At 42.3% G+C, this 72089-nt stretch overlaps 1 protein-coding gene across 1 annotated transcript; it reads left to right on the forward strand.

Moving 5' to 3' along the window:
• Window positions 1-19574: 19574 nt before the first annotated feature.
• Window positions 19575-30754, forward strand: LOC125728356 (uncharacterized). Its single transcript, XM_049005335.1, has 8 exons — window positions 19575-19629; window positions 21452-21529; window positions 28091-28255; window positions 28863-28951; window positions 29056-29136; window positions 29272-29323; window positions 29561-29816; window positions 30514-30754. Exons 1-8 carry the CDS (start codon window positions 19607-19609, stop codon window positions 30574-30576), a joined length of 807 nt encoding a protein of 268 aa, XP_048861292.1. The 5' UTR covers window positions 19575-19606; the 3' UTR covers window positions 30577-30754.
• The last annotated feature ends 41335 nt before the right edge of the window (window positions 30755-72089 follow it).

Below are 72089 nucleotides of genomic sequence, written 5' to 3' on the forward strand. Positions count from 1 at the left end.
TGCTGTCCCCTCTTTTTGACATGTTCGCGGATTCATTTGAGAAGGGAATCCTTCCGGCTTCATTAAGAGGAGCTCTGATAACTTTACTACCCAAACCAGGTAAACCGTGCAATAAATGTGGAAACCTAAGACCAATAAGTCTTCTTAATGTGGATTTAAAGATACTTTGTAAAATTTTGGCTCGAAGACTGGAGAGATTCTTACCTGATCTAATTCCCTGTGACCAGAATGGGTTTATTGCAGGTAGACAGGGATTTCATAATGTGAGACGAGTGTTGGATATTCTTCATAATCAGGAAGGAAAAACAGACAATGCTTTACTATCACTGGATGCCAAAAAGGCCTTTGATAGAGTTGAGTGGCCCTACTTATTTGAAATATTAAAAAGATTTGGCTGTGGGGATAATTTCTGTCGGTGGATTAGACTTCTATATAATGAACCATATGCTGAAATACTGACAAATGGAATTATATCTAAACCATTTGAAATTAAACGGGGATGTAGGCAAGGGTGCCCTTTGTCCCCCTTATTGTTTATTTTAGCAATTGAACCGTTTGCCATTGCGGTGCGGTCTCATAAAAACATAACTGGTTTATCAGTAAATCAACAGGAACATAGAATTGCTTTATTTGCAGATGATGTCATCCTTTTTTTGGAAAAACTGAAAGATTCTATCCCAGCCTTGTTGGATTTATTACACACATTTGGACGGATATCAGGATATAAAGTGAACAAAGAAAAATCTTCATTAATGATACTTAACTCAGAAGAGAGAAGAAGTGCCGGAAATTCTTTCCAATTCAAAATGGTAGACTGTTTTACCTATCTCGGGATTAGGATAGTGCCATGTTTGAGAGACATTGTTGGAGCTAACTACACCCCTATGATAAATTCCATCATCTCATCTGTAGATAGATGGAAACCCTTGCCCTTGTCACTTATAGCAAGAATTAATGTTCTTAAACTAAACATAATGCCCAAACTTCTGTACTTGTTCCAGAACATTCCATTGTCACCTCCTGCTAATTTATTCTCACACCTGAAAAAAATGTTTGTACGTTTTTTGTGGAATAATAGACGACCGAGGCTGCGTTTATCACTCTTGTACTTACCGTATGAAAGAGGAGGCCTCAAATGTGCCAATCCACTTTGGTACTATTGGGCAGCTCAATTGAGGACTATGATGTATTATTTTACAGATAAATCCCTCCCGCCTTGGATGAATATTGAAAACTGCTCGGTACCTCTTCCCCTTCCCCAATACCTATATTCAGCAAAAGTCAAAATGTTGAAAAAAAAGACAAAAAATCCTATAGTCAGAAATATGATTATAATCTGGTATCAGGTTAAGAAATATCTGGGTGAATCCACCTCTCTCGCACGCTTCAGCCCAATATGGGGTAATCATTTTTTCCCTCCAGGCAGAGCAGACCCTGGTTTTAGGAAGTGGGCTGACAAAGGTTTAAAGACAATAGGGGACCTCATGGGATCAGAGGATGAGACTTTGATGTCATTTGAGGAGTTGATTGCCAAGTATGATATTCCATGCAAACATCGATTTAAATATCTACAAATGAGAAACTTTATTGGATTATCTCAAAATCAATGCTTGTCAATCCCTCCGTTATCCACATTGGAAACAGAAATGAAAAAAGATTGCTTTGGAAAGGGAATAATCTCCAAACTATATAATATATTAGTAGAGGGTTCCCCTGAATCTTCTTTAGGGAAACTTAATGCCTGGAGGGAAGACTTACAGGAGGACTTATCCTCCGAAGACTGGGAGGAGGCATGTGCTGAAGCACAAACACAAACTACCAGTACCCGTCTTAAAGTACTGCAATATAATTGGCTAATGAGGACATATGTGACTCCAAAAAAGCTTAATAAGTATAATGGTGATAGCCCAGACTTGTGTTTCAGGTGTGGAGAGGAGAAAGGGACATTCTTCCACTGTATCTGGGAATGCAATAAAGTACAATTGTTTTGGAAAGAGATCAAACAAGCTCTGGATACTATATTGGGTATACAATTAGATCTTGACCCTAAACTATTTATTTTAGGTTTATATCCTGATGGACATCTTATGTCTAGAAAGATAATTACCGCCATGGACTTATGTCTACTGTTAGCAAAAAGAGTCATAGCACTCTCATGGAGGAAGACCAGTAAACCAAAACTCATTAACTGGATAAAGGAACTGTCCACAACTTTACCTATGGAGAAAATTACTTACATTGTCAAGGGAAAACTGTCACTTTTTCAAAACATTTGGGGTCCCTTTATGCAATATATGGAAAATGTGGATCTTAGTAGTATTGTGAATGAGGCAGATGAGATGTAATTGATGTCGGCCCTCTGCAGCTTCCTAAACTAAAAAAATTTGAGTTTGTAATTTTGAACAATACAGAACAGTACAATTGAGGTGGAGTTGAGCAACCCTTGGAAAATAGAGAAACTTATTTGTTGTTGGGGTTTTTTATTTATTTATTTATTTATTTATTTATTTATTTATTTTTTATGTTTTTTGGGGGTTTTTTTGGGCTTTGTGTTTTTCTTTTATTTGATTAAGTTATTATTTACAGGTCATATTTTGTACTTCCACCTAAATATTTTTCTATCATCTTTTAAATGTCTGATTTGCAAGGAAGGTTGATTGATTGTTATACAATAATTTAGTTGCCTTGGATGCTCCTTTCGATGTGGAAGCACTCAAACTTCTGTAATTTCTGTATTTTTTTAAATTTTAATAAAGATATTGTTGGAAAAAAAAAGGCCTAGATGAGGTGAATGAATGGGCTTGTCACTGTGTGGGATGGCCACACCCCTTCAGTACTATGGCCTTATTTGTAAACATATCCAGTCCTGTGATACAGGCCCTCTCATATTCCCTCTATACATGCTTCCTTTGGGCTCTATTTGTGAACGTTATTATGTAAAATATCATTGCTATGCTGGTGATACGCAGCTCTATCTGCCATTAAAACCTGGTGACTGCTGCTCTCTGGTGGCCCTTTCTAACTGTCTGGAGGATATTAAGAACAGGACAGCAATGACTTTCGTCCAGATTAATGAAAACAAGACAGAGGTAATGAGTTTTGGTCACTGTTCATGATCTCAGAGAACAATTAGGGCCTCATTCAGAAAACTTCCAGTCACATACTAAAAATCTTGGTGTCATCTTTGATTCATCACTGAGTTTGATAAACAAATAAATGCTGTTGTGAAGGGGTGTTTCTGTCAGCTGAGTTCAATAGCCTGGCTTAAACCACACCTTTCAGCCAAAGACCTGGAGAGTTACTCCTGCTTTTATCCTGATTGGGTTACTGCCGTTCTCTGTACCCAGGTTTACCAGAAGCATCTTTATTCTGACTACACCTTGTTCAAAACGGTGCTACCAGGCTCTCAACAAAAAATAGACACCAAATTTCCCCTGTGTTGGCTGCATTGCATTGGCTACCTGTTAAGTTTTGAGAATTTCTGAGAATACAGTTTAAAGATTTCTTATTTCTTTCTAAGGCGATACATGGCATAGGTCCCCAGTCCGTCTCGGAGCTAATTCAGCCTTACACCGCTTCTTATTAGATGCATCTCTGTACTGACCCTGCACACACAGGAACACATTTTATTTATCTATTTAATCTGACTATTCTGCTTTGCACATCATGTATTTAACATTTATAGTGATTTTATATTTATTACTAGATTATTGTATAACTTTTGCACTGTTTTTTGAACTTGGTTGTTGCTTAGTCTTGTTTTTCCATGGAGCACCATTATACCAAAAAGAATTCCTTGTAGGGTCAACCTACTTGGCAATAAACCACAGTCTGATTCTGATTATTTTTTGTGTAACATTGTGTAACATTGGCCAATGTCTCTACTTTTACTATATATTTATATTATTTTGACCTACAGCACTTTGGCACAACATAGATTGTTTTTAAATGTGCTATAGAAATAAAAATAATTCAACTTGATATAGAAACATATTTCAAGTCATCCATCTTGCCGAGATGGGGGTTGCGCTGTGACCCCTGGTGGACAAATTATGCAGCAACAGCACTCATATCATGGTTGAAAGTTCTGTCTTCAGTCTCTCTGTTTCTTTTTAGTTATCATTAATTGGCCATTATAAACCAAATGCTGATAGCGATTTATCACAGACTCCTGCATTAATGAATTAAAATATTCATGATGAATAAAGAAGATGAATTGGCGCTAATGTGTATTTTTACTGTGTTATTGATGAGATACACGGATCGCTCTGGTATCTCAGAAATTGTCTCCATTTTTTCATACAAATTTATCATTAGTACAGTAGTGCTTGCAGTTCACAAATGCTTTGGCCTACAAACAATTTGGTTCGCAAAAACTAAATTTGGTCAATGAACAAACTCGACCAGATTCCTTTTTTTATACTAGTGTAACACCGGCGGGGCGCATATCCCAGCATGCCCCGCGTACAATTGTAAATTGAAGGACCACGACAGGCACCCAACAAGCACCGAACCCAAATACACAGATGGGAAACACAATGTTGTCAGAAGCTGAACTGCGAAATGCAGATGCAGTGATAGATTTACACAAACTAAATACACGTTAGGAGCGGACAGGGTATACACACAAGACATGGGCAAAGTGTAAAGTGAGGTAGACCTTCAACAGCACGTCAGTCCATTGCAGGGCAATGGAAGCTGGAGAAATGCCATGTGAACAGCAGAAATGTGGTCATACAGGATGTGAGGGTGAGACTGTGTGCTGTATACAGAGGGTCTGACCTCACGGCTTTGTTTCAGTCTTTAGTATTGTGATGACATTGTGATAGCCCAGTGATAACTATACTGGATGGGTGGTACCCCTTCAAAGAGCAAGGGGAGATGGGATACCATTGTGGTATGCAAGCAGGTCCTCAGGGTTGTCACACATGTTTTTCTGAGGTGTACACTGCTGGTTGCTTGAGCCCCTGGATGAGACACTGGTCAGTGCCCTGCAGAATCGCTGTGGGCAGTGTGAGGACTTCTGCCCTCTCAGTTAAACAATAGGTGCAGGGACTGAGTCAAATGAGTCTCTCTGCATCCTGCTTAATGATATCAAGGGGTTGTGTAGGCGTGTCTGTGCTCACATGGCTCTATCAGTACAGAGTGAACTGGCCAGGGATCAGTTTATCTAGACACTTAACCCCAGATAGCTCACATTCAGACACAGCCAACCCCTCTGCGTCCCTAGACGAGGCCCTGGAACTGGCTTTGGAGAGAGAAATTGTGGGCAGCAAGGTGGCGGGGAACGAGGCGGGAGAAATCAACCAAGCTGTAAACGCCAAAGGGCTTGGAGGACCCAGGCCCTCAGGTTTACTTCCTGGAGGCAGACTGCCTGTAGGCTGACAGGCAGCAGCACCCCCCCCCCACCCCTCAATCCTCAGACAGTGTCCCAAGTTCACCGCCACCCAGGGTTCCGCCAAGGGCACGCATAGCCGGGAAGATGTGGGCCAACAAGGTTAATTTCCGGAACTTCCTTGTTGACACCGGGGAGGTGGCCCTGCTGCCACCTGCTGCAGAGGTGGTGACTACGGATTGGACTCACAGAGGCAACTTCTGTCACATACCCACCATAGTGATGTGAGTCGCATGTACTGCCCTAGTCCATACAGGTTCCACTGCAACCCTGGTGAGACCAGACACTGTCTAGAACTGACATTGGTGCAGGTGAGAACAATGACTGGTGACCTGGCCCCTTTAAGAGGGACGGGGTTGTTCCCTTTTGACATGGGGGGTTTAGTTGTGAATAGTAACTATGTGGATGGCTGACATGCTCGATCCCTCCATCCTGGGCCTGAATTTCCCCCGGAGCACGGCATGTGTGCTGGACTTTGGGCACAACATGCTGAGATTCCCTGCGGTCCATGTGTACAGTGGGGCCGCTGGCCCCGCAGCCTCTGCAGCTGACTGCCCACCCCTTACTGCCACTGGGCCTGTACCTCCACATCAGCTAGAGATCCCTTCCTCTGCTACAGTCACATGGGCCCCTGAGCCCACATGTGTCCCCTCCAGTGTAGCGCTGCAGCCTCACTCACTTCACTGGAGTCTAACGGGGTTTATCAGAGCGACTTACCTGAAGCTGCCATTGGAGGAGCCCATGATGACCACACGGTTGCCCTTGTGCCACTGCAATCCCACTGCCCTGGTCCTCTACCTCACACCATTGATCCCCTGCCCCACCCATACGGTTGTGTGCCTCTTCAGGTTTGCAGCCTCCTCCTGCACTGAGCGGCCATTTCAGAAGTTTAATTATTTAATTATACAGTAATACACACGTTTCCAACCATTAAAAACATTATCCAGACTTAAAGTCACTTGAATAAAAATATTTAAAAACTTGTTAGCATTTCAATATAGTATCTGGTTGGACTGTGTACTTCCTCTTTGTTTACATGGTTAACATAACACTCACAGCACAAAGTATGCTGTCCTCAGCATTCGTATCTCCGCAACATTCCAAAGATCCATCATAGGCCTTTAGTCTAAAAACAAGCTAAAATGGTCACTGAGAACCTTTGCGTCCATTGATTTCCATCAGCTGTGTTTGGAAAGTTCGAAAGAATTTCTGAGGCTACTGAACAGAGCCAGGGTTGCCAGCTCTCACCCATCTGGTGTGACACTCACACCTTCAGACTCTCACGCTCACGCAAGAAATCTTATTAAATCTTAGGGCAAATCTATATTATTTCATTATAAACCTAAAATTCGCTATATCAAATGCACTGGGGTACTTTGAAAACCCTGCAAACTATTTACAAGGTAATAAAACTGTTACGTACATGTAAATCTGTGTGCATACTTGTTTCAAACTGAAAATCTTATGCCAGCCAGCTAAACAAATTAGACAACCCTGCTACAGGGCTCTCTGTTCAGTTTTCGCTGAATGCTAAGGCTTCCCAGGCAAGCTACTGACCCTCCAAATTTCACAGACCTCTCGGCCACCCAGTAATCTGTAACTTTAGTGCTGAAAGCCTGACAGTGAGTGTATCATGTGAGGCAGCTGTGGAAATACAGACTCTCGTCTGTGCCACAAAAAACCTTCTACAGCGGCAATGTGGGATCTGTGCTCTCCGGGAGCATAACTGCTCGGTATGGCAGCTCCAGCTCTGAGGGCCGCCGAGTCCCGCTGAGGGTGATACGATGCGCCCAGAGAATCACCAGGACAGAACTGCCGCCCTGCATAAGTCCCCGGGGCCTTATGGCCGGGACTGAGAGGCCGAGGAGAAGCTTCTACCCCCGGCCAGTAGGATCATTAACATCACAGATTAAAAGCTAAAATATGCTATAACTACAATCTGTACTTTAAACATTTCTACATATTTTTTATACATTTTCATCTTTACTTTTTATATACCTTTTATTGTTATATTTTCTTATTATCTTTCTGTAGTTTCAGTTAATTCACGTTGTTTAATTTTGATGTCCTTTTACTAGTGTGTTTATTACACCGACTGGAGTAACGACAATTTCATTTCGCTGCCAGTGTACCACTACATTTGTACGACAAATAAAAATCTTGAATTTATTGTGTTACCCCCATCACATTATTTAATGTGTTCCTCATGAATTTCATTGTTTTCCTCAAAATAAACACGTATTCCAATTTTGGTTCTTGCAACACATTTCCAAAAAAGTTGGGACAGGAGCGATTTAGGGCCAGTAGTGAGGTAAATTGGTTAAATAATGATGTGATTTGAAACAAGTGATGTCAACAGGTGATTGTAATTATGATTTGGTACAAAAGCAGCACAAATACGTGAGAAAATTATTGAAATGTTTAAAAACAATGTTCCTCAAAGAACGACAGGAAGAGATTTGGATATTTCACCTTCATCAGTGCATACCATAATTAAAAGATTGAAGGAATCTGAAGCAATTTCAGTGCGTAAAGGACAAGGAAGCAAGCCTAAGTTGAACTACCGTGATCTCCGATCCCTCAGCATCCCACTGCATCAAGAATCGTCATTCATCTATAAGCGATATGACCACATATGACTACTTTGGCAAACCTTTGTCAAGTACCACAATACGTAGTTACATCCACAAATGCCAGTTAAAACTGTACTGTGCCAAAAGCAAGCCCCATCTTAACAGTGTCCAGAAGCGCCGTCGGCTTCTCTGGGCTCAGAACGCATCTGAGTTGGACCATCACACAGTGAAAACGTGTACTGTGGTCAGATGAATCAGTATTTCAGGTATTTTTTGTGAGAAATGGATGCCGTGTGCTCCAGACCAAAGAAGAAAAGGATCACCCAGACTGTTACCAGCAATAAGTCCAAAAGCCAGGGTCTGTCATGGTATGGGGTTGTGTCAGTGCCCTTGGCAAAGGTAACTTGCAGTTCTGTGATGGCACCATTAATGCTGAAAAGTACATAGAGATTTTGGAGCACAATATGTTACCTTCAAGAAGACATTTTTTCCAGGGACGCCCATGCATTTTTCAACAAACAATGCGAAACCACATTCTGCACACATTACAAAGTCCTGGCTGTGGAGGAAGAGGGTATGGGTACTTGACTGCCTGCAGTCCCGACCTGTCTCCAATAGAGAATGTGTGGTTCATTTTGAAGCGCAATATGTGACAACGAAGACCCCGTACTGTTGTCCGCTTTAAGACTTGTTTGCAGGAAGAATGGGACAAAATTACACCTGAAACACTACATCACTTGGTGTCTTCAGTCCCTAAATGTCTTTTAAGTGTTGTGAAAAGGAATGGCGACATTACAAAGTACTAAATGCTTTACTGTCCCAACTTTTTTTGAAATGTGTTCTAAGAACCAAAATTGGAATACGTGTTTGAAAAAGAACAATGAAATTCACGAGGAACACATTAAATAATGTGCTGTTGTATTGTTTTCAATGTAATACAGGTCAAAGATAATTTAACAAAGTGCTGTTTTCAGTTTGATTTTCATTTTACATACCATCCCAACTTTTTCTGATTTGGGGTTGTAAAATGTGAACACAAAAGCTTTTTTTGTGTGAACATTATAAAACAGATTAATTCGTATTAAACAATTTCAAAGACATAGACATCTAATATGTGTGTGTCTGTGAGAGAGAGCATTTCAATTAATGCCTATAGTTCAATATTTGTTATATGTGCTGAATTTCATGGTCATCATTTTGGAAAAAAAGCTACCTAAACCATACGGGACTTAGAAATGGGTTAAAACTGACAGGACGATACCAGATATCAAATTGTATAGTTAGGATGAATGTACTGTTAAACATCAGCACCATTGGAGGAGTCATGCATGGTGAGGCAGGGGGATATCTGTACATTAATGGGCGATGCATTACTGGGGATCTTTGGCGCCACCTTTTGACCAGTTACAGTCGTCATCAACATTAAAAAAACATTTCCATTTCCACTGCGTGAAAAAACAAATTGCACCCTATTTATAGAGTGGGAGACTACTTTTTGCAAGGATTTATATCTCCTGAAATTGCTTCTTCACAGATAAGCACCAGAATGTTCTTTTCCCAGATGGTAGTAGGGACAAAATCTCCTACCACTGATAATTCTGACCATACACAAATTTTTATTTTTCTGCGTCTTGCGATTTTATCGTATCAAAAATAACCAGTAAATCCTATTATTATCCTGCTACCCCCACTCTACCAAAACTCATGAAATGATATGATACATTTGGAGGAGGAAGATTTCTAATTGATCCTTTATACCCACCAACCAGACCAGTATAAGAAGCTGTATGATGTAAAGCCTCTTTAAATGGGTACAGACTACTTCCGTTTATTGTAATAAGTATCTCATAAATTTGACTTTACACTTTTGCATGGTATTGATAGATTTTGAAAGTTAATTACTTAACACAATTCTTATTAAAATTGTTCATTATACAACCTGAATGTCTCAAGGTAGCACATTAGTACAAAAGACGCTGTATGATGTATTATTGTAGCAGTCAGATGTTATTTTAACCAATGTACAGGTTTACCTTTAATTTAATTCTACAAACATAATCAAAATCACTTGTGAAAAAGACATTTAGTCATTTACTAAGGCAGATACAACCTGTGGAAGCACAGCTAAAAGCATACCATCACCCATTATAGAGTGACCCATTGTCTTTGTAACTGAGTAATCACAACTAAGTGCAATTTACTATAATGAAACTGTACACAGAAACTGTAAAGGCAAAGGTAATTTATTATGATGAAATGCTTCCAAAATGCCCAGTGTGCTTCAGCGTTTCTCCTTTTCTCCAGTCGTCGACAGGTCCTGTGTTTATTAGGTGATCTGTGATGTAGGAGATCCTGAGAATGACTGCTGCTCCAAGGATGATTGGCAGGTGGCTTTTCCCAGGAACAGCGGGCTGGAGATGTAAAGGTGGGATGGAGAAAATAAAGTGTAGGGGAATACAGAGTACAAACAACCATAAGAAACACACGGCCCATGGCCATATGTCCACAAGACAACCACCCGCCCAACCCGAGAGGGAGCCTACGAGGGACTAAGGGGGGCCCAACCCCTGTAAAAGGAGGTCCGCAGAGGGGGGACAGACAGCGAGCCCCCCAGTCCCTCCCGCAAGCCCTCCACCGAGGGAAGCGGGTCCAGGGCCAAAGGGCCCCATCAACCGGGAACACTCCCCTGGCGGACGGTCCCCCCAGTCCGCTCCCCGGCAGGACGGATCACCGCCCACTGTAGCGACCCGGCACGTCCCCCCCCTCCCCGACACTGCAGGATGATCTAAGGGAGACCCATACAAACAAAGTGCACCCCCCCCCCCACCACCCAGGAGCGGACCTGCGTCAACTGGGGAGCGGCAGACCCCCCGCCCAGCCCAGACCGAACCCTACAATTCGCCTAGAAGGGCTCAGAGCATCCCTAGATACCCCGGACCGCCTGCCAGGGCCCCACCACGGCGCAGCAGAGCCAAGGACCACCCAGCCTGCAGCCCACAAGAGGAGACGGCCCACACCGGCCAGGGCCATCTTCTACCTGCTGGGCCACCCCACACGCGCAGGGCCAGAGACAGAGAGTTAGGGGGGACCCCTCAGCCCCCACTGATTCCCCGTCCCATGTTAATGTGAAGTGTGCATGTACAAGTGTGAGAGAGTTGTGTGTTTATGTCTACAATGCATTAAAATTAGTGGGTGCAGATCGAGTATGAGGGCCCCACCACTGGCAGATGGCAGAGTCCCCCATCCCCCTCCCTGCACCCCAAGGCCCTAATGTAGCATGGACTGTGTATATAACTAAAGTGCAAAAAGCAGGTGAACAGTCGAGGCACGGGCACCCCACCGCTGGCAGACGGCAGAACCCCACCTGCCTATACCCACCTCCTCAGCCCTAGTGTCATGTGGTGTCTAATGTGCAAGTAAAACCTCCCCACTGCCCCTCAAAGCTCTAGTGTTGTATGAAATGTGATGTCCGGCCCAGGGGAGCAATAAGGGCGTGCAGGAGTGGGCCCCCCCCGGCACCGGGGCCAGATCCCCGACTGGCCCCGATTAGTCCTCATCCCCGACCCCACACAACCGGCAGGGGCGGCCAACCGAGGGGGTTCAGGGGCGCCACATTAACAATTGTTAATAAACATTCCACTATACATCTCAAAATTTAGCACACTTAATTCATTATCTTTGATACTGTTTCAAACATTTAATGTTCCCCAAACAGCAGCAGAAGAACCACAGCTTCATCTTCCTTGTATTTTGGCTCTTCTCTGTGTCAAGAGCTCTACAAGCTCAACTTTAATATTAATTTTCCACCACTTCTACATCTTCTATCTATACCAGACCCACATCTATCTCTACACCGCCAGTTTCCTCTCTGAAGAGTCTCAGAAACAATGCCAGCATTGCCTATCACTCTCACACCCTCCCCTCCCTTACACCAGTCCGTCACACCTCCCAGTCCCCCCATAACCTCCCCAGCCTGGACAGTGGGGGGTGTCGCTGGTGAGCACTCCTCCAAACCTTTCCTCTCTCCCCAGTCGATCACCTCGTCCCACAGGTCCCAGGCTCCCCAGTGCTGGTCGTTGGTCCAGGAAACAGCTTTCGGAATTTTCATTCTGGTTAACATAATTAACTAGCCGTCTGTGATACTCTCAAAGCCAAACTAGACACTGTGTATTTTCAACGTACTCCAGACATTTGCTAAATGCTATTCACCAAGAATGCCTATGGAAAGGGATGGAGCCTTCATTGGCTGCTCGTGGCATCGAGGCTACTCCGATAGAAGCGGCCAAATTGCTAAAACTGTTTCACAACCTATACAGTAACGCTGGCGAAATCAGGACGCTGCTTCGGTACGTTATAACATCGCCATGGTAATGAACCCAGCAAACGGTTAATCTTACTTCAACAACATGGGACATTTAAAAAGTAAACGTATAGGGGCTCTTTTCAGAATAACATCTTCAGATGAAACGCATTACGACAGACCGGATGAGTAAAACCAATCATATCAACCATAAGGCTTGTTGTTTTTAAGTTTAACACAATTATTTTCTCTTACAATTTAAATATAAACAATCACATTACGAAAAATGGCCACAGCATCTACAGTTTAAGCTACTAATTTTAAATATATTTCAATTATATTTTGCGGCAATATTTGCATGAACTATATCACGACATACAATGAAATATATAATTAACTATGCTAACAAAACATAATCTGAAGAAATAGCAAGAAACATAGGAAGAGATGCTTCTCACCGCTGCGCCATCGCTCTGTCAGAAAGTTTATGTTCAAACTGCACTGATTTTGTTTCTATGGAAACCAGCGAAATTTTTCATTGGTCGAAAGGATGAAGATATGTACTGACGCCATTTTCAACGAATGAAAACGAGAATTAATTGTCAGGGCGGGACGAATTTGAAGGTGAACCAATCAATAGTAGTATGTTTAGCTCCTGCTTGTTTTGGCTGAGCGTGATTGGATTTGTTGATCTAACCGCCTTCAAGCCCGTAAACCATGTATCTACTTGTCAATGGGAAACCACGCAGTTCTGTCTATAAATACTGACTGTAATTTTTTTATGACATTATGTCTTTGCTATGCAGTATTACGGTAATGCGTAATACCGCGATGTTTGGGGTGCCCCGCTGTTTTTTTTCCACAGCTGGTGAACGCAATTAGCATTTTAGCCACGTTGGTAGGTCCGCTTTTGAGAAAGAACACTATAGTTCTTGTTATTCACATTCTGTGTCCTGGTGTTTTTAATTTCTCATAATGTGAACAAAGATATGTCATATACAAGTTTTTTGAGAGACTAAATTTTGGTTTGATTTATAATTTATTTAATGGTAAATAAAGTTCTTATATAGCTATTTTAGAATTAGTGCAGTCTTTCGTTTAGAATTAGCGCAATATTCTTAAAAACTGCATGTTCAAACCAAACGCCATGCCATAATAACTGCTTTACAGATATTTCATTCAGGAATCTATGGAGGGTATACTGTAGGTAGGCCTGTTTGTGTGTGTGTGTGCGCGCGTTTGGGTGGGTGGTTATGTACATAGTGCTATAAAAACATGTTATTTTGACTTTGTAGGGACATGTTTTCGGTCCCGAAAGTAAGATACTGAATTTTATTAAATTCTGTGAATGCAGTCAAATGAATAATTCAAAAAGTCTTGCATTTTGTTTGGTTGCTTACTGTTACTGCTTGGTAACTACTGCAATGTTTAAGGTTGCCATAGTTAGGATTGGGGTTACGCCCATACAAATGAATGGAGAATCTCCACAAAGATTCAAATACCTAATCTGTGTGTGTGTGTGTGTGTGTGTGTGGAGTAGGTGTATATTACATTGTGGGGACCAAATGTCCCCCACAATGTGACAAAAACCTGTTATTTTGATGTTTTGGGGGGCATTTTCAGGTACTCACAAAGATCTGTAAATACAGTCAAAAAACTAAAAATGCCAAAAGTCTTGTATTTGGTTTGGTTACATATGGTTAAGGTTAGGGGTTGGTAGGGGTTAAAGTTGTCATGTTGGGATTACAGTTTTCCCCATAGAAATGAATGGAGAGTCCCCACGAAGATATAATTACACAGCTGTGTGTGTGTGTGTGTTGTGTGTGGTATCAGATCAGTCCCTGAGAGTTCAGTAGTCAGGCGCCATGTTTCTGAGTCTGGTTGTGGAGGCCTGAATGCTTTTCCAGATGCCAGAGTGAAAAGATTATGTGAGGGGTGGGTGCGGTCATCCACAATGTTGGTGGCTTTGCGGATGGAGCGTGTGATGTGAATGTCCATGATGGAGGGGAGAGAGACTCTAATAATCTTCTCAGCTATCCTCACTATCCGCTGGTCTTATGATCTGAGGCGAGGCAGTTCCCAATTCAGACCGTGATGCAGCTGCTCAGGATGCTCTTGTCTAAGGAATCAAAAATGTGGTTCCATGGGGTTCCAGACAGTGACCTTTTTTGGAGACAGTGAGACTAAATTTTATACCTAGGTGCACCAGTTATGACATTGGTCAGGTAGGCTGTGGTCTGTTAGTTGGTGACAAGTGGCTGGTGATCCATGCAACCCAAGCAGAAGTGAGCAGAACTTGTATCAGCCAAATAGACAGGAGAAAGCGGATTTTTCATTGGACTTCAGGACTTCTGAGTAACAGATAAAGACAGAGAAACAGCAAAGTTATGGAGAATCAGGAAGTAAGTGCCAGTCTGCTCAGATCTGAGGTCAGTGAGACACACATAAGGCTCCTCTGATGCTCCTCTTCATCCGCTGATGGGCCTCCAGGTGAGAATCACAAATCAAACATAATAACAACTGACACAAAGGCCTGAGGTCAGACCCTCTGTATGCAGCACACAGTGTGTCTGCAGTCTCACCCTCACATCGTGTATGATGACATTTCTGCTTTTTAGATTAAGTGCCTGTCTGAGAATAACTTCTGCATCATGCTAATTATTTAGCTGTTTCGTGCTCATGGGCAAAAGAAAAATGAGGATTAAGTTAAATATATCAGAAATAAATTTCTAATGTGGCTCAAGGCCACAGTAAAGTGGACCATCACATCAAGTAAGTACAAAACAGCCTTTACTAATACGCTAAGGGTTAAAACAACATATAAGATGTGCATAATCTGACAGTATATCAGCGTGAGAGCAAGGCTGGCCCTGGAAGTGGTGTGCATGCAATGGCAGAGCAAAGTTAGAGACACCCGCTAAAAACTTTCATTTCATCTCACTTGCTCCTTTCTTCTTTTTCCTTCTTTTTTTCCCTCCTAATCTGTCCATCCTCTTCGGCCAGCTCACCCACTGCATCACCATGCCGCCTAAAAATGAAATAAATAATTTTTTTAAATTTAAAAAATGAAATCGATCAACATGAGAGGCCTATACAGAGTTTATAGAACCCCTCATGGTAAAGCAAACATGTTTGTCACAGCAGTGCATTCAGACCATGATTCTGCTAAAGCTGCCGGACAGGACAAAGGGAAAAAAAAGAAGAAGGTGGGGGTCAGTGCAGCAGTGGGTAGTTCAGGTCCAGAATGTAAAAATCCAGACCAAGATTTAGTTTCAACCAAACAGCTGAGTACTCTGTATCAGTGTCATTCTTAAAGTCGTGTTTCAACTTCTGGCAAAGTTCTCCCAGGAGCCTATCTCTGTTGTATGTACAGTCGGCATGTAATTCATTCCTGCCCAGGTCCCTGACAAACAGTTGGAGGCAGAATTACTTGTTATCAGAGTATGTGAATTTTTACACACACCAGCAGCTGTGACAGAATAAGATATTTCCTTTATACTGCTGCCACATAGTGGACACAAAGAAGACTGCAGTCAATTCTAAAATCAGTCAGTCAACATGCTACCACCACAGACTATAATCGGGAAGTGATCAAACTTCATGGAACAATATGAATATAAACAAACAGATGTAGTAAGTATATTGTGCAAAATGTATCTTCATCTTAACTACGCTGAATGGTGGAGTCCCAGAGTAAGTGATCCTCACCTGGAGGCCCATCAGTGAAGAAGAGGATGAAAAGGAGCATCAGAGGAGCCTTATGTGTGTATCGCTGACCTCAGATCTGTGGAGACTGACACTGACTTCCTGACTCTCCTTAACCTCACTGCCTCCCTTTTTGTGGGTTTTAAATGTTTAAAAATCATCCATCTATCTTTGATTTTCATAAACTGTTTGTGCACTGATGCATTTCCTGTCTATTTCTTGTCTGTAAAAAGGAAAACAGTTTGATGCTGCTGTTGTCGTGCTCTTACCAGGAATAAATATTTTGATTTCATCTAGAATCTTATCATTTTAGAAACATGATTTCATAGCAAAATTATTGATAGCTGGTCTTCACAGTGAATCATTCATGCTCACAGAATTTAAACTACAAACAAATTAATCAAATAAGTCTAGTTCTTTTCTAAACTGTTACTTCCTCATATTGCAAATGAGCAAAGAGCAGTGAAATCAGACTTATTCTGAAAAGCAGAAAAGTCGTCATACAGGATGTGAGTGTGAGACTCTGCAGAAACACTGTGTGCTACATACAGAGGGTCTGACCTCAGGCCTTTATTTCAGTCTTTATTATGTTTTATACAGTTTTAAAATGTCACTGCAGTAGGTCCTTTTCATATGTGTGGATCAGCACAAATCAAGAGGTCCGTTAGGAAGGTGTCTGTATGACAGGGGTGGGGGTATCCTGGGGGGGGGGATGGGTGGGGGCAAAGTCAGGTAATTCACTTCATCTGGGTCTTATCAGCAGTCCTGTGTTTCTCTCAGCACCACAATGATGTTCCACACATAATGGGGTCCGTGGGCCTCCTCAGTTATATTCAGGCTTTCAAAGTTCTTCAATCATAAAAAGTCACATGGATCTGATACTCTGACACTGTTATATTAATTTGTTTAAATTCATTGAAAATACTATATATTACAGCTAGTATTTGGATCCGTCTGCTCTTTATCCGTTCCTCACTGGCATACCTGGGTCTTTGTGCAGTGCTTTCCGGAAGCATCAGAACCATTCATAAGGGAATCTATGTGTGGCTGCCCTCTAGTGGATACACAAAATTCGGCTACTTAAGTAGCTTGACTATATTTCCCTCCTAGTTTAGTTTAGTTCCTAATTTAATTTAACAGATGAAACTGAAGGCAGAGCTGGAAATTAGTTTAGTCATGACTTCAGAAGTTACGCTGACATGGGATTCTGTACAATCAGAGATGAAGCTGCTGGATGGGATGGTCATCGCCTGCTTTTTCTGACTGATGTAGGTCTGGATGTAAAGTTACAAACTGCTTAATGTGTATCAATCTGTTTTATAATGTTCACACAAAAAAAGTGCTTTTAATGTGTCTGCACCTTGTATCTCCCACAATGTGCTTCTGCATTTGATATCTTCTTGACTTGGGGATAAAGAGATTTAACTGGATGGATTTTACTTTTGTGAAGCACTACAGTCCAAAGCTGAACTGATTGTTCAAAGCTTTTTGGTTTTTAAGCAAAACTACTTCATTTAATTTATCTGAAACCCACTTTGCGCCTTTCTAGACTCAACAAAGCATCATTGCCAACAAAATAAGTGAGTTACAGTTAAATCAGGTAAAGAAGTTTCATTTGGAATTTACTGATCCAGGTTTTCAGCACCACGGACACCAACTAGACTTACTGTCATTTAATGGGAGTGAAAGCAGAAACCAATAGATCACACAGGGATATTTTCATTTGATGGTGTCTTTCTTTTTACTTTTGATATGCCGTCTTCCTCCTTAGCTGATATGTGAGGCTGCTGTCAGCTCAGACAAGCTGGTGTGATTTTACGCAGAGTGATAAGTGGGCAGTCCTGTTTTCGTGTGTTACATTTTCATTTGATGTTGGCCAATATGTATGTGGTACTGTTTCCTCCTTAACTGACATTCACAGGCTGTTGTTAGCAGAGACAAGCTGGTGTATTTGTACTGCAGATTGAAAAGTGGGCGTTCCCGATTACATCACTCTTTTAAAGAGTCCCTGATTGGTGGGCTCTGACGAGGAGGGGTGACCTAAAAACTCCAAACCATTTATCCCTCCATCCATCCATCCATTTTCCAAACCGCTTATCCTACTGGGTCGTGGGGGGTCCGGAGCCTATCCCGGAAGCAATGGGCACGGGAACAAACCTGGATGGGGGGCCAGCCCATCGCAGCCAAACCATTTAAGTTTGTGAAATTCATTTTTAATAATTACCATCCATCCATCCATCCATTTTCCAAACCGCTTATCCTACTGGGTCGTGGGGGGTCCGGAGCCTATCCCGGAAGCAATGGGCACGGGAACAACCCTGGATGGGGGGCCAGCCCATCGCAGCCAAACCATTTAAGTTTGTGAAATTCATTTTTAATAATTACCAATTTCAGAAAAATATGAAATGTTTTGTAAAGTATCAATTTATTAATCATGTATTTAAACAAATTATGACCAGTATAAAAGACACATACAAAACTGTACAAAAGTCTTGGGCTGTCAAAGAAAATGATGTTCAAATGATCTTCATCTTGGTCTAGAATTATAATATTTTGTCCGTCAAAGTGTGGCAGCCCAGTCATTTCAAAATCTCTTCTAAAGTTAGTAAAACATTTGCACCAACCATCCAATAGACCTATATCTTTTTATAACACAACTCCTATGGCTAATCAATGCATCATTAACATTTTGTCACGGGAGACGGCAGCGATCGCGGGCAGGCGGGTAAGAAGCAGGCAGACAGCCGAGAATCAGGGCAAACGAGGGGTTTAATCTCAGGGACGAGGGCACGAACATCAACTGACATCAATGACGGACAAAGGACTCGGGTAAGACACGGACTGAAATACACAGGACTGAGCAAATTAACTAGATACAGCTGGGTACAATCGGGAGAAAACACGTGGTTAATCAGGGGGCGTGGCACACAGGAGGAGCGGACGAGCCGGGCATGACACATTTGTTTAATTAAATAAATTAATTAATTAAGTGAGCTGGTGGCAGAATTTAACAAATACATGGAATGGCTGGGGTGCCCCTGAGGAGAGGTTTAGGATCCAAAGCGTGGTTCATCTAGCGATCCAACAAGGCATCAGTAACTTTATGGAGAAAAGAAGAAATTCTTGTTAGTTTTTATTGTGTCACTTTTAATTTGCATATATTTTTATGATAATTGTGTTTTTGTTCTGAGCAAATATACACAACCCAATTAAATAGCATTAAACGTTTTCTTTGATGGCCCAAGACTTTTGCATAGTACCATATTTTTTCAGAATCAAGAGACAATTTAATAAAAACCAGTCTTACCTTCACAAGATAACGATTATTAAACATTAACCAGCAGGTGGCAGCAAAGCACTTGTGAATAAGTGGCCAATACGTGGTTGTACAGGTTGCCAGCAGATAATCATCCCCTCTGTGTTTAACTGACTCTCATGCTATGACTGTACAGACTGAGCAGGGCCGAGTGAGAGAGGCTTCACTGCAGTTAGCATAACCGTTTATTTTACAGCTCGTCTGACTCATTCTGCTCCACGAAGGTCATCTCCTCTGCCAGCTTCCTCTGATCCAGGGAGACCCTCTGCTTCTCTCTGATTGGTTCCCGCTTTCTACAGGAGGTCCAGTGCAGCTGAATGGTGATGATGGTGCAAATCAGGTAAAACACACCAGTCCCAGCTTTCAGTACAGCATCCAGAACCTGCTCCCACCTGTGAGACATATAATACACCAGTGTGTCTGTCAGTCACACATATCACATTTAAACCTGAAGAACAAAACAGTGAATCTGTTCTGACTGAAGTAAAACCACCTTGATAATCGACAGCAGCACCGATCAGCTCAGTCCTACATACAGAGCCAGCTGGACCAAAGAGCTGAATAAGAGGGTGGATGTGAACAGTAAAGTCTTACATGCTTTATAGAAACACGGTACAGCCACATCGGTACTATTACACAGGACACATGTGAGGAACAGGAGACATTAACAAAGAGCATGAAAATAGCTAGAGATTATCACACAACATGTTACACTATTTTGTAAAAACAGGCCTGCAGTCATTCCCCAGCAGCACAGGGCAGAAGGCAAGGGCTCACCCTGGATGGGATGGGATCTCAAGTTTATTATTAAGAAAATGAAATAAAAAATATTTTTTTCCCTTAAAATTAAAATGACAGTTTCCCATTACTGTGTGATCAGGTAAATGCTGCTAGCTGGACCCCCACACTACTGTAAATGCTGCTGAATGCTTACCTCCGTTTTTCATTATCCCCTCCTTCTTCATCATGTGCAGAGAAAAGGAGAGCAGTGGAAACAGGAGAAAGGATAATTAATAAAAAGCAGGGTTTGCACTGTCGCCTCACTCCTCTGGCACGTGTACTCAAGTCTTCGCTGGAGTTCCGTGTGTATGGAGTTTGCATGCTCCCCCTGTGTCATTGTGGGGTTCCCTCCAGGGACTCTGATTTCCCCCCACAGTCCAAAAACATGCTGAGGCTAATTGGAGTTGTCAAATTGCCGGTAGGTGTGCTTGTGCGAGGGAATGGAGTGTGAGCGTGTCCTGCAATTGGTTGGCACCCTGTCATGGGACGTTCCCTGCCTTGCGCCCATAGGGACCCTGAGTTAGACAAGCAGTTTCAGACAATGGATGGATGCAGCACTGGAACAGATATTACAGAGTACAATTGTAACACTGGTCTACGCTGCAATGAAAAACCACCTACAGACATGTTAGTCAGTCTGCACACCATTAGTAACAATTCATCCTCACAAAGATGAAAAAATGCCTGAATTATGTTGCAAGCTACATGGATTTGTCTGGATTTGTATACATAACAAGTGACTGGCTGTATGTCTGTGGAAAATGCTGTGATTTTTGTCATATTACAGACTGATCATAAACTAGAAGACACACATTCAATATTAAAGACACCAATTAGCCTGACTGTGCGTTTTTGGATTGTTGGAGGAAACCCACACAGCATGTGGAGAACATGCAAACTCCACACAGACAGAGCAGAAGCCAGATTCAAACCCCTAAACATGGATGCGTGAAGCAACAGCGCCGCCTACTGGACCACCGTGCCACTATCATTGAAACAATAATCCCAATAAATAACTCTGTTTCACAACAGCTGATAAATAGGGGATTATCCCCACAAAGAAGCACAAACCCCTTCGTGAGTGAAACTGCTGGGTTGATTAGTATGTATCTATTTATATTCAAGCATAAATAATTCACAGGCAGATTTAAATCAATTACTTATGTTTAACAGTAATATGAACTGGAATCTGCAGGATTCCAGCAGCACACCAATACCAGCCAGTGTCCTTCCTCTCCAGCCCACTCATTGTCACAATGAAGGTTTCATTTTCTGTGTCATCCCTGATCAGGACAGGCCTCCCATGCAAACTCACTGATCTCTCTGATGCACAGGAGCCCCCAATCTTACACCACATCCTTTGTCTTTTGTTGTTTCCATAGTAACACTGACACTGTCTCCATCCACACCCGTCACCTCCTGTTTGTCCACTGTCAGCCCTGGAGGACTTCAACACACAGGTAAAACACTCAAAGATTTGCACAGCAATGAAATGTTTATGAATATCAGCCCATTACAACATACATACTGTATGTAAATGTTTGGCCAATAAACTGACATTTTTTAACATATTGCTTATCATATTTAACCTCATGAAGTCGCCCGATTTAGCTGACACTGTTACTTCTTCCAAGTCTCGTTTATCATATTGAATTAAATTAAAATGCAGATTTTTAAAATATTAAAACATTTTTTCCATCAGTGTTTGTGTTAAGGTCCTTCCTTTTTGACTCAGTGACATGTTACATACTGTGCATCTCATTGGCTACAGTCTGCAGTACAGACATCTTACCATCAGTGACTGACAGATTAACCTGATCAGAGAGGCTCCACTGATCTTCACACCACACCAGTACCGATCGGAGTCCTCAGCTGTCAGATTGTTGATGGTCACAGTGAAGACTCGCTGGTCAGGATCATCTCTGACTCACACTTTACCCTCCAGTGGAGAGTCAGTGTGTACTATGGGAGTACATGACCTCACATTATACCCTCTGCACCAGTATTTCACATGAGTTTTATATCTGTCACCATAGGAACATGGGATTGTTACAGATCATCCTCTCTGTACACAGGCCCATTTCACTGTAGACACACTGTCAGCACCTGTGGGGAAAATAATTAACTGAATAAGGATTTTCCATCTCATGACATCTCTAAGTAATTATGCTTGGTTTGTGTAATACTTAGATTAGGTCATGTGTAATTAACAGAACAGTGATGATGTATAGAAGTCAAAGACCATCATTTTACTATAAGAACAAGGAAAACAAAACTAGTGTCTGATCTTGGGAAGGGCTTCAGCAGGATGTGGGATCGGGAATCTGAGCCTGGCAGTGTGCTCTAGGGTCTGAGAGGAAAACCAGGACCTTAAATCCCTAGTAAAAGGCCTAGATGAGGTGAATGAATGGGCTTGTCACTGTGTGGGATGGCCACACCCCTTAAGTACTATGGCCTTACTTGTAAACATATCCAGTCCTGTGATACAGGCCCTCTCATATTCCCTCTATACATGCTTCCTTTGGGCTCTATTTGTGAACGTTATTATGTAAAATATCATTGCTATGCTGGTGATACGCAGCTCTATCTGCCATTAAAACCTGGTGACTGCTGCTCTCTGGTGGCCCTTTCTAACTGTCTGGAGGATATTAAGAACAGGACAGCAATGACTTTCGTCCAGATTAATGAAAACAAGACAGAGGTAATGAGTTCTGGTCACTGTTCATGATCTCAGAGAACAATTAGGGCCTCATTCAGAAAACTTCCAGTCACATACTAAAAATCTTGGTGTCATCTTTGATTCATCACTGAGTTTGATAAACAAATAAATGCTGTTGTGAAGGGGTGTTTCTGTCAGCTGAGTTCAATAGCCTGGCTTAAACCACACCTTTCAGCCAAAGACCTGGAGAGTTACTCCTGCTTTTATCCTGATTGGGTTACTGCCGTTCTCTGTACCCAGGTTTACCAGAAGCATCTTTATTCTGACTACACCTTGTTCAAAACGGTGCTACCAGGCTCTCAACAAAAAATAGACACCAAATTTCCCCTGTGTTGGCTGCATTGCATTGGCTACCTGTTAAGTTTTGAGAATTTCTGAGAATACAGTTTAAAGATTTCTTATTTCTTTCTAAGGCGATACATGGCATAGGTCCCCAGTCCGTCTCGGAGCTAATTCAGCCTTACACCGCTTCTTATTAGATGCATCTCTGTACTGACCCTGCACACACAGGAACACATTTTATTTATCTATTTAATCTGACTATTCTGCTTTGCACATCATGTATTTAACATTTATAGTGATTTTATATTTATTACTAGATTATTGTATAACTTTTGCACTGTTTTTTGAACTTGGTTGTTGCTTAGTCTTGTTTTTCCATGGAGCACCATTATACCAAAAAGAATTCCTTGTAGGGTCAACCTACTTGGCAATAAACCACAGTCTGATTCTGATTATTTTTTGTGTAACATTGTGTAACATTGGCCAATGTCTCTACTTTTACTATATATTTATATTATTTTGACCTACAGCACTTTGGCACAACATAGATTGTTTTTAAATGTGCTATAGAAATAAAAATAATTCAACTTGATATAGAAACATATTTCAAGTCATCCATCTTGCCGAGATGGGGTTGCGCTGTGACCCCTGGTGGACAAATTATGCAGCAACAGCACTCATATCATGGTTGAAAGTTGTGTCTTCAGTCTCTCTGTTTCTTTTTAGTTATCATTAATTGGCCATTATAAACCAAATGCTGATAGCGATTTATCACAGACTCCTGCATTAATGAATTAAAATATTCATGATGAATAAAGAAGATGAATTGGCGCTAATGTGTATTTTTACTGTGTTATTGATAAGATAAATATTACAGTACACGGATCGCTCTGGTGTCTCAGAAATTGTCTCCATTTTTTCATACAAATTTATCATTAGTACAGTAGTGCTTGCAGTTCACAAATGCTTTGGCCTACAAACAATTTGGTTCGCAAAAACTAAATTTGGTCAATGAACAAACTCGACCAGATTCCTTTTTTTATACTAGTGTAACACCGGCGGGGCGCATATCCCAGCATGCCCCGCGTACAATTGTAAATAGAAGGACCACGACAGGCACCCAACAAGCACCGAACCCAAATACACAGATGGGAAACACAATGTTGTCAGAAGCTGAACTGCGAAATGCAGATGCAGTGATAGATTTACACAAACTAAATACACGTTAGGAGCGGACAGGGTATACACACAAGACATGGGCAAAGTGTAAAGTGAGGTAGACCTTCAACAGCACGTCAGTCCATTGCAGGGCAATGGAAGCTGGAGAAATGCCATGTGAACAGCAGAAATGTGGTCATACAGGATGTGAGGGTGAGACTGTGTGCTGTATACAGAGGGTCTGACCTCACGGCTTTGTTTCAGTCTTTAGTATTGTGATGACATTGTGATAGCCCAGTGATAACTATACTGGATGGGTTGTACCCCTTCAAAGAGCAAGGGGAGATGGGATACCATTGTGGTATGCAAGCAGGTCCTCAGGGTTGTCACACATGCTTTTCTGAGGTGTACACTGCTGGTTGCTTGAGCCCCTGGATGAGACACTGGTCAGTACCCTGCAGAATCGCTGTGGGCAGTGTGAGGACTTCTGCCCTCTCAGTTAAACAATAGGTGCAGGGATTGAGTCAAATGAGTCTCTCTGCATCCTGCTTAATGATATCAAGGGGTTGTGTAGGCGTGTCTGTGCTCACATGGCTCTATCAGTACAGAGTGAACTGGCCAGGGATCAGTTTATCTAGACACTTAACCCCAGATAGCTCACATTCAGACACAGCCAACCCCTCTGCGTCCCTAGACGAGGCCCTGGAACTGGCTTTGGAGAGAGAAATTGTGGGCAGCAAGGTGGCGGGGAACGAGGCGGGAGAAATCAACCAAGCTGTAAACGCCAAAGGGCTTGGAGGACCCAGGCCCTCAGGTTTACTTCCTGGAGGCAGACTGCCTGTAGGCTGACAGGCAGCAGCACCCCCCCCCACCCCTCAATCCTCAGACAGTGTCCCAAGTTCACCGCCACCCAGGGTTCCGCCAAGGGCACGCATAGCCGGGAAGATGTGGGCCAACAAGGTTAATTTCCGGAACTTCCTTGTTGACACCGGGGAGGTGGCCCTGCTGCCACCTGCTGCAGAGGTGGTGACTATGGATTGGACTCACAGAGGCAACTTCTGTCACATACCCACCATAGTGATGTGAGTCGCATGTACTGCCCTAGTCCATACAGGTTCCACTGCAACCCTGGTGAGACCAGACACTGTCTAGAACTGACATTGGTGCAGGTGAGAACAATGACTGGTGACCTGGCCCCTTTAAGAGGGACGGGGTTGTTCCCTTTTGACATGGGGGGTTTAGTTGTGAATAGTAACTATGTGGATGGCTGACATGCTCGATCCCTCCATCCTGGGCCTGAATTTCCCCCGGAGCACGGCATGTGTGCTGGACTTTGGGCACAACATGCTGAGATTCCCTGCGGTCCATGTGTACAGTGGGGCCGCTGGCCCCGCAGCCTCTGCAGCTGACTGCCCACCCCTTACTGCCACTGGGCCTGTACCTCCACATCAGCTAGAGATCCCTTCCTCTGCTACAGTCACATGGGCCCCTGAGCCCACATGTGTCCCCTCCAGTGTAGCGCTGCAGCCTCACTCACTTCACTGGAGTCTAACGGGGTTTATCAGAGCGACTTACCTGAAGCTGCCATTGGAGGAGCCCATGATGACCACACGGTTGCCCTTGTGCCACTGCAATCCCACTGCCCTGGTCCTCTACCTCACACCATTGATCCCCTGCCCCACCCATACGGTTGTGTGCCTCTTCAGGTTTGCAGCCTCCTCCTGCACTGAGCGGCCATTTCAGAAGTTTAATTATTTAATTATACAGTAATACACACGTTTCCAACCATTAAAAACATTATCCAGACTTAAAGTCACTTGAATAAAAATATTTAAAAACTTGTTAGCATTTCAATATAGTATCTGGTTGGACTGTGTACTTCCTCTTTGTTTACATGGTTAACATAACACTCACAGCACAAAGTATGCTGTCCTCAGCATTCGTATCTCCGCAACATTCCAAAGATCCATCATAGGCCTTTAGTCTAAAAACAAGCTAAAATGGTCACTGAGAACCTTTGCGTCCATTGATTTCCATCAGCTGTGTTTGGAAAGTTCGAAAGAATTTCTGAGGCTACTGAACAGAGCCAGGGTTGCCAGCTCTCACCCATCTGGTGTGACACTCACACCTTCAGACTCTCACGCTCACGCAAGAAATCTTATTAAATCTTAGGGCAAATCTATATTATTTCATTATAAACCTAAAATTCGCTATATCAAATGCACTGGGGTACTTTGAAAACCCTGCAAACTATTTACAAGGTAATAAAACTGTTACGTACATGTAAATCTGTGTGCATACTTGTTTCAAACTGAAAATCTTATGCCAGCCAGCTAAACAAATTAGACAACCCTGCTACAGGGCTCTCTGTTCAGTTTTCGCTGAATGCTAAGGCTTCCCAGGCAAGCTACTGACCCTCCAAATTTCACAGACCTCTCGGCCACCCAGTAATCTGTAACTTTAGTGCTGAAAGCCTGACAGTGAGTGTATCATGTGAGGCAGCTGTGGAAATACAGACTCTCGTCTGTGCCACAAAAAACCTTCTACAGCGGCAATGTGGGATCTGTGCTCTCCGGGAGCATAACTGCTCGGTACGGCAGCTCCAGCTCTGAGGGCCGCCGAGTCCCGCTGAGGGTGATACGATGCGCCCAGAGAATCACCAGGACAGAACTGCCGCCCTGCATAAGTCCCCGGGGCCTTATGGCCGGGACTGAGAGGCCGAGGAGAAGCTTCTACCCCCGGCCAGTAGGATCATTAACATCACAGATTAAAAGCTAAAATATGCTATAACTACAATCTGTACTTTAAACATTTCTACATATTTTTTATACATTTTCATCTTTACTTTTTATATACCTTTTATTGTTATATTTTCTTATTATCTTTCTGTAGTTTCAGTACTTCTTTTGTTAATTCACGTTGTTTAATTTTGATGTCCTTTTACTAGTGTGTTTATTACACCGACTGGAGTAACGACAATTTCATTTCGCTGCCAGTGTACCACTACATTTGTACGACAAATAAAAATCTTGAATTTATTGTGTTACCCCCATCACATTGTTTAATGTGTTCCTCATGAATTTCATTGTTTTTCTCAAAATAAACACGTATTCCAATTTTGGTTCTTGCAACACATTTCCAAAAAAGTTGGGACAGGAGCGATTTAGGGCCAGTAGTGAGGTAAATTGGTTAAATAATGATGTGATTTGAAACAAGTGATGTCAACAGGTGATTGTAATTATGATTTGGTACAAAAACAGCACAAATACGTGAGAAAATTATTGAAATGTTTAAAAACAATGTTCCTCAAAGAACGACAGGAAGAGATTTGGATATTTCACCTTCATCAGTGCATACCATAATTAAAAGATTGAAGGAATCTGAAGCAATTTCAGTGCGTAAAGGACAAGGAAGCAAGCCTAAGTTGAACTACCGTGATCTCCGATCCCTCAGCATCCCACTGCATCAAGAAACGTCATTCTTCTATAAGCGATATGACTACTTTGGCAAACCTTTGTCAAGTACCACTGTTACGATCCTCAGTCTAGGGTTGAGGACCGCCAGAAAGGTAAAGGGAAAGGAGAGGGGAAAACGAGACAACCAGGGTATGGGAAAAGGGAACACGGGACACAAAGGGATCTTTTTTTGTATTTTTTTATGTTTATTCACAAAGACCTTCACACACAATAGGGCAACAGACTTCGGGAGTGACACTGTCCCCTACATATACTTCAAAATGGTGTAAAGCTAAAAGGAGGGCTAGGGCTTCTTTCTCGATTGTGCTATACGCTAACTGGTGTTTTAGAAATTTCTTGGAGAAGTAGCATATAGGATGGTTCAACCCGTGACTGTCTTCCTGCAGGAGGACGGCACCAGCACCCAATCCCCTGGCATCTACTTCTAACTTGAACGGTTTGGCAAAGTCGGGGGCAGCTAGGACGGGGGAACTACTGAGCAACATTTTCACCGAATCGAAAGCACTCTGGCAGTCTGGGGACCACACAAATGGCACCCCCTTACGAAGCAAGTGAGTAAGGGGCATGACAACCTCTGAGAAATTTCGGCAGAAACAACGGTAATACCCTGCCATCCCGAGGAACCGCTTCAGCTCTCGCGGCGTCTTCGGAACGGGGAATAAACGGATAGCCTGGACTTTTATGTCCAGGGGCTTAACCTCGCCTCGACCCACTAATTTCCCCAAATAGCTGACCCTGCCCTGTCCGAATTCACATTTTTCGAGGTTGAGCACCAGCGAAGCCTTTTGTAACCGAACAAACACCTGTTCAAGGGAACTCACATGCTGTTCCCACGAGTCGGAATAAATCACCACATCATCTAGGTAAGCCTCACAATTTTGGACACCACATAATACTTTATGCATCAGCCGCTGGAAGGTGGCTGGGGCATTCCGTAATCCGAAGGGCATGACTGTATATTGGAGGAAGGTGTCAGGGGTAGCGAACGCGGAAATCTCTGAAGCACGGGGGGTCAGTGGAACTTGCCAATAGCCCTTTAATAGGTCCAACTTAGTCACGTATTTTGCAGAACCGATACGGTCAACACAGTCTTCCATACGAGGCAGGGGGTAAGCATCTGGACGAGTCACGGCATTAACCTTCCGATAATCCGTGCAGAACCGGAACGTCCCATCCGGTTTGGGAACAAGCAGGCACGGGGAACACCAAGGACTATTGCTGGGAACAGCAAGACCCGTCTCTACCAGGTAAGCGGTCTCTCGAGATAACACAGCTCTCTTCCGGGGGTTGACCCGGTAGGGATGCTGCTTAACGGGAGCGTGATCACCAACGTCGATATCATGTTCTCCAGCAGGGGTACGCGAAGGGGTATCAGCGAACAGGGGTCGGAAGCGATCTACTAGGGACAAAATGTCAGTTTGGGCTGACCCAGGTAAGTGGCTGAGCCGGGACGTAAGGTTTTGCAGAGCCTCTGAGTTAGGAAGGCGAGCACAGGGGAGACAATTCCTACCGAGGTGCAAGTCATCAGTCTCTGGCGAGTACTTACTGAGAGACACGACGCCCACAGGAGCGGGGACCGGAACAGAAGTAGGCGAGGGGACGGGGACCGAGCGATCAAGGTACGGTTTCAACATATTTATGTGGCACACGCGAGTCTTCCTCCTACGGTTTGGGGTCTCTACAACATAGTTGGTGGGGCTAAGCCTTTCTAGTACAACATATGGACCTGAGAATCGGGCGCTAAGGGAGGAACCGGGCAACGGGAGAAGGACTAAGACACGATCACCAGGTTGGAAACACCGGGGTTTTGCAGACTTATCAAATTGCCCTTTCATTTTCTTCTGTGCTATTCCCAGAGACTGTCGAGCCAATTCCCTAGCTGTCGACATCCGGTCCCGAAGGGATTTCACAAACTTGGACACATCCTGCGTAGAGGAGGACGCATCGGGGGATAACCACTGCTCCTGTAACGCCTTCAGGGGACCTCGAACAGTGTGGCCAAAGACAAGTCCAGCAGGACTAAACCCGGTCGATTCTTGGACAGCATCGCGTATTGCAAAAAGTAGAAGGGGCACTCCCTCATCCCACTCTCTCCCTGCATCTAAACAAAAGGTACGAAGCATATTTTTGAAGGTTTGATGGAAACGCTCCAGCGCCCCTTGGCTCTCAGGGTGATAGGCGCTGGAGACGGTATGACGTATTCCTAGCTCGCGAACAACTTGTGCGAATAACTTCGACATGAAGTTCGTGCCTTGGTCGGATTGCACACACTTAGGCAGCCCAAAAGTAGTGAAGAACTTAATTAACTGCTTTACTATGACGGGAGTCCGGAGACTACGGACAGGAATAGCTTCCGGGAAACGAGTGGCGGCACACATGAGGGTGAACAAATACATGTTACCCGAACGAGTTTTTGGCAATGGACCTACGCAATCGATCAACACACGCTCAAAAGGTTCGCCAATAGCCGGTACCGGATGTAATGGAACCGGTACAATAGCTTGGTTCGGTTTACCTACCAGCTGACACACACGACAGGTTTTACAATATCTCTTCACGTCCGTATTAACACCTGGCCAAAAAAAATATGCTAAGAGTCGATTTAAGGTTTTTCTAATTCCAAGATGCCCCGAACACGGGTGGTCATGAGCGAGAGACAACACATAATCCCGATATAACCCAGGGACTACCACCTGAAATACATTAGCCCACTCAAAAGGCGAGTCCGGAGGGGTCCATTTCCTCATTAATACCTGGTTGCGGTAGAAATAGGCTGTGGGGTGGTTCTTTAATTCTTTCTTGTTCACAGCGGAGGTACGACACGCTTCCAATGACAAATCCTCCGCCTGTGCCTTGGTCAAAGCGTCCGTAGTGGAAGGGACCTCAGGGGACACAGCAGGTTCCACGGAGACCAGGGAGTCCGAGTCACAAGTCGAAGGTGTTGGGTCGGACATAAATGTCTCAGCCAGCTGAACGTCGGCGAACTTGCGCTGCTGGGCCCGTGTCAGCACACAAGCCAGGAACACCTGGGGCAGTTCCGCCGCAACGTCATCGGCGCAGATCTCCGGCTCTGGGGCAACTTCAGGAAGGGGAACGATCCTTTTCCCCGCAATGTCATTCCCCAGAATGAACGTGACCCCTGGAACAGGTAGCTGGGACTGGACCGCAACACGCACAAGTCCGGAGAAATCAGGAGTACATAAATATACAGTATGCAACGGAACCGCAGCCACACACAGATCGATACCTTGCACCAGTACGTCGGTGCCACAGTAAGTGGTACCATCTAAAGGTAAAATTCCTTCAATTACGAAAGACTGGGCCGCTCCCGTATCCCGTAGGATAGTTACCGGGTGACGTACCCCGTCTTCACCGAGCGACACAGAACCAGGAAACACAAATGGCTGGAATGTAGGTTCAACAGTTTCACATGTCGGTAATACATTAACACGAGCTGCGATCTGCACCTTTCTGGTCGCTGCACGGGTCTCTTTACGTTTAAGAGCGGGACAAACAGAAATTATGTGACCCACCTCATGGCAATAGAAACACTCTCTTTTCTCTACAGGTGGTGAATAAGAAGCGGACGAAGGAGAGGATATCACAGGACGGGAACCGAGTTTGCGAGGCAAAGGGGTTGGGGTAAACACAGTCTTATGGGTCAGAATAAATTCATCAGCCAGAGTAGCAGCTAAAGCTAAACATGTTACCTTTTGTTCATTCAAGTATACTACTACCCGATCATGAACACAATTTTTAAATTCCTCTAACAGCAATAGTTCCTTGAGTTGCTCAAAGTTGGTAACACCACACGCAGCACACCACTTGTCAAACAACAAAGCTTTCTCACGGGCAAACTCAACATGGGTTTGGCTGGCGGTTTTAACCAGCTTCCGGAAATTCTGCCGGTAAGCCTCAGGTACTAATTCATACGCCCTTAATACGGTAGCCTTAACAATGTCATAATCAAGACTCTGGGCTAACGCCAGAGCCGAGCAAACTTCCTGAGCTTTCCCCACTAACTTGCATTGCAGAAGCAATGACCACAAATGTCTAGGCCAGTTCAAGGTCGTAGCAATCTTCTCAAACATAGCGAAGTAAGCATCCACCTCATTCTCCCGAAACACAGGAACAAGAGCGATATGGCGACTAACATCAAAGTCAGAATTTCTACCTCCAATTTCCTGGGAGACTGGTGAACCTGAGGGAGAACGAAGGCTAGACCGAGGAGCGTCTGGGGCATCAGCCTGGTCACGGGCGGGCAGGTCGGCTTGAGGGGTTGTACGTGGTGATTGTACTCGACGCGGAAGGGGAACAGGTTTTTGTTCACCCATACCCATTCTGCGCAGTGCCACCTCCTTGTCAGCTTCAACCTCCACTTCCCGGACACGGAGTAACTGAGCCTGGTACTCCTGCCTTTTAATCTCCAGTTCCAGCTCCCTAAGTCGAATTGTCAGCAGCAGATCCTCCCTCGCTGAGCGTGGATCGCCGAGATCCATGCGGATCCCTGTTCCCAGATCAACGCTGCTGGCTTCCGCCGTAGCTGTCAACGGTACGGAAGTGGGTGCAACACTCGGCGAGCCGCCTAACTCGGGTAGGATACCCTGCCGAATCAGCTCGTCCTGCAACGCTTGCTTTATAACCCGCTTAGAGGCTTCAGCGGGGACCGAAACATTAAAGAAGTCTGCTATTCCTAGCAGATCGTCCTTACGGCACTTATCAAACTGTTCGAGTGTGGGGTAGAGGGTGAAAGCAACGAGATCGAACCGAGCCATTTCCACCACACAACCAGACACCCCCCCACACAAAATAAACCGCCAGGCAAACACCAGAAAAAAGAAAGGAACGGACGAGCCCCCAATTTCTGTTACGATCCTCAGTCTAGGGTTGAGGACCGCCAGAAAGGTAAAGGGAAAGGAGAGGGGAAAACGAGACAACCAGGGTATGGGAAAAGGGAACACGGGACACAAAGGGATCTTTTTTTGTATTTTTTTATGTTTATTCACAAAGACCTTCACACACAATAGGGCAACAGACTTCGGGAGTGACACCGGCAAAACAATAAACAAAACACCACTAACGAATACGTCCCAAACTAAGCTAACTCTAAACGAAAAGAAAATGACACAGACTAATCCTAACTCCCTAACCAAAACACAGAATAAGCAACACGTACGCAAACCAAAACAGCCGTCACTGTTTCACAGACCTCTCGGCCACCCAGTAATCTGTAACTTTAGTGCTGAAAGCCTGACAGTGAGTGTATCATGTGAGGCAGCTGTGGAAATACAGACTCTCGTCTGTGCCACAAAAAACCTTCTACAGCGGCAATGTGGGATCTGTGCTCTCCGGGAGCATAACTGCTCGGTACGGCAGCTCCAGCTCTGAGGGCCGCCGAGTCCCGCTGAGGGTGATACGATGCGCCCAGAGAATCACCAGGACAGAACTGCCGCCCTGCATAAGTCCCCGGGGCCTTATGGCCGGGACTGAGAGGCCGAGGAGAAGCTTCTACCCCCGGCCAGTAGGATCATTAACATCACAGATTAAAAGCTAAAATATGCTATAACTACAATCTGTACTTTAAACATTTCTACATATTTTTTATACATTTTCATCTTTACTTTTTATATACCTTTTATTGTTATATTTTCTTATTATCTTTCTGTAGTTTCAGTACTTCTTTTGTTAATTCACGTTGTTTAATTTTGATGTCCTTTTACTAGTGTGTTTATTACACCGACTGGAGTAACGACAATTTCATTTCGCTGCCAGTGTACCACTACATTTGTACGACAAATAAAAATCTTGAATTTATTGTGTTACCCCCATCACATTGTTTAATGTGTTCCTCATGAATTTCATTGTTTTTCTCAAAATAAACACGTATTCCAATTTTGGTTCTTGCAACACATTTCCAAAAAAGTTGGGACAGGAGCGATTTAGGGCCAGTAGTGAGGTAAATTGGTTAAATAATGATGTGATTTGAAACAAGTGATGTCAACAGGTGATTGTAATTATGATTTGGTACAAAAACAGCACAAATACGTGAGAAAATTATTGAAATGTTTAAAAACAATGTTCCTCAAAGAACGACAGGAAGAGATTTGGATATTTCACCTTCATCAGTGCATACCATAATTAAAAGATTGAAGGAATCTGAAGCAATTTCAGTGCGTAAAGGACAAGGAAGCAAGCCTAAGTTGAACTACCGTGATCTCCGATCCCTCAGCATCCCACTGCATCAAGAAACGTCATTCTTCTATAAGCGATATGACCACATATGACTACTTTGGCAAACCTTTGTCAAGTACCACAATACGTAGTTACATCCACAAATGCCAGTTAAAACTGTACTGTGCCAAAAGCAAGCCCCATCTTAACAGTGTCCAGAAGCGCCGTCGGCTTCTCTGGGCTCAGAACGCATCTGAGTTGGACCATCACACAGTGGAAACGTGTACTGTGGTCAGATGAATCAGTATTTCAGGTATTTTTTGTGAGAAATGGATGCCGTGTGCTCCAGACCAAAGAAGAAAAGGATCACCCATACTGTTACCAGCAATAAGTCCAAAAGCCAGGGTCTGTCATGGTATGGGGTTGTGTCAGTGCCCTTGGCAAAGGTAACTTGCAGTTCTGTGATGGCACCATTAATGCTGAAACGTACATAGAGATTTTGGAGCACAATATGTTACCTTCAAGAAGACATTTTTTCCAGGGACGCCCATGCATTTTTCAACAAACAATGCGAAACCACATTCTGCACACATTACAAAGTCCTGGCTGTGGAGGAAGAGGGTATGGGTACTTGACTGCCTGCAGTCCCGACCTGTCTCCAATAGAGAATGTGTGGTTCATTTTGAAGCGCAATATGTGACAACGAAGACCCCGTACTGTTGTCCGCTTTAAGACTTGTTTGCAGGAAGAATGGGACAAAATTACACCTGAAACACTACATCACTTGGTGTCTTCAGTCCCTAAATGCCTTTTAAGTGTTGTGAAAAGGAATGGCGACATTACAAAGTACTAAATGCTTTACTGTCCCAACTTTTTTTGAAATGTGTTCTAAGAACCAAAATTGGAATACGTGTTTGAAAAAGAACAATGAAATTCACGAGGAACACATTAAATAATGTGCTGTTGTATTGTTTTCAATGTAATACAGGTCAAAGATAATTTAACAAAGTGCTGTTTTCAGTTTGATTTTCATTTTACATACCATCCCAACTTTTTCTGATTTGGCGTTGTAAAATGTGAACACAAAAGCTTTTTTTGTGTGAACATTATAAAACAGATTAATTCGTATTAAACAATTTCAAAGACATAGACATCTAATATGTGTGTGTCTGTGAGAGAGAGCATTTCAATTAATGCCTATAGTTCAATATTTGTTATATGTGCTGAATTTCATGGTCATCATTTTGGAAAAAAAGCTACCTAAACCATACGGGACTTAGAAATGGGTTAAAACTGACAGGACGATACCAGATATCAAATTGTATAGTTAGGATGAATGTACTGTTAAACATCAGCACCATTGGAGGAGTCATGCATGGTGAGGCAGGGGGATATCTGTACATTAATGGGCGATGCATTACTGGGGATCTTTGGCGCCACCTTTTGACCAGTTACAGTCGTCATCAACATTAAAAAAACATTTCCATTTCCACTGCGTGAAAAAACAAATTGCACCCTATTTATAGAGTGGGAGACTACTTTTTGCAAGGATTTATATCTCCTGAAATTGCTTCTTCACAGATAAGCACCAGAATGTTCTTTTCCCAGATGGTAGTAGGGACAAAATCTCCTAACACTGATAATTCTGACCATACACAAATTTTTATTTTTCTGCGTCTTGCGATTTTATCGTATCAAAAATAACCAGTAAATCCTATTATTATCCTGCTACCCCCACTCTACCAAAACTCATGAAATGATATGATACATTTGGAGGAGGAAGATTTCTAATTGATCCTTTATACCCACCAACCAGACCAGTATAAGAAGCTGTATGATGTAAAGCCTCTTTAAATGGGTACAGACTACTTCCGTTTATTGTAATAAGTATCTCATAAATTTGACTTTACACTTTTGCATGGTATTGATAGATTTTGAAAGTTAATTACTTAACACAATTCTTATTAAAATTGTTCATTATACAACCTGAATGTCTCAAGGTAGCACATTAGTACAAAAGACGCTGTATGATGTATTATTGTAGCAGTCAGATGTTATTTTAACCAATGTACAGGTTTACCTTTAATTTAATTCTACAAACATAATCAAAATCACTTGTGAAAAAGACATTTAGTCATTTACTAAGGCAGATACAACCTGTGGAAGCACAGCTAAAAGCATACCATCACCCATTATAGAGTGACCCATTGTCTTTGTAACTGAGTAATCACAACTAAGTGCAATTTACTATAATGAAACTGTACACAGAAACTGTAAAGGCAAAGGTAATTTATTATGATGAAATGCTTCCAAAATGCCCAGTGTGCTTCAGCGTTTCTCCTTTTCTCCAGTCGTCGACAGGTCCTGTGTTTATTAGGTGATCTGTGATGTAGGAGATCCTGAGAATGACTGCTGCTCCAAGGATGATTGGCAGGTGGCTTTTCCCAGGAACAGCGGGCTGGAGATGTAAAGGTGGGATGGAGAAAATAAAGTGTAGGGGAATACAGAGTACAAACAACCATAAGAAACACACGGCCCATGGCCATATGTCCACAAGACAACCACCCGCCCAACCCGAGAGGGAGCCTACGAGGGACTAAGGGGGGCCCAACCCCTGTAAAAGGAGGTCCGCAGAGGGGGGACAGACAGCGAGCCCCCCAGTCCCTCCCGCAAGCCCTCCACCGAGGGAAGCGGGTCCAGGGCCAAAGGGCCCCATCAACCGGGAACACTCCCCTGGCGGACGGTCCCCCCAGTCCGCTCCCCGGCAGGACGGATCACCGCCCACTGTAGCGACCCGGCACGTCCCCCCCCTCCCCGACACTGCAGGATGATCTAAGGGAGACCCATACAAACAAAGTGCACCCCCCCCCCACCACCCAGGAGCGGACCTGCGTCAACTGGGGAGCGGCAGACCCCCCGCCCAGCCCAGACCGAACCCTACAATTCGCCTAGAAGGGCTCAGAGCATCCCTAGATACCCCGGACCGCCTGCCAGGGCCCCACCACGGCGCAGCAGAGCCAAGGACCACCCAGCCCGCAGCCCACAAGAGGAGACGGCCCACACCGGCCAGGGCCATCTTCTACCTGCTGGGCCACCCCACACGCGCAGGGCCAGAGACAGAGAGTTAGGGGGGACCCCTCAGCCCCCACTGATTCCCCGTCCCATGTTAATGTGAAGTGTGCATGTACAAGTGTGAGAGAGTTGTGTGTTTATGTCTACAATGCATTAAAATTAGTGGGTGCAGATCGAGTATGAGGGCCCCACCACTGGCAGATGGCAGAGTCCCCCATCCCCCTCCCTGCACCCCAAGGCCCTAATGTAGCATGGACTGTGTATATAACTAAAGTGCAAAAAGCAGGTGAACAGTCGAGGCACGGGCACCCCACCGCTGGCAGACGGCAGAACCCCACCTGCCTATACCCACCTCCTCAGCCCTAGTGTCATGTGGTGTCTAATGTGCAAGTAAAACCTCCTCACTGCCCCTCAAAGCTCTAGTGTTGTATGAAATGTGATGTCCGGCCCAGGGGAGCAATAAGGGCGTGCAGGAGTGGGCCCCCCCCAGCACCGGGGCCAGATCCCCGACTGGCCCCGATTAGTCCTCATCCCCGACCCCACACAACCGGCAGGGGCGGCCAACCGAGGGGGTTCAGGGGCGCCACATTAACAATTGTTAATAAACATTCCACTATACATCTCAAAATTTAGCACACTTAATTCATTATCTTTGATACTGTTTCAAACATTTAATGTTCCCCAAACAGCAGCAGAAGAACCACAGCTTCATCTTCCTTGTATTTTGGCTCTTCTCTGTGTCAAGAGCTCTACAAGCTCAACTTTAATATTAATTTTCCACCACTTCTACATCTTCTATCTATACCAGACCCACATCTATCTCTACACCGCCAGTTTCCTCTCTGAAGAGTCTCAGAAACAATGCCAGCATTGCCTATCACTCTCACACCCTCCCCTCCCTTACACCAGTCCGTCACACCTCCCAGTCCCCCCATAACCTCCCCAGCCTGGACAGTGGGGGGTGTCGCTGGTGAGCACTCCTCCAAACCTTTCCTCTCTCCCCAGTCGATCACCTCGTCCCACAGGTCCCAGGCTCCCCAGTGCTGGTCGTTGGTCCAGGAAACAGCTTTCGGAATTTTCATTCTGGTTAACATAATTAACTAGCCGTCTGTGATACTCTCAAAGCCAAACTAGACACTGTGTATTTTCAACGTACTCCAGACATTTGCTAAATGCTATTCACCAAGAATGCCTATGGAAAGGGATGGAGCCTTCATTGGCTGCTCGTGGCATCGAGGCTACTCCGATAGAAGCGGCCAAATTGCTAAAACTGTTTCACAACCTATACAGTAACGCTGGCGAAATCAGGACGCTGCTTCGGTACGTTATAACATCGCCATGGTAATGAACCCAGCAAACGGTTAATCTTACTTCAACAACATGGGACATTTAAAAAGTAAACGTATAGGGGCTCTTTTCAGAATAACATCTTCAGATGAAACGCATTACGACAGACCGGATGAGTAAAACCAATCATATCAACCATAAGGCTTGTTGTTTTTAAGTTTAACACAATTATTTTCTCTTACAATTTAAATATAAACAATCACATTACGAAAAATGGCCACAGCATCTACAGTTTAAGCTACTAATTTTAAATATATTTCAATTATATTTTGCGGCAATATTTGCATGAACTATATCACGACATACAATGAAATATATAATTAACTATGCTAACAAAACATAATCTGAAGAAATAGCAAGAAACATAGGAAGAGATGCTTCTCACCGCTGCGCCATCGCTCTGTCAGAAAGTTTATGTTCAAACTGCACTGATTTTGTTTCTATGGAAACCAGCGAAATTTTTCATTGGTCGAAAGGATGAAGATATGTACTGACGCCATTTTCAACGAATGAAAACGAGAATTAATTGTCAGGGCGGGACGAATTTGAAGGTGAACCAATCAATAGTAGTATGTTTAGCTCGTGCTTGTTTTGGCTGAGCGTGATTGGATTTGTTGATCTAACCGCCTTCAAGCCCGTAAACCATGTATCTACTTGTCAATGGGAAACCACGCAGTTCTGTCTATAAATACTGACTGTAATTTTTTTATGACATTATGTCTTTGCTACGCAGTATTACGGTAATGCGTAATACCGCGATGTTTGGGGTGCCCCGCTGTTTTTTTTCCATAGCTGACGAACGCAATTAGCATTTTAGCCACGTTGGTAGGTACGCTTTTGAGAAAGAACACTATAGTTCTTGTTATTCACATTCTGTGTCCTGGTGTTTTTAATTTCTCATAATGTGAACAATGATATGTCATATACAAGTTTTTTGAGAGACTAAATTTTGGTTTGATTTATAATTTATTTAATGGTAAATAAAGTTCTTATATAGCCATTTTAGAATTAGTGCAGTCTTTCGTTTAGAATTAGCGCAATATTCTTAAAAACTGCATGTTCAAACCAAACGCCATGCCATAATAACTGCTTTACAGATATTTCATTCAGGAATCTATGGAGGGTATACTGTAGGTAGGCCTGTTTGTGTGTGTGTGTGCGCGCGTTTGGGTGGGTGGTTATGTACATAGTGCTATAAAAACATGTTATTTTGACTTTGTAGGGACATGTTTTCGTTCCCGAAAGTAAGAAGATACTGAATTTTATTAAATTCTTTGAATGCAGCCAAAGGAATAATTCAAAAAGTCTTGCATTTTATTTGGTTGCTTACTGTTACTGCTTGGTAACTACTGCAATGTTTAAGGTTGCCATAGTTAGGATTGGGGTTACGCCCATACAAATGAATGGAGAATCCCCACAAAGATTCAAATACCTACTCTGTGTGTGTGTGTGGATTAGGTGTATATTACATTGTGGGGACCAAATGTCCCCCACAATGTGACAAAAACCTGTTATTTTGATGTTTTGGGGGGCATTTTCAGGTACTCACAAAGATCTGTAAATACAGTCAAAAAACTAAAAATGCCAAAAGTCTTGTATTTGGTTTGGTTACATATGGTTAAGGTTAGGGGTTGGTAGGGGTTAAAGTTGTCATGTTGGGATTACAGTTTTCCCCATAGAAATGAATGGAGAGTCCCCACGAAGATATAATTACACAGCTGTGTGTGTGTGTGTGTTGTGTGTGGTATCAGATCAGTCCCTGAGAGTTCAGTAGTCAGGCGCCATGTTTCTGAGTCTGGTTGTGGAGGCCTGAATGCTTTTCCAGATGCCAGAGTGAAAAGATTATGTGAGGGGTGGGTGCGGTCATCCACAATGTTGGTGGCTTTGCGGATGGAGCGTGTGATGTGAATGTCCATGATGGAGGGGAGAGAGACTCTAATAATCTTCTCAGCTATCCTCACTATCCGCTGGTCTTATGATCTGAGGCGAGGCAGTTCCCAAATCAGACCGTGATGCAGCTGCTCAGGATGCTCTCAGTAGTTCCCCAGTAAAATGTTGTGAGGATGGGAGATGGACTTTTCTCAGCTTCCGCTGAAAGTAGAGGTGCTGCTGTGCTTTCTTGACTATGGAGCCTGTGTTGAGACAAACTTGTGTGTTGTTTTTGTTTGTCACATAGTGTAAAAATTGCCTAAGGAATCAAAAATGTGGTTCCATGGGGTTCCAGACAGTGACCTTTTTTGGAGACAGTGAGACTAAATTTTATACCTAGGTGCACCAGTTATGACATTGGTCAGGTAGGCTGTGGTCTGTTAGTTGGTGACAAGTGGCTGGTGATCCATGCAACCCAAGCAGAAGTGAGCAGAACTTGTATCAGCCAAATAGACAGGAGAAAGCGGATTTTTCATTGGACTTCAGGACTCCTGAGTAACAGATAAAGACAGAGAAACAGCAAAGTTATGGAGAATCAGGAAGTAAGTGCCAGTCTGCGCAGATCTGAGGTCAGTGAGACACACATAAGGCTCCTCTGATGCTCCTCTTCATCCGCTGATGGGCCTCCAGGTGAGAATCACAAATCAAACATAATAACAACTGACACAAAGGCCTGAGGTCAGACCCTCTGTATGCAGCACACAGTGTGTCTGCAGTCTCACCCTCACATCGTGTATGATGACATTTCTGCTTTTTAGATTAAGTGCCTGTCTGAGAATAACTTCTGCATCATGCTAATTATTTAGCTGTTTCGTGCTCATGGGCAAAAGAAAAATGAGGATTAAGTTAAATATATCAGAAATAAATTTCTAATGTGGCTCAAGGCCACAGTAAAGTGGACCATCACATCAAGTAAGTACAAAACAGCCTTTACTAATACGCTAAGGGTTAAAACAACATATAAGATGTGCATAATCTGACAGTATATCAGCGTGAGAGCAAGGCTGGCCCTGGAAGTGGTGTGCATGCAATGGCAGAGCAAAGTTAGAGACACCCGCTAAAAACTTTCATTTCATCTCACTTGCTCCTTTCTTCTTTTTCCTTCTTTTTTTCCCTCCTAATCTGTCCATCCTCTTCGGCCAGCTCACCCACTGCATCACCATGCCGCCTAAAAATGAAATAAATAATTTTTTTAAATTTAAAAAATGAAATCGATCAACATGAGAGGCCTATACAGAGTTTATAGAACCCCTCATGGTAAAGCAAACATGTTTGTCACAGCAGTGCATTCAGACCATGATTCTGCTAAAGCTGCCGGACAGGACAAAGGGAAAAAAAAGAAGAAGGTGGGGGTCAGTGCAGCAGTGGGTAGTTCAGGTCCAGAATGTAAAAATCCAGACCAAGATTTAGTTTCAACCAAACAGCTGAGTACTCTGTATCAGTGTCATTCTTAAAGTCGTGTTTCAACTTCTGGCAAAGTTCTCCCAGGAGCCTATCTCTGTTGTATGTACAGTCGGCATGTAATTCATTCCTGCCCAGGTCCCTGACAAACAGTTGGAGGCAGAATTACTTGTTATCAGAGTATGTGAATTTTTACACACACCAGCAGCTGTGACAGAATAAGATATTTCCTTTATACTGCTGCCACATAGTGGACACAAAGAAGACTGCAGTCAATTCTAAAATCAGTCAGTCAACATGCTACCACCACAGACTATAATCGGGAAGTGATCAAACTTCATGGAACAATATGAATATAAACAAACAGATGTAGTAAGTATATTGTGCAAAATGTATCTTCATCTTAACTACGCTGAATGGTGGAGTCCCAGAGTAAGTGATCCTCACCTGGAGGCCCATCAGTGAAGAAGAGGATGAAAAGGAGCATCAGAGGAGCCTTATGTGTGTATCGCTGACCTCAGATCTGTGGAGACTGACACTGACTTCCTGACTCTCCTTAACCTCACTGCCTCCCTTTTTGTGGGTTTTAAATGTTTAAAAATCATCCATCTATCTTTGATTTTCATAAACTGTTTGTGCACTGATGCATTTCCTGTCTATTTCTTGTCTGTAAAAAGGAAAACAGTTTGATGCTGCTGTTGTCCTGCTCTTACCAGGAATAAATATTTTGATTTCATCTAGAATCTTATCATTTTAGAAACATGATTTCATAACAAAATTATTGATAGCTGGTCTTCACAGTGAATCATTCATGCTCACAGATTTTAAACTACAAACAAATTAATCAAATAAGTCTAGTTCTTTTCTAAACTGTTACTTCCTCATATTGCAAATGAGCAAAGAGCAGTGAAATTAGACTTATTCTGAAAAGCAGAAAAGTCGTCATACAGGATGTGAGTGTGAGACTCTGCAGAAACACTGTGTGCTACATACAGAGGGTCTGACCTCAGGCCTTTATTTCAGTCTTTATTATGTTTTATACAGTTTTAAAATGTCACTGCAGTAGGTCCTTTTCATATGTGTGGATCAGCACAAATCATGAGGTCCGTTAGGAAGGTGTCTGTATGACAGGGGTGGGGGTATCCTGGGGGGGGGGGGATGGGTGGGGGCAAAGTCAGGTAATTCACTTCATCTGGGTCTTATCAGCAGTCCTGTGTTTCTCTCAGCACCACAATGATGTTTCACACATAATGGGGTCCGTGGGCCTCCTCAGTTATATTCAGGCTTTCAAAGTTCTTCAATCATAAAAAGTCACATGGATCTGACACTCTGACACTGTTATATTAATTTGTTTAAATTCATTGAAAATACTATATATTACAGCTAGTATTTGGATCCGTCTGCTCTTTATCCGTTCCTCACTGGCATACCTGGGTCTTTGTGCAGTGCTTTCCGGAAGCATCAGAACCATTCATAAGGGAATCTATGTGTGGCTGCCCTCTAGTGGATACACAAAATTCGGCTACTTAAGTAGCTTGACTATATTTCCCTCCTAGTTTAGTTTAGTTCCTAATTTAATTTAACAGATGAAACTGAAGGCAGAGCTGGAAATTAGTTTAGTCATGACTTCAGAAGTTACGCTGACATGGGATTCTGTACAATCAGAGATGAAGCTGCTGGATGGGATGGTCATCGCCTGCTTTTTCTGACTGATGTAGGTCTGGATGTAAAGTTACAAACTGCTTAATGTGTATCAATCTGTTTTATAATGTTCACACAAAAAAAGTGCTTTTAATGTGTCTGCACCTTGTATCTCCCACAATGTGCTTCTGCATTTGATATCTTCTTGACTTGGGGATAAAGAGATTTAACTGGATGGATTTTACTTTTGTGAAGCACTACAGTCCAAAGCTGAACTGATTGTTCAAAGCTTTTTGGTTTTTAAGCAAAACTACTTCATTTAATTTATCTGAAACCCACTTTGCGCCTTTCTAGACTCAACAAAGCATCATTGCCAACAAAATAAGTGAGTTACAGTTAAATCAGGTAAAGAAGTTTCATTTGGAATTTACTGATCCAGGTTTTCAGCACCACGGACACCAACTAGACTTACTGTCATTTAATGGGAGTGAAAGCAGAAACCAATAGATCACACAGGGATATTTTCATTTGATGGTGTCTTTCTTTTTACTTTTGATATGCCGTCTTCCTCCTTAGCTGATATGTGAGGCTGCTGTCAGCTGAGACAAGCTGGTGTGATTTTACGCAGAGTGATAAGTGGGCAGTCCTGTTTTCGTGTGTTACATTTTCATTTGATGTTGGCCAATATGTATGTGGTACTGTTTCCTCCTTAACTGACATTCACAGGCTGTTGTTAGCAGAGACAAGCTGGTGTATTTGTACCGCAGATTGAAAAGTGGGCGTTCCCGATTACATCACTCTTTTAAAGAGTCCCTGATTGGTGGGCTCTGACGAGGAGGGGTGACCTAAAAACTCCAAACCATTTATCCCTCCATCCATCCATCCATTTTCCAAACCGCTTATCCTACTGGGTCGTGGGGGGTCCGGAGCCTATCCCGGAAGCAATGGGCATGGGAACAAACCTGGATGGGGGGCCAGCCCATCGCAGCCAAACCATTTAAGTTTGTGAAATTCATTTTTAATAATTACCAATTTCAGAAAAATATGAAATGTTTTGTAAAGTATCAATTTATTAATCATGTATTCAAACAAATTATGACCAGTATAAAAGACACATACAAAACTGTACAAAAGTCTTGGGCTGTCGAAGAAAATGATGTTCAAATGATCTTCATCTTGGTCTAGAATTATAATATTTTGTCCGTGAAAGTGTGGCAGCCCAGTCATTTCAAAATCTCTTCTAAAGTTAGTAAAACATTTGCACCAACCATCCAATAGACCTATATCTTTTTATAACACAACTCCTATGGCTAATCAATGCATCATTAACATTTTGTCACGGGAGACGGCAGCGATCGCGGGCAGGCGGGTAAGAAGCAGGCAGACAGCCGAGAATCAGGGCAAACGAGGGGTTTAATCTCAGGGACGAGGGCACGAACATCAACTGACATCAATGACGGACAAAGGACTCGGGTAAGACACGGACTGAAATACACAGGACTGAGCAAATTAACTAGATACAGCTGGGTACAATCGGGAGAAAACACGTGGGTAATCAGGGGGCGTGGCACACAGGAGGAGCGGACGAGCCGGGCATGACACATTTGTTTAATTAAATTAATTAATTAAGTGAGCTGGTGGCAGAATTTAACAAATACATGGAATGGCTGGGGTGCCCCTGAGGAGAGGTTTAGGATCCAAAGCGTGGTTCATCTAGCGATCCAACAAGGCATCAGTAACTTTATGGAGAAAAGAAGAAATTCTTGTTAGTTTTTATTGTGTCACTTTTAATTTGCATATATTTTTATGATAATTGTGTTTTTGTTCTGAGCAAATATACACAACCCAATTAAACAGCATTAAACGTTTTCTTTGATGGCCCAAGACTTTTGCATAGTACCATATTTTTTCAGAATCAAGAGACAATTTAATAAAAACCAGTCTTACCTTCACAAGATAACGATTATTAAACATTAACCAGCAGGTGGCAGCAAAGCACTTGTGAATAAGTGGCCAATACGTGGTTGTACAGGTTGCCAGCAGATAATCATCCCCTCTGTGTTTAACTGACTCTCATGCTATGACTGTACAGACTGAGCAGGGCCGAGTGAGAGAGGCCTCACTGCAGTTAGCATAACCGTTTATTTTACAGCTCGTCTGACTCATTCTACTCCACGAAGGTCATCTCCTCTGCCAGCTTCCTCTGATCCAGGGAGATCCTCTGCTTCTCTCTGATTGGTTCCAGCTTTCTACAGGAGGTCCAGTGCAGCTGAATGGTGATGATAGTGCAAATCACGTAAAACACACCAGTCCCAGCTTTCAGTACAGCATCCAGAACCTGCTCCCACCTGTGAGACATATAATACACCAGTGTGTCTGTCAGTCACACATATCACATTTAAACTTGAAGAGCAAAACAGTGAATCTATTCTGACTGAAGTAAGTAAGACTAAGAAAAGGTCACTCTTGAAACTGAAATATAAATTATGAAAGATATTCTACAGAGAAAATGATTAGATGGAGAACAATGAATTAGTGTTCACATCCCAGGGCACTGATAGTGAACAGGTGAGATAAATGATTTTATTAACATATTTTAATGTATCTATTGTATCAGGGTGGCATGGTGGTGCAGTGGTTTGCACTGTCGCCTCACTCCTCTGGCACGTGTACTCAAGTCTTCGCTGGAATTCCGTGTGTATGGAGTTTGCATGCTCCCCCTGTGTCATTGTGGGGTTTCCTCCAGGGACTCTGATTTCCCCCCACAGTCCAAAAACATGCTGAGGCTAATTGGAGTTGTCAAATTGCCGGTAGGTGTGCTTGTGCGAGGGAATGGAGTGTGAGCGTGTCCTGCAATGGGTTGGCACCCTGTCATGGGACGTTCCCTGCCTTGCGCCCATAGGGACCCTGAGTTAGACAAGCAGTTTCAGACAATGGATGGATGCAGCACTGGAACAGATATTACAGAGTACAACTGTAACACTGGTCTACGCTGCAATGAAAAACCACCTACAGACATGTTAGTCAGTCTGCACACCATTAGTAACAATTCATCCTCACAAAGATGAAAAAATGCCTGAATTATGTTGCAAGCTACATGGATTTGTCTGGATTTGTATACATAACAAGTGACTGGCTGTATGTCTGTGGAAAATGCTGTGATTTTTGTTATATTACAGACTGATCATAAACTAGAAGACACACATTCAATATTAAAGACACCAATTAGCCTGACTGTGCGTTTTTGGATTGTTGGAGGAAACCCACACAGCATGTGGAGAACATGCAAACTCCACACATACAGAGCAGAAGCCAGATTCAAACCCCTAAACATGGAGGCGTGAAGCAACAGCGCCGCCTACTGGACCACCGTGCCACTATCATTGAAACAATAATCCCAATAAATAACTCTGTTTCACAACAGCTGATAAATAGGGGATTATCCCCACAAAGAAGCACAAACCCCTTTGTGAGTGAAACTGCTGGGTTGATTAGTATGTATCTATTTATATTCAAGCATAAATAATTCACAGGCAGATTTAAATCAATTACTTATGTTTAACAGTAATATGAACTGGAATCTGCAGGATTCCACAACCAGCCACCAATACCAGCCAGTGTCCTTCCTCTCCAGTGTCCTTCCTCTTCCTCTTCATTGTCACAATGAAGGTTTTATTTTCTGTGTCATCCCTGATCAGGACAGGCCTCCCATGCAAACTCACTGATCTCTCTGAAGCACAGGAGCCCCCAATCTTACACCACATCCTTTGTCTTTTGTTGTTTCCATAGTAACACTGACACTGTCTCCATCCACACCCGTCACCTCCTGTTTGTCCACTGACAGCCCTGGAGGACTTCAACACACAGGTAAAACACTCAACGATTTCCACAGCAATGAAATGTTTATGAATATCAGCCCATTACAACATACATACTGTATGTAAATGTTTGGCCAACCCCTGACATTTTTTAACATATTGCTTATCATATTTAACCTCATGAAGTCGCCCGATTTAGCTGACACTGTTACTTCTTCCAAGTCTCGTTTATCATATTGAATTAAATTAAAATGCAGATTTTTAAAATATTAAAACATTTTTCCATCAGTGTTTGTGTTAAGGTCCTTCCTTTTTGACTCAGTGACATGTTACATACTGTGCATCTCATTGGCTACAGTCTGCAGTACAGACATCTTACCATCAGTGACTGACAGATTAACCTGATCAGAGAGGCTCCACTGTACTTCACACCACACCAGTACCGATCGGAATCCTCAGCTGTCAGATTGTTGATGGTCACAGTGAAGACTCGCTGGTCAGGATCATCTCTGACTCACACTTTACCCTCCTGTGGAGAGTCAGTGTGTACTATGGGAGTACATGACTTCACATTATACCCTCTGCACCAGTACGGGACTCCACTCCAACAACCGCTGCAAACACCGCGCCTCCCTGAGAGCCATCACCCATCAGCTCATCAGCCACTGCAACCAACTGCAAAGACCTCCCTCTTTCCTGCATCCAAGTAAACCAACTTCCTTTCCTTTCTAACAACCTAAACTGTCCTATTCACCTGCTATATTCCTTTAGGTTTATATTCCTACAAACTGCTTGCTTTGCAGAACAGTTTTTCCCTTTTTAGGTTAATCATTTTAAATCTGGTCACTGCATTTTCATGATTACATCGTTTGTGTCTTTTCCGTTATTTCATGTTTATTGTTTGTTAGGTATAATGTCTGTCTTATGTTAGTTGTAGGAATAAATGTATGTCTTTTTACACAACTTCAGCCTCCGTCATTGAGTGCTCACAATAGTCCCTGCCTCTGCGATCTGCCTACTACGCTCTGAAACCTCAAACTCGCCTGAAATATCGCGAGACTCTCTCTCATTGGCCGTGAGGGGAGCTTCGCTACCGATCGTTTACATTACCTGGTGACCCAGCTCGCTGGACGAGCCTACTAACCCAAGTTATTAAGCGATACGGGTTATTAATGAATCCCATTTAAGTCTCACATTAACAGACTCACTGGGATTCGCATTTGAGTTTGGAGGAGCCGACCATTCGGCATAACAATTGGTTACTAATCAGCATCAAATAATAATTAATTAAAAGTTAATTAATTTCAAAACATATTGGTGGAGATATTAAAATATACCTGAGCTAATAATTCCTACAGCTGTCAGATTGTTGATGGTCACAGTGAAGACTTGCTGGTCAGGATCATCTCTGACTCACACTTTACCCTCCAGTGGAGAGTCAGTGTGTACTATGGGAGTACATGACCTCACATTATACCCTCTGCACCAGTATTTCACATGAGTTTTATATCTGTCACCATAGGAACATGGGATTGTTACAGATCATCCTCTCTGTACACAGGCCCATTTCACTGTAGACACACTGTCAGCACCTGTGGGGAAAATAATTAACTGAATAAGGATTTTCCATCTCATGACATCTCTAAGTAATTATGCTTGGTTTGTGTAATACTTAGATTAGGTCATGTGTAATTAACAGAACAGTGATAATGTATAAAAGTCAAAGACCATCATTTTACTATAAGAACAAGGAAAACAAAACTAGTGTCTGATCTTGGGAAGGGCTTCAGCAGGATGTGGGATCGGGAATCTGAGCCTGGCAGTGTGTTCTAGGGTCTGAGAGGAAAACCAGGACCTTAAATCCCTAGTAAAAGGCCTAGATGAGGGTTTCCGGTAATGGCGGCTTGCTGAGAAGACGTGCCCACTTCTGCTCCGCTATGTTTCTGTAAAATCCTGAATAATACTCGTTTATTGGACGTTGAACAAGACCAGTAGTGATGCCTCTCTCGCAAAAGAAACTTGGTAAAAACATTAGTAGACCGACTCAGTCGAAATTGTCTAACTTCACTTCTAAGTCGAGCTCCGAGGCTAGCTGTGAAGCTAATGTTAGTGGTGAAGATAGCGAGAATAATACCAACACCTGTCAGGTGATGGAGGAGAAAATTGACAAGCCAAATGAGAGGGGAAAGACGGTCGAAAGCTTAGACGCAGTACTGGCGGCTATTGCAAACTTGAAATCGGATTTTTCCTCCAAACTGGACGGTATTTTCTCAGCAATAGAGACTGTGAGGAAGGATGTTAATGAGTGTGCTAAACGGGTCGGTGAGGCGGAGGCCCGGATATCTGCAGCAGAAGATAGTATCACCACCTTGGAAGCAAAGGCACGGACTCTTGAAAATAACAACAAAGATCTCGAAGACAAAGTGCTGGATCTGGAGGCCAGATCGCGACGTTCTAACTTGAGACTTGTTAACCTGCCCGAGGGCGCGGAAGGAGAGGACGCGTGCGTCTTCTTGGAAAACTGGCTGCCGGAGGCTCTGAACTTGGCACCGCTACATACCGCTCTGACGCTGGAGAGAGCTCATCGGATCGGCCAGAAGAATACGTCAAACACCGCTGCACCGAGGACAATGATCATGAAGTTCCTAAATTACAAGGATAAAATGACCGTGATAAGAGCTGCCAGGGCAAAGGGACAGATTCTTTTCAAGAACCGTCCGGTGAGATTTTATGAGGACCTGGCGACCGGTGTACACAGAAAACAGAAAGAGTTTAACGCCGTGAGACAACAGCTTCGCTCCATGGGGATCCGGTACGGCATGATTCCTCCCGCGCGACTGATAGTGACATACAACGGAAAGTCTCGCATCTTTAACCAGCCAGGTGAAGCGGAGAATTTTGTGAAGGCTCTGAGGTCAGAAAGTGGACTGGGTTGAGAATGTAATCATTGACATGCTGTGTGTTGGCATGAAGGAATAATTACTGAGCTTTAAGTTTTAAAAGAAGAGTGAAAGAGAAAGGCCAATTTGTTATATTTGTTTATCGGTCCAGAGGCTTACAGCTACTATTAGTAGCCTAATTTTCTTAATGTATCCAATAACGAGTTTTTCTGTTTATGTAGCGGGGTGGGGTAGGGGGGAAAGGTGTTTAGGCATAGTCGGTTGATCCTCACTTTTGGGTGGAACAACCTTTAGCTGTTAGACAAGTACCAGTATATATAGGGGGAGGGAAATGGGTACCAAAGTTCAAGTTAAAGGGGTATGTTCAATACTTATTGTTGTGGGTGTAGTTTTTGACATTCAGATGTTATTTGTTTCTCTATCCTTTAATATTTCAAATGTGTTGGGAAGCTCATTTAGTGCTGTGTGTTATGTCTGGTGGAATAAGAATTAAAATTTCTTCTTGGAACTGCAGAGGACTACAAAAACTGGAGAAGGTAAAACAAGTAATGACTAGGGTGAAATCTATGCACTCTGATATCATGCTACTTCAGGAAACACACCTGTTGTCTAGTCAAGAGGCGAAGATTAGGAGGAGGTGGCAGGGCAGTATATATTCTGCACCCTTCACCTCTCAGGCAAGAGGTGTTATGATTTTGATCCACAAATCTATACCATTCCATGTGACAAGGGTTATTAAAGACAAGGCGGGGAGATATATTATTTTACAGGGCACACTTATTACGGAAAAAATAATCCTGATAAATATCTATGCTCCAAACATTGACGACCCAAAGTTTTTTCATAATCTTTTTTTGACAGCATCATCTCTGTCTGGTAGCTTTATTATAGGAGGGGATTTTAATTGTACATTGAATCCAGAATTGGATAGGAGCTCAGGTATTGATTTCTCGCATCCTAAAAGTAGACAAACTATTCAACATTTTATGAAAGAACTTGATCTGAGGGATATTTGGAGGGATATGAACCCCAAGGTCTTAAAATACTCCTGCTACTCAAATACACTTTTTTTTTTTTTTTTTTTTTTAGTTTCTGGCAATATGAGGTACAAAATAAAGGATTGTCACTACGATAGCATTTTAATATCTGACCATTCGCCAAACTCATTAATATATGAAGATTTAAGACTAAAAAGAGATTCCCCTAGATGGAGATTTAAACAAAAATAGACAATCAAATAAATATTTATTTTGAAACTAATACGGATTAAACGTCACCCTGCACAAGGTGGGAAGCATTTAAGGCCTACGTAAGAGGTCAGATTATTAGTTTTACAAGTTATAGAGCAAACCAAACTTATAAGAAAACAAAAAAGTTGGAGGCGGAGATTGATCTGCTTGAGGGAGAATACTTTCAAACCTTTTGTCCAAGAGTCCATCAAAAGCTTTTATTACTAAGAACACAGTTTAACGAACTTTCTGCTTCTAAAGCAGCCTCACATCTTTTGCGTCTTAAACAATCATTCTATGACCAAGGGGAAAAGCCCGGGAAATTATTAGCCTGGCGCCTCCGACAATTACAAAATGAGAAAAACATTACTTCAGTTGTAAACAGTGATGGACAGATCATTGTTGACCCTCTAGGAATTAATGAAACTTTTAAGTTTTTTTTTTATGAAAAACTATACAGCTCAGACATAACACATATGGGACAAGAGCAAAATCTCTTCTTAGATACCCTTCAGATACCTAGCATTTCAGAACTAATAAGTGCAGACCTTAATACACCTATAACAAAGGAGGAAATATCTATAGCAATAGATCATTTGAAAACAGGTAAAACCCCAGGCCCAGATGGGCTGCCGACAGAAATTTATAGGAAATTTAAAACTAAATTGCTGTCCCCTCTTTTTGACATGTTCGCGGATTCATTTGAGAAGGGAATCCTTCCGGCTTCATTAAGAGGAGCTCTGATAACTTTACTACCCAAACCAGGTAAACCGTGCAATAAATGTGGAAACCTAAGACCAATAAGTCTTCTTAATGTGGATTTAAAGATACTTTGTAAAATTTTGGCTCGAAGACTGGAGAGATTCTTACCTGATCTAATTCCCTGTGACCAGAATGGGTTTATTGCAGGTAGACAGGGATTTCATAATGTGAGACGAGTGTTGGATATTCTTCATAATCAGGAAGGAAAAACAGACAATGCTTTACTATCACTGGATGCCAAAAAGGCCTTTGATAGAGTTGAGTGGCCCTACTTATTTGAAATATTAAAAAGATTTGGCTGTGGGGATAATTTCTGTCGGTGGATTAGACTTCTATATAATGAACCATATGCTGAAATACTGACAAATGGAATTATATCTAAACCATTTGAAATTAAACGGGGATGTAGGCAAGGGTGCCCTTTGTCCCCCTTATTGTTTATTTTAGCAATTGAACCGTTTGCCATTGCGGTGCGGTCTCATAAAAACATAACTGGTTTATCAGTAAATCAACAGGAACATAGAATTGCTTTATTTGCAGATGATGTCATCCTTTTTTTGGAAAAACTGAAAGATTCTATCCCAGCCTTGTTGGATTTATTACACACATTTGGACGGATATCAGGATATAAAGTGAACAAAGAAAAATCTTCATTAATGATACTTAACTCAGAAGAGAGAAGAAGTGCCGGAAATTCTTTCCAATTCAAAATGGTAGACTGTTTTACCTATCTCGGGATTAGGATAGTGCCATGTTTGAGAGACATTGTTGGAGCTAACTACACCCCTATGATAAATTCCATCATCTCATCTGTAGATAGATGGAAACCCTTGCCCTTGTCACTTATAGCAAGAATTAATGTTCTTAAACTAAACATAATGCCCAAACTTCTGTACTTGTTCCAGAACATTCCATTGTCACCTCCTGCTAATTTATTCTCACACCTGAAAAAAATGTTTGTACGTTTTTTGTGGAATAATAGACGACCGAGGCTGCGTTTATCACTCTTGTACTTACCGTATGAAAGAGGAGGCCTCAAATGTCCCAATCCACTTTGGTACTATTGGGCAGCTCAATTGAGGACTATGATGTATTATTTTACAGATAAATCCCTCCCGCCTTGGATGAATATTGAAAACTGCTCGGTACCTCTTCCCCTTCCCCAATACCTATATTCAGCAAAAGTCAAAATGTTGAAAAAAAAGACAAAAAATCCTATAGTCAGAAATATGATTATAATCTGGTATCAGGTTAAGAAATATCTGGGTGAATCCACCTCTCTCGCACGCTTCAGCCCAATATGGGGTAATCATTTTTTCCCTCCAGGCAGAGCAGACCCTGGTTTTAGGAAGTGGGCTGACAAAGGTTTAAAGACAATAGGGGACCTCATGGGATCAGAGGATGAGACTTTGATGTCATTTGAGGAGTTGATTGCCAAGTATGATATTCCATGCAAACATCGATTTAAATATCTACAAATGAGAAACTTTATTAGATTATCTCAAAATCAATGCTTGTCAATCCCTCCGTTATCCACATTGGAAACAGAAATGAAAAAAGATTGCTTTGGAAAGGGAATAATCTCCAAACTATATAATATATTAGTAGAGGGTTCCCCTGAATCTTCTTTAGGGAAACTTAATGCCTGGAGGGAAGACTTACAGGAGGACTTATCCTCCGAAGACTGGGAGGAGGCATGTGCTGAAGCACAAACACAAACTACCAGTACCCGTCTTAAAGTACTGCAATATAATTGGCTAATGAGGACATATGTGACTCCAGAAAAGCTTAATAAGTATAATGGTGATAGCCCAGACTTGTGTTTCAGGTGTGGAGAGGAGAAAGGGACATTCTTCCACTGTATCTGGGAATGCAATAAAGTACAATTGTTTTGGAAAGAGATCAAACAAGCTCTGGATACTATATTGGGTATACAATTAGATCTTGACCCTAAACTATTTATTTTAGGTTTATATCCTGATGGACATCTTATGTCTAGAAAGATAATTACCGCCATGGACTTATGTCTACTATTAGCAAAAAGAGTCATAGCACTCTCATGGAGGAAGACCGGTAAACCAAAACTCATTAACTGGATAAAGGAACTGTCCACAACTTTACCTATGGAGAAAATTACTTACATTGTCAAGGGAAAACTGTCACTTTTTCAAAACATTTGGGGTCCCTTTATGCAATATATGGAAAATGTGGATCTTAGTAGTATTGTGAATGAGGCAGATGAGATGTAATTGATGTCGGCCCTCTGCAGCTTCCTAAACTAAATAAATTTGAGTTTGTAATTTTGAACAATACAGAACAGTACAATTGAGGTGGAGTTGAGCAACCCTTGGAAAATAGAGAAACTTATTTGTTGTTGGGGTTTTTTATTTATTTATTTATTTATTTATTTATTTTTTATGTTTTTTGGGGGTTTTTTTGGGCTTTGTGTTTTTCTTTTATTTGATTAAGTTATTATTTACAGGTCATATTTTGTACTTCCACCTAAATATTTTTCTATCATCTTTTAAATGTCTGATTTGCAAGGAAGGTTGATTGATTGTTATACAATAATTTAGTTGCCTTGGATGCTCCTTTCGATGTGGAAGCACTCAAACTTCTGTAATTTCTGTATTTTTTTAAATTTTAATAAAGATATTGTTGGAAAAAAAAAGGCCTAGATGAGGTGAATGAATGGGCTTGTCACTGTGTGGGATGGCCACACCCCTTCAGTACTATGGCCTTATTTGTAAACATATCCAGTCCTGTGATACAGGCCCTCTCATATTCCCTCTATACATGCTTCCTTTGGGCTCTATTTGTGAACGTTATTATGTAAAATATCATTGCTATGCTGGTGATACGCAGCTCTATCTGCCATTAAAACCTGGTGACTGCTGCTCTCTGGTGGCCCTTTCTAACTGTCTGGAGGATATTAAGAACAGGACAGCAATGACTTTCGTCCAGATTAATGAAAACAAGACAGAGGTAATGAGTTTTGGTCACTGTACATGATCTCAGAGAACAATTAGGGCCTCATTCAGAAAACTTCCAGTCACATACTAAAAATCTTGGTGTCATCTTTGATTCATCACTGAGTTTGATAAACAAATAAATGCTGTTGTGAAGGGGTGTTTCTGTCAGCTGAGTTCAATAGCCTGGCTTAAACCACACCTTTCAGCCAAAGACCTGGAGAGTTACTCCTGCTTTTATCCTGATTGGGTTACTGCCGTTCTCTGTACCCAGGTTTACCAGAAGCATCTTTATTCTGACTACACCTTGTTCAAAACGGTGCTACCAGGCTCTCAACAAAAAATAGACACCAAATTTCCCCTGTGTTGGCTGCATTGCATTGGCTACCTGTTAAGTTTTGAGAATTTCTGAGAATACAGTTTAAAGATTTCTTATTTCTTTCTAAGGCGATACATGGCATAGGTCCCCAGTCCGTCTCGGAGTTAATTCAGCCTTACACCGCTTCTTATTAGATGCATCTCTGTACTGACCCTGCACACACAGGAACACATTTTATTTATCTATTTAATCAGACTATTCTGCTTTGCACATCATGTATTTAACATTTATAGTGATTTTATATTTATTACTAGATTATTGTATAACTTTTGCACTGTTCTTTGAACTTGGTTGTTGCTTAGTCTTGTTTTTCCATGGAGCACCATTATACCAAACAGAATTCCTTGTAGGGTCAACCTACTTGGCAATAAACCACAGTCTGATTCTGATTATTTTTTGTGTAACATTGTGTAACATTGGCCAATGTCTCTACTTTTACTATATATTTATATTATTTTGACCTACAGCACTTTGGCACAACGTAGATTGTTTTTAAATGTTCTATAGAAATAAAAATAATTCAACTTGATATAGAAACGTATTTCAAGTCATCCATCTTGCCGAGATGGGGGTTGCGCTGTGACCCCTGGTGGACAAATTATGCAGCAACAGCACTCATATCATGGTTGAAAGTTCTGTCTTCAGTCTCTCTGTTTCTTTTTAGTTATCATTAATTGGCCATTATAAACCAAATGCTGATAGCGATTTATCACAGACTCCTGCATTAATGAATTAAAATATTCATGATGAATAAAGAAGATGAATTGGCGCTAATGTGTATTTTTACTGTGTTATTGATAAGATAAATATTACAGTACACGGATCGCTCTGGTGTCTCAGAAATTGTCTCCATTTTTTCATACCAATTTATCATTAGTACAGTAGTGCTTGCAGTTCACAAATGCTTTGGCCTACAAACAATTTGGTTCGCAAAAACTAAATTTGGTCAATGAACAAACTCGACCAGATTCCTTTTTTTATACTAGTGTAACACCGGCGGGGCGCATATCCCAGCATGCCCCGCGTACAATTGTAAATAGAAGGACCACGACAGGCACCCAACAAGCACCAAACCCAAATACACAGATGGGAAACACAATGTTGTCAGAAGCTGAACTGCGAAATGCAGATGCAGTGATAGATTTACACAAACTAAATACACGTTAGGAGCGGACAGGGTATACACACAAGACATGGGCAAAGTGTAAAGTGAGGTAGACCTTCAACAGCACGTCAGTCCATTGCAGGTCAATGGAAGCTGGAGAAATGCCATGTGAACAGCAGAAATGTGGTCATACAGGATGTGAGGGTGAGACTGTGTGCTGTATACAGAGGGTCTGACCTCACGGCTTTGTTTCAGTCTTTAGTATTGTGATGACATTGTGATAGCCCAGTGATAACTATACTGGATGGGTGGTACCCCTTCAAAGAGCAAGGGGAGATGGGATACCATTGTGGTATGCAAGCAGGTCCTCAGGGTTGTCACACATGTTTTTCTGAGGTGTACACTGCTGGTTGCTTGAGCCCCTGGATGAGACACTGGTCAGTGCCCTGCAGAATCGCTGTGGGCAGTGTGAGGACTTCTGCCCTCTCAGTTAAACAATAGGTGCAGGGACTGAGTCAAATGAGTCTCTCTGCATCCTGCTTAATGATATCAAGGGGTTGTGTAGGCGTGTCTGTGCTCACATGGCTCTATCAGTACAGAGTGAACTGGCCAGGGATCAGTTTATCTAGACACTTAACCCCAGATAGCTCACATTCAGACACAGCCAACCCCTCTGCGTCCCTAGACGAGGCCCTGGAACTGGCTTTGGAGAGAGAAATTGTGGGCAGCAAGGTGGCGGGGAACGAGGTGGGAGAAATCAACCAAGCTGTAAACGCCAAAGGGCTTGGAGGACCCAGGCCCTCAGGTTTACTTCCTGGAGGCAGACTGCCTGTAGGCTGACAGGCAGCAGCACCCCCCCCCCACCCCTCAATCCTCAGACAGTGTCCCAAGTTCACCGCCACCCAGGGTTCCGCCAAGGGCACGCATAGCCGGGAAGATGTGGGCCAACAAGGTTAATTTCCGGAACTTCCTTGTTGACACCGGGGAGGTGGCCCTGCTGCCACCTGCTGCAGAGGTGGTGACTACGGATTGGACTCACAGAGGCAACTTCTGTCACATACCCACCATAGTGATGTGAGTCGCATGTACTGCCCTAGTCCATACAGGTTCCACTGCAACCCTGGTGAGACCAGACACTGTCTAGAACTGACATTGGTGCAGGTGAGAACAATGACTGGTGACCTGGCCCCTTTAAGAGGGACGGGGTTGTTCCCTTTTGACATGGGGGGTTTAGTTGTGAATAGTAACTATGTGGATGGCTGACATGCTCGATCCCTCCATCCTGGGCCTGAATTTCCCCCGGAGCACGGCATGTGTGCTGGACTTTGGGCACAACATGCTGAGATTCCCTGCGGTCCATGTGTACAGTGGGGCCGCTGGCCCCGCAGCCTCTGCAGCTGACTGCCCACCCCTTACTGCCACTGGGCCTGTACCTCCACATCAGCTAGAGATCCCTTCCTCTGCTACAGTCACATGGGCCCCTGAGCCCACATGTGTCCCCTCCAGTGTAGCGCTGCAGCCTCACTCACTTCACTGGAGTCTAACGGGGTTTATCAGAGCGACTTACCTGAAGCTGCCATTGGAGGAGCCCATGATGACCACACGGTTGCCCTTGTGCCACTGCAATCCCACTGCCCTGGTCCTCTACCTCACACCATTGATCCCCTGCCCCACCCATACGGTTGTGTGCCTCTTCAGGTTTGCAGCCTCCTCCTGCACTGAGCGGCCATTTCAGAAGTTTAATTATTTAATTATACAGTAATACACACGTTTCCAACCATTAAAAACATTATCCAGACTTAAAGTCACTTGAATAAAAATATTTAAAAACTTGTTAGCATTTCAATATAGTATCTGGTTGGACTGTGTACTTCCTCTTTGTTTACATGGTTAACATAACACTCACAGCACAAAGTATGCTGTCCTCAGCATTCGTATCTCCGCAACATTCCAAAGATCCATCATAGGCCTTTAGTCTAAAAACAAGCTAAAATGGTCACTGAGAACCTTTGCGTCCATTGATTTGTGAAAATACTATATATTACAGCTAGTATTTGGATCCGTCTGCTCTTTATCCGTTCCTCACTGGCATACCTGGGTGTCTGTGCAGTGCTTTCCGGAAGCATCAGAACCATTCATAAGGGAATCTATGTGTGGCTGCCCTCTAGTGGATACACAAAATTCGGCTACTTAAATAGCTTGACTATATTTCCCTCCTAGTTTAGTTTAGTTCCTAATTTAATTTAACAGATGAAACTGAAGGCAGAGCTGGAAATTAGTTTAGTCATGACTTCAGAAGTTACGCTGACATGGGATTCTGTACAATCAGAGATGAAGCTGCTGGATGGGATGGTCATCGCCTGCTTTTTCTGACTGATGTAGGTCTGGATGTAAAGTTACAAACTGCTTAATGTGTATCAATCTGTTTTATAATGTTCACACAAAAAAGTGCTTTTAATGTGTCTGCACCTTGTATCTCCCACAATGTGCTTCTGCATTTGATATCTTCTTGACTTGGGGATAAAGAGATTTAACTGGATGGATTTTACTTTTGTGAAGCACTACAGTCCAAAGCTGAACTGATTGTTCAAAGCTTTTTGGTTTTTAAGCAAAACTACTTCATTTAATTTATCTGAAACCCACTTTGCGCCTTTCTAGACTCAACAAAGCATCATTGCCAACAAAATAAGTGAGTTACAGTTAAATCAGGTAAAGAAGTTTCATTTGGAATTTACTGATCCAGGTTTTCAGCACCACGGACACCAACTAGACTTACTGTCATTTAATGGGAGTGAAAGCAGAAACCAATAGATCACACAGGGATATTTTCATTTGATGGTGTCTTTCTTTTTACTTTTGATATGCCGTCTTCCTCCTTAGCTGATATGTGAGGCTGCTGTCAGCTCAGACAAGCTGGTGTGATTTTACGCAGAGTGATAAGTGGGCGGTCCTGTTTTCGTGTGTTACATTTTCATTTGATGTTGGCCAATATGTATGTGGTACTGTTTCCTCCTTAACTGACATGCACAGGCTGTTGTTAGCAGAGACAAGCTGGTGTATTTGTACTGCAGATTGAAAAGTGGGCGTTCCCGATTACATCACTCTTTTAAAGAGTCCCTGATTGGTGGGCTCTGACGAGGAGGGGTGACCTAAAAACTCCAAACCATTTATCCCTCCATCCATCCATCCATTTTCCAAACCGCTTATCCTACTGGGTCGTGGGGGGTCCGGAGCCTATCCCGGAAGCAATGGGCACGGGAACAAACCTGGATGGGGGGCCAGCCCATCGCAGCCAAACCATTTAAGTTTGTGAAATTCATTTTTAATAATTACCAATTTCAGAAAAATATGAAATGTTTTGTAAAATATCAATTTATTAATCATGTATTTAAACAAATTATGACCAGTATAAAAGACACATACAAAACTGTACAAAAGTCTTGGGCTGTCGAAGAAAATGATGTTCAAATGATCTTCATCTTGGTCTAGAATTTTAATATTTTGTCCGTCAAAGTGTGGCAGCCCAGTCATTTCAAAATCTCTTCTAAAGTTAGTAAAACATTTGCACCAACCATCCAATAGACCTATATCTTTTTATAACACAACTCCTATGGCTAATCAATGCATCATTAACATTTTGTCACGGGAGACGGCAGCGATCGCGGGCAGAGCGGCGATCGTGCGGGCAGGCGGGTAAGAAGCAGGCAGACAGCCGAGAATCAGGGCAAACGAGGGGTTTAATCTCAGGGACGAGGGCACGAACATCAACTGACATCAATGACGGACAAAGGACTCGGGTAAGACACGGACTGAAATACACAGGACTGAGCAAATTAACTAGATACAGCTGGGTACAATCGGGAGAAAACACGTGGGTAATCAGGGGGCGTGGCACACAGGAGGAGCGGACGAGCCGGGCATGACACATTTGTTTAATTTAATTAATTAATTAAGTGAGCTGGTGGCAGAATTTAACAAATACATGGAATGGCTGGGGTGCCCCTGAGGAGAGGTTTAGGATCCAAAGCGTGGTTCACCTAGCGATCCAACAAGGCATCAGTAACTTTATGGAGAAAAGAAGAAATTCTTGTTAGTTTTTATTGTGTCACTTTTAATTTGCATATATTTTTATGATAATTGTGTTTTTGTTCTGAGCAAATATACACAACCCAATTAAATAGCATTAAACGTTTTCTTTGATGGCCCAAGACTTTTGCATAGTACCATATTTTTTCAGAATCAAGAGACAATTTAATAAAAACCAGTCTTACCTTCACAAGATAACGATTATTAAACATTAACCAGCAGGTGGCAGCAAAGCACTTGTGAATAAGTGGCCAATACGTGGTTGTACAGGTTGCCAGCAGATAATCATCCCCTCTGTTTAACTGACTCTCATGCTATGACTGTACAGACTGAGCAGGGCTGAGTAAGAGAGGCCTCACTGCAGTTAGCATAACCGTTTATTTTACAGCTCGTCTGACTCATTCTGCTCCACGAAGGTCATCTCCTCTGCCAGCTTCCTCTGATCCAGGGAGACCCTCTGCTTCTCTCTGATTGGTTCCCGCTTTCTACAGGAGGTCCAGTGCAGCTGAATGGTGATGATGGTGCAAATCAGGTAAAACACACCAGTCCCAGCTTTCAGTACAGCATCCAGAACCTGCTCCCACCTGTGAGACATATAATACACCAGTGTGTCTGTCAGTCACACATATCACATTTAAACCTGAAGAACAAAACAGTGAATCTATTCTGACTGAAGTAAGTAAGACTAAGAAAAGGTCACTCTTGAAACTGAAATATAAATTATGAAAGATATTCTACAGAGAAAATGATTAGATGGAGAACAATGAATTAGTGTTCACATCCCAGGGCACTGATAGTGAACAGGTGAGATAAATGATTTTATTAACATATTTTAATGTATCTATTGTATCAGGGTGGCATGGTGGTGCAGTGGTTTGTACTGTCGCCTCACTCCTCTGGCACGTGTACTCAAGTCTTCGCTGGAGTTCCGTGTGTATGGAGTTTGCATGCTCCCCCTGTGTCATTGTGGGGTTTCCTCCAGGGACTCTGATTTCCCCCCACAGTCCAAAAACATGCTGAGGCTAATTGGAGTTGTCAAATTGCCGGTAGGTGTGCTTGTGCGAGGGAATGGAGTGTGAGCGTGTCCTGCAATGGGTTGGCACCCTGTCATGGGACGTTCCCTGCCTTGCGCCCATAGGGACCCTGAGTTAGACAAGCAGTTTCAGACAATGGATGGATGCAGCACTGGAACAGATATTACAGAGTACAACTGTAACACTGGTCTACGCTGCAATGAAAAACCACCTACAGACATGTTAGTCAGTCTGCACACCATTAGTAACAATTCATCCTCACAAAGATGAAAAAATGCCTGAATTATGTTGCAAGCTACATGGATTTGTCTGGATTTGTATACATAACAAGTGACTGGCTGTATGTCTGTGGAAAATGCTGTGATTTTTGTCATATTACAGACTGATCATAAACTAGAAGACACACATTCAATATTAAAGACACCAATTAGCCTGACTGTGCGTTTTTGGATTGTTGGAGGAAACCCACACAGCATGTGGAGAACATGCAGACTCCACACAGACAGAGCAGAAGCCAGATTCAAACCCCTAAACATGGAGGCGTGAAGCAACAGCGCCGCCTACTGGACCACCGTGCCACTATCATTGAAACAATAATCCCAATAAATAACTCTGTTTCACAACAGCTGATAAATAGGGGATTATCCCCACAAAGAAGCACAAACCCCTTCGTGAGTGAAACTGCTGGGTTGATTAGTATGTATCTATTTATATTCAAGCATAAATAATTCACAGGCAGATTTAAATCAATTACTTATGTTTAACAGTAATATGAACTGGAATCTGCAGGATTCCAGCAGCACACCAATACCAGCCAGTGTCCTTCCTCTCCAGCCCACTCACTGTCACAATGAAGGTTTTATTTTCTGTGTCATCCCTGATCAGGACAGGCCTCCCATGCAAACTCACTGATCTCTCTGATGAACAGGAGCCCCCAATCTTACACCACATCCTTTGTCTTTTGTTGTTTCCATAGTAACACTGACACTGTCTCCATCCACACCCGTCACCTCCTGTTTGTCCACTGACAGCCCTGGAGGACTTCAACACACAGGTAAAACACTCAACGATTTCCACAGCAATGAAATGTTTATGAATATCAGCCCATTACAACATACATACTGTATGTAAATGTTTGGCCAACCCCTGACATTTTTTAACATATTGCTTATCATATTTAACCTCATGAAGTCGCCCGATTTAGCTGACACTGTTACTTCTTCCAAGTCTCGTTTATCATATTGAATTAAATTAAAATGCAGATTTTTAAAATATTAAAACATTTTTCCATCAGTGTTTGTGTTAAGGTCCTTCCTTTTTGACTCAGTCACATGTTACATACTGTGCATCTCATTGGCTACAGTCTGCAGTACAGACATCTTACCATCAGTGACTGACAGATTAACCTGATCAGAGAGGCTCCACTGATCTTCACACCACACCAGTACCGATCGGAATCCTCAGCTGTCAGATTGTTGATGGTCACAGTGAAGACTCGCTGGTCAGGATCATCTCTGACTCACACTTTACCCTCCTGTGGAGAGTCAGTGTGTACTATGGGAGTACATGACCTCACATTATACCCTCTGCACCAGTACGGGACTCCACTCCAACAACCGCTGCAAACACCGCGCCTCCCTGAGAGCCATCACCCATCAGCTCATCAGCCACTGCAACCAACTGCAAAGACCTCCCTCTTTCCTGCATCCAAGTAAACCTCCTTTCCTTTCTAACAACCTAAACTGTCCTATTCACCTGCTATATTCCTTTAGGTTTATATTCCTACAAACTTCTTGCTTTGCAGAACAGTTTTTCCCTTTTTAGGTTAATCATTTTAAATCTGGTCACTGCATTTTCATGATTACATCGTTTGTGTCTTTTCCGTTATTTCATGTTTATTGTTTGTTAGGTATAATATTTTGTCCGTCAAAGTGTGGCAGCCCAGTCATTTCAAAATCTCTTCTAAAGTTAGTAAAACATTTGCACCAACCATCCAATAGACCTATATATTTTCATAACACAACTCCTATGGCTAATCAATGCATCATTAACATTTGTTTAATTAAATTAATTATTTAAGTGAGCTGGTGGCGGAATTTAACAAATACATGGAATGGCTGGGGTGCCCCTGAGGAGAGGTTTAGGATCCAAAGCGTGGTTCATCTAGCGATCCAACAAGGCATCAGTAACTTTATGGAGAAAAGAAGAAATTCTTGTTAGTTTTTATTGTGTCACTTTTAATTTGCATATATTTTTATGATAATTGTGTTTTTGTTCTGAGCAAATATACACAACCCAATTAAATAGCATTAAACGTTTTCTTTGATGGCCCAAGACTTTTGCATAGTACCATATTTTTTCAGAATCAAGAGACAATTTAATAAAAACCAGTCTTACCTTCACAAGATAACGATTATTAAACATTAACCAGCAGGTGGCAGCAAAGCACTTGTGAATAAGTGGCCAATACGTGGTTGTACAGGTTGCCAGCAGATAATCATCCCCTCTGTTTAACTGACTCTCATGCTATGACTGTACAGACTGAGCAGGGCTGAGTGAGAGAGGCCTCACTGCAGTTAGCATAACCGTTTATTTTACAGCTCGTCTGACTCATTCTGCTCCACGAAGGTCATCTCCTCTGCCAGCTTCCTCTGATCCAGGGAGACCCTCTGCTTCTCTCTGATTGGTTCCCGCTTTCTACAGGAGGTCCAGTGCAGCTGAATGGTGATGATGGTGCAAATCAGGTAAAACACACCAGTCCCAGCTTTCAGTACAGCATCCAGAACCTGCTCCCACCTGTGAGACATATAATACACCAGTGTGTCTGTCAGTTACACATATCACATTTAAACCTGAAGAACAAAACAGTGAATCTATTCTGACTGAAGTAAGTAGGACTAAGAAAAGGTCACTTTTATTTTATTGTTTGCTAGGTATAATGTCTGTCTTTTGTTAGTTGTAGGAATAAATGTATGTTTTTTTACACAACTTCAGCCTCCGTCATTGAGTGCTCACAATAGTCCCTGCCTCTGCGATCTGGCTACTACGCTCTGAAACCTCAAACTCGCCTGAAATATCGCGAGACTCTCTCTCATTGGCCGTGAGGGGAGCTTCGCTACCGATCGTTTACATTACCTGGTGACCCAGCTCGCTGGACGAGCCTACTAACCCAGGTTATTAAGCGATACGGGTTATTAATGAATCCCATTTAAGTCTCACATTAACAGACTCACTGGGATTCGCATTTGAATTTGGAGGAGCCGACCATTCGGCATAACAATTGGTTACTAATCAGCATCAAATAATAATTAATTAAAAGTTAATTAATTTCAAAACATATTGGTGGAGATATTAAAATATACCTGAGCTAATAATTCCTACAGCTGTCAGATTGTTGATGGTCACAGTGAAGACTCGCTGGTCAGGATCATCTCTGACTCACACTTTACCCTCCAGTGGAGAGTCAGTGTGTACTATGGGAGTACATGACCTCACATTATACCCTCTGCACCAGTATTTCACATGAGTTTTATATCTGTCACCATAGGAACATGGGATTGTTACAGATCATCCTTTCTGTACACAGGCCCATTTCACTGTAGACACACTGTCAGCACCTGTGGGGAAAATAATTAACTGAATAAGGATTTTCCATCTTATGACATCTCTAAGTAATTATGCTTGGTTTGTGTAATACTTAGATTAGGTCATGTGTAATTAACAGAACAGTGATGATGTATAAAAGTCAAAGACCATCATTTTACTATAAGAACAAGGAAAACAAAACTAGTGTCTGATCTTGGGAAGGGCTTCAGCAGGATGTGGGATCGGGAATCTGAGCCTGGCAGTGTGTTCTAGGGTCTGAGAGGAAAACCAGGACCTTAAATCCCTAGTAAAAGGCCTAGATGAGGGTTTCCGGTAATGGCGGCTTGCTGAGAAGACGTGCCCACTTCTGCTCCGCTATGTTTCTGTAAAATCCTGAATAATACTCGTTTATTGGACGTTGAACAAGACCAGTAGTGATGCCTCTCTCGCAAAAGAAACTTGGTAAAAACATTAGTAGACCGACTCAGTCGAAATTGTCTAACTTCACTTCTAAGTCGAGCTCCGAGGCTAGCTGTGAAGCTAATGTTAGTGGTGAAGATAGCGAGAATAATACCAACACCTGTCAGGTGATGGAGGAGAAAATTGACAAGCCAAATGAGAGGGGAAAGACGGTCGAAAGCTTAGACGCAGTACTGGCGGCTATTGCAAACTTGAAATCGGATTTTTCCTCCAAACTGGACGGTATTTTGTCAGCAATAGAGACTGTGAGGAAGGATGTTAATGAGTGTGCTAAGCGGGTCGGTGAGGCGGAGGCCCGGATATCTGCAGCAGAAGATAGTATCACCACCTTGGAAGCAAAGGCACGGACTCTTGAAAATAACAACAAAGATCTCGAAGACAAAGTGCTGGATCTGGAGGCCAGATCGCGACGTTCTAACTTGAGACTTGTTAACCTGCCCGAGGGCGCGGAAGGAGAGGACGCGTGCGTCTTCTTGGAAAACTGGCTGCCGGAGGCTCTGAACTTGGCACCGCTACATACCGCTCTGACGCTGGAGAGAGCTCATCGGATCGGCCAGAAGAATACGTCAAACACCGCTGCACCGAGGACAATGATCATGAAGTTCCTAAATTACAAGGATAAAATGACCGTGATAAGAGCTGCCAGGGCAAAGGGACAGATTCTTTTCAAGAACCGTCCGGTGAGATTTTATGAGGACCTGGCGACCGGTGTACACAGAAAACAGAAAGAGTTTAACGCCGTGAGACAACAGCTTCGCTCCATGGGGATCCGGTACGGCATGATTCCTCCCGCGCGACTGATAGTGACATACAACGGAAAGTCTCGCATCTTTAACCAGCCAGGTGAAGCGGAGAATTTTGTGAAGGCTCTGAGGTCAGAAAGTGGACTGGGTTGAGAATGTAATCATTGACATGCTGTGTGTTGGCATGAAGGAATAATTACTGAGCTTTAAGTTTTAAAAGAAGAGTGAAAGAGAAAGGCCAATTTGTTATATTTGTTTATCGGTCCAGAGGCTTACAGCTACTATTAGTAGCCTAATTTTCTTAATGTATCCAATAACGAGTTTTTCTGTTTATGTAGCGGGGTGGGGTAGGGGGGAAAGGTGTTTAGGCATAGTCGGTTGATCCTCACTTTTGGGTGGAACAACCTTTAGCTGTTAGACAGGTACCAGTATATATAGGGGGAGGGAAATGGGTACCAAAGTTCAAGTTAAAGGGGTATGTTCAATACTTATTGTTGTGGGTGTAGTTTTTGACATTCAGATGTTATTTGTTTCTCTATCCTTTAATATTTCAAATGTGTTGGGAAGCTCATTTAGTGCTGTGTGTTATGTCTGGTGGAATAAGAATTAAAATTTCTTCTTGGAACTGCAGAGGACTACAAAAACTGGAGAAGGTAAAACAAGTAATGACTAGGGTGAAATCTATGCACTCTGATATCATGCTACTTCAGGAAACACACCTGTTGTCTAGTCAAGAGGCGAAGATTAGGAGGAGGTGGCAGGGCAGTATATATTCTGCACCCTTCACCTCTCAGGCAAGAGGTGTTATGATTTTGATCCACAAATCTATACCATTCCATGTGACAAGGGTTATTAAAGACAAGGCGGGGAGATATATTATTTTACAGGGCACACTTATTACGGAAAAAATAATCCTGATAAATATCTATGCTCCAAACATTGACGACCCAAAGTTTTTTCATAATCTTTTTTTGACAGCATCATCTCTGTCTGGTAGCTTTATTATAGGAGGGGATTTTAATTGTACATTGAATCCAGAATTGGATAGGAGCTCAGATATTGATTTCTCGCATCCTAAAAGTAGACAAACTATTCAACATTTTATGAAAGAACTTGATCTGAGGGATATTTGGAGGGATATGAACCCCAAGGTCTTAAAATACTCCTGCTACTCAAATACACTTTTTTTTTTTTTTTTTTTTTTAGTTTCTGGCAATATGAGGTACAAAATAAAGGATTGTCACTACGATAGCATTTTAATATCTGACCATTCGCCAAACTCATTAATATATGAAGATTTAAGACTAAAAAGAGATCCCCCTAGATGGAGATTTAAACAAAAATAGACAATCAAATAAATATTTATTTTGAAACTAATACGGATTAAACGTCACCCTGCACAAGGTGGGAAGCATTTAAGGCCTACGTAAGAGGTCAGATTATTAGTTTTACAAGTTATAGAGCAAACCAAACTTATAAGAAAACAAAAAAGTTGGAGGCGGAGATTGAGCTGCTTGAGGGAGAATACTTTCAAACCTTTTGTCCAAGAGTCCATCAAAACCTTTTATTACTAAGAACACAGTATAACGAACTTTCTGCTTCTAAAGCAGCCTCACATCTTTTGCGTCTTAAACAATCATTCTATGACCAAGGGGAAAAGCCCGGGAAATTATTAGCCTGGCGCCTCCGACAATTACAAAATGAGAAAAACATTACTTCAGTTGTAAACAGTGATGGACAGATCATTGTTGACCCTCTAGGAATTAATGAAACTTTTAAGTTTTTTTTATGAAAAACTATACAGCTCAGACATAACACATATGGGACAAGAGCAAAATCTCTTCTTAGATACCCTTCAGATACCTAGCATTTCAGAACTAATAAGTGCAGACCTTAATACACCTATAACAAAGGAGGAAATATCTATAGCAATAGATCATTTGAAAACAGGTAAAACCCCAGGCCCAGATGGGCTGCCGACAGAAATTTATAGGAAATTTAAAACTAAATTGCTGTCCCCTCTTTTTGACATGTTCGCGGATTCATTTGAGAAGGGAATCCTTCCGGCTTCATTAAGAGGAGCTCTGATAACTTTACTACCCAAACCAGGTAAACCGTGCAATAAATGTGGAAACCTAAGACCAATAAGTCTTCTTAATGTGGATTTAAAGATACTTTGTAAAATTTTGGCTCGAAGACTGGAGAGATTCTTACCTGATCTAATTCCCTGTGACCAGAATGGGTTTATTGCAGGTAGACAGGGATTTCATAATGTGAGACGAGTGTTGGATATTCTTCATAATCAGGAAGGAAAAACAGACAATGCTTTACTATCACTGGATGCCAAAAAGGCCTTTGATAGAGTTGAGTGGCCCTACTTATTTGAAATATTAAAAAGATTTGGCTGTGGGGATAATTTCTGTCGGTGGATTAGACTTCTATATAATGAACCATATGCTGAAATACTGACAAATGGAATTATATCTAAACCATTTGAAATTAAACGGGGATGTAGGCAAGGGTGCCCTTTGTCCCCCTTATTGTTTATTTTAGCAATTGAACCGTTTGCCATTGCGGTGCGGTCTCATAAAAACATAACTGGTTTATCAGTAAATCAACAGGAACATAGAATTGCTTTATTTGCAGATGATGTCATCCTTTTTTTGGAAAAACTGAAAGATTCTATCCCAGCCTTGTTGGATTTATTACACACATTTGGACGGATATCAGGATATAAAGTGAACAAAGAAAAATCTTCATTAATGATACTTAGCTCAGAAGAGAGAAGAAGTGCCGGAAATTCCTTCCAATTCAAAATGGTAGACTGTTTTACCTATCTCGGGATTAGGATAGTGCCATGTTTGAGAGACATTGTTGGAGCTAACTACACCCCTATGATAAATTCCATCATCTCATCTGTAGATAGATGGAAACCCTTGCCCTTGTCACTTATAGCAAGAATTAATGTTCTTAAACTAAACATAATGCCCAAACTTCTGTACTTGTTCCAGAACATTCCATTGTCACCTCCTGCTAATTTATTCTCACACCTGAAAAAAATGTTTGTACGTTTTTTGTGGAATAATAGACGACCGAGGCTGCGTTTATCACTCTTGTACTTACCGTATGAAAGAGGAGGCCTCAAATGTCCCAATCCACTTTGGTACTATTGGGCAGCTCAATTGAGGACTATGATGTATTATTTTACAGATAAATCCCTCCCGCCTTGGATGAATATTGAAAACTGCTCGGTACCTCTTCCCCTTCCTCAATACCTATATTCAGCAAAAGTCAAAATGTTGAAAAAAAAGACAAAAAATCCTATAGTCAGAAATATGATTATAATCTGGTATCAGGTTAAGAAATATCTGGGTGAATCCACCTCTCTCGCACGCTTCAGCCCAATATGGGGTAATCATTTTTTCCCTCCAGGCAGAGCAGACCCTGGTTTTAGGAAGTGGGCTGACAAAGGTTTAAAGACAATAGGGGACCTCATGGGATCAGAGGATGAGACTTTGATGTCATTTGAGGAGTTGATTGCCAAGTATGATATTCCATGCAAACATCGATTTAAATATCTACAAATGAGAAACTTTATTGGATTATCTCAAAATCAATGCTTGTCAATCCCTCCGTTATCCACATTGGAAACAGAAATGAAAAAAGATTGCTTTGGAAAGGGAATAATCTCCAAACTATATAATATATTAGTAGAGGGTTCCCCTGAATCTTCTTTAGGGAAACTTAATGCCTGGAGGGAAGACTTACAGGAGGACTTATCCTCCGAAGACTGGGAGGAGGCATGTGCTGAAGCACAAACACAAACTACCAGTACCCGTCTTAAAGTACTGCAATATAATTGGCTAATGAGGACATATGTGACTCCAGAAAAGCTTAATAAGTATAATGGTGATAGCCCAGACTTGTGTTTCAGGTGTGGAGAGGAGAAAGGGACATTCTTCCACTGTATCTGGGAATGCAATAAAGTACAATTGTTTTGGAAAGAGATCAAACAAGCTCTGGATACTATATTGGGTATACAATTAGATCTTGACCCTAAACTATTTATTTTAGGTTTATATCCTGATGGACATCTTATGTCTAGAAAGATAATTACCGCCATGGACTTATGTCTACTGTTAGCAAAAAGAGTCATAGCACTCTCATGGAGGAAGACCAGTAAACCAAAACTCATTAACTGGATAAAGGAACTGTCCACAACTTTACCTATGGAGAAAATTACTTACATTGTCAAGGGAAAACTGTCACTTTTTCAAAACATTTGGGGTCCCTTTATGCAATATATGGAAAATGTGGATCTTAGTAGTATTGTGAATGAGGCAGATGAGATGTAATTGATGTCGGCCCTCTGCAGCTTCCTAAACTAAATAAATTTGAGTTTGTAATTTTGAACAATACAGAACAGTACAATTGAGGTGAAGTTGAGCAACCCTTGGAAAATAGAGAAACTTATTTGTTGTTGGGGTTTTTTATTTATTTATTTATTTATTTATTTATTTATTTATTTTTTATGTTTTTTTGGGGTTTTTTTTGGGCTTTGTGTTTTTCTTTTATTTGATTAAGTTATTATTTACAGGTCATATTTTGTACTTCCACCTAAATATTTTTCTATCATCTTTTAAATGTCTGATTTGCAAGGAAGGTTGATTGATTGTTATACAATAATTTAGTTGCCTTGGATGCTCCTTTCGATGTGGAAGCACTCAAACTTCTGTAATTTCTGTATTTTTTTAAATTTTAATAAAGATATTGTTGGAAAAAAAAAGGCCTAGATGAGGTGAATGAATGGGCTTGTCACTGTGTGGGATGGCCACACCCCTTCAGTACTATGGCCTTATTTGTAAACATATCCAGTCCTGTGATACAGGCCCTCTCATATTCCCTCTATACATGCTTCCTTTGGGCTCTATTTGTGAACGTTATTATGTAAAATATCATTGCTATGCTGGTGATACGCAGCTCTATCTGCCATTAAAACCTGGTGACTGCTGCTCTCTGGTGGCCCTTTCTAACTGTCTGGAGGATATTAAGAACAGGACAGCAATGACTTTCGTCCAGATTAATGAAAACAAGACAGAGGTAATGAGTTTTGGTCACTGTTCATGATCTCAGAGAACAATTAGGGCCTCATTCAGAAAACTTCCAGTCACATACTAAAAATCTTGGTGTCATCTTTGATTCATCACTGAGTTTGATAAACAAATAAATGCTGTTGTGAAGGGGTGTTTCTGTCAGCTGAGTTCAATAGCCTGGCTTAAACCACACCTTTCAGCCAAAGACCTGGAGAGTTACTCCTGCTTTTATCCTGATTGGGTTACTGCCGTTCTCTGTACCCAGGTTTACCAGAAGCATCTTTATTCTGACTACACCTTGTTCAAAACGGTGCTACCAGGCTCTCAACAAAAAATAGACACCAAATTTCCCCTGTGTTGGCTGCATTGCATTGGCTACCTGTTAAGTTTTGAGAATTTCTGAGAATACAGTTTAAAGATTTCTTATTTCTTTCTAAGGCGATACATGGCATAGGTCCCCAGTCCGTCTCGGAGCTAATTCAGCCTTACACCGCTTCTTATTAGATGCATCTCTGTACTGACCCTGCACACACAGGAACACATTTTATTTATCTATTTAATCTGACTACTCTGCTTTGCACATCATGTATTTAACATTTATAGTGATTTTATATTTATTACTAGATTATTGTATAACTTTT

This window comes from Brienomyrus brachyistius, unplaced genomic scaffold (assembly GCF_023856365.1).
Source record: "Brienomyrus brachyistius isolate T26 unplaced genomic scaffold, BBRACH_0.4 scaffold254, whole genome shotgun sequence".
Classification (NCBI taxonomy): Eukaryota; Metazoa; Chordata; class Actinopteri; order Osteoglossiformes; family Mormyridae; genus Brienomyrus; species Brienomyrus brachyistius.

Excerpts from the sequence above, each read along its gene's own strand:
- LOC125728356 (XM_049005335.1), top strand. The coding sequence starts at position 19,607 with ATGGTGATGATGGTGCAAATCAG. Across the intron at positions 28,952-29,055 it reads GCAAGACCCGTCTCTACCAG|CAGGGGTACGCGAAGGGGTA; the intron begins GTAAGCGGTCTC and ends CATGTTCTCCAG. Across the intron at positions 29,324-29,560 it reads ACGGGGACCGAGCGATCAAG|AGACTGTCGAGCCAATTCCC; the intron begins GTACGGTTTCAA and ends TGCTATTCCCAG.